The 60,948-nt window shown below is 39.8% G+C and overlaps 1 protein-coding gene across 1 annotated transcript; it reads right to left on the bottom strand.

The window, feature by feature from the left end:
• Nucleotides 1–21,949: 21,949 nt before the first annotated feature.
• Nucleotides 21,950–22,990, bottom strand: LOC307157589 (trace amine-associated receptor 13c-like; the record flags this gene model as incomplete). The annotated part of the gene is made up of 1 exon (XM_079869522.1): nt 21,950–22,990. The coding sequence occupies exon 1, from the start codon at nt 22,949–22,951 to the stop codon at nt 21,950–21,952; it is 1,002 nt and encodes a 333-aa protein (XP_079725648.1). The 5' UTR covers nt 22,952–22,990.
• Nucleotides 22,991–60,948: the final 37,958 nt, after the last annotated feature.

The following is a 60,948-nucleotide window of genomic DNA, read 5'->3' as shown; positions in this document are numbered from 1 at the left end:
AGTGACAAATGTCTTATTTCAAATAAGAAGTCTTCCGAGAAATCATTTACATTAAACTATAAAGACCAATCACAACTGTTATAGAGTGTTATTGAGTAAATGTACACCTGAGGGTGCTATTAACACCTGTGCTGAATATAGAGATGAACCATTAATTAAAGGTGTGAACACAAACATGGGTAAACACACACAGAGAAGGCACTGATGCTCATTTGGTGTTTTGTTTTGATGTATTTTAGAAGTACAACTTATATTCATCAAGTAGATACACAAAGAAGCAAGTGTTACTTGTTCAAATACATACGTAAAAATAAATGTATATTCCAAATTAATATTTACTTAAGTTTTTCATCAACAATGTATATGTACAGATGGAGGATTATTCAAAGTTTATAAACACAATACAACCCTATACAATACTAATTACCTTTCCAGTACTGTGTGTGCGATGGCAATGTAACCATATCCATCTTATTTCAGACATTACAAATACGTGTATGTAAAATGTTGTATGGTAATGCAATATTCAAATAGTTTTATTCAACTCTTGGTATTAAAACTGCACAAATTAATTTCTAATTCAAGTCACCAAGAATTGTAATTACCTTTTACTTGAAAACATGTTCTGTTCAATTTATTTGCAATTTCTGAGTGAAAATTGTATCCTAGCTTTTTTTCAAGTAAATCTTACTTACAGGTGCCAACAGTACAGAGAAACACATTCCAACAACACATTCCAACAGAACGAATGAATCAAACAAAAAAGTAAATGTTTCAGCTGACAACTGACGATCTTCTTAGCACAATTTAGCAAAATTGGACATGTTCCTGGTTCAACATCCCTGCATGAACCGAGCATTTACAACTGTGTGATTAAGTGAATCAACTGATTAACTGATCGGACTCTGAAGAATGATTCACTCATGAATCATCAATTCAAATGACTGTGTGATAATTTATCTTATCGGCTGAAATAAAAAATATTATTATTATTATTTTGATTATCACTTGTTTGGAGGGCCTTGGTTTGGGTTTATTAATAAACTATTAATCTATCCTTTCATTAGAAGTTGCAGTAACACTTTATTTTACAGTGTCCTTGTTACATATGTTACATGTACTTACCATAGTAATAACAGTAAATTATGCATAATTACACATGCAACTAACCCTCAACCAAACCCTAATCCTACCCTAACCCTATAGTAAATACATGTAGTTAATTAATATTATTCAGTGTAAATAATATATAATATATTAGAATTGGGCCCTAATAATAATAACAAATAATTGGGCCCTAAATATAGCTGCAAGCAGCAATTAACTGGGTTCAAGCATTTAAGACCGTCATGCCAACTATGCTGTTGGGCTATAGGTTGAACTGAAATGTAGGCCTGAAACCATAAAATATCCATGATGGAGAATGCGCAAATTATATAAATCTATAGTACCAGTGCACCCTAATTCTTTGAAAAAAATATATGGTTTTAAAAATGTGTTTATCAGCCAATGCTGGATAATGATAAAGATTAGATTAAAAAGATGTATTGTCCCTCTTGTGGACAACAGTGGTATTTAAGGCTATTCATCTTCAGTTTAAATGTTTGTTAGAATGTACTGTGAGCCCTCTGAGCATCAGAAATCCTTGAAACCTGTCACATTTCTTCAAAATCAGTTGTTCTCCATATTTACACAGTTTTGTGACGTTTCTACTTTGTGCACACAATATATAGACATGTTACTCACAATGGGCCATACCAGAAATATATAAAAAATTGTATCTGCTAAATGGTTTCATCGATTGAAATTCTTTTGACAACTTTTTGCCAGGAGGGTCCCTAGATGATGCATGTGAAGTTTCGAGCAATTCCAACAAACGGTCTATGAGGAGTTAAAAAAAGTAGAATTTTCAAATAATCACAAATATTTAACAAATTATTTGATTGACAGCAGTGGCTCTTGAGGCAAAGTTGTCCAGAATGAAGAGATCTATCAAATGATATGCATATTGTGTGGATGTGTAAAACACTACGTGATTACAGAGGCATAAAACTCTTTAGCGCCATATAGTGGCCGATTTATTTCAAAATTCTTACAGACCTCTAGGGCCATGAGTTGAACATGCCCACCGTGTTTTGTTCCGATCAACCTTCGTTAACCTAGTCTAATAGGTGCTCAAACTTCACTGGCTAATGGCGGCCATGTTTTTCGAGATACACCCATGTCCTCAAAGAAAGGACAAAGATACCGCATGCCCATATTCAAGTCAACCGGACTAACGGTAGCGTAGTTATAAGCTGGTTTATGCCTTTTTGGTATTATAGCTCCACCAAGTGGTGAATCGCTGCGTGAAAATATCTCAATGCTTTCAAGAGTTATAGCCATTTTTGTGAAAGTGGCCCCGCCTACTTTGAACGTTTTGGCATCCCATGGCGAGCGTGAATCACCGATCGTAATTCTTTTAATAACATTTTGCCATCAGGGTCCCTTGATGATGCATGACAAGTTTCAAGTGAATTTGACAAACGGACTATGAGTACGAAAAAGTATATTTTTCGGAAAATTCAAAATGGCGGGAAAATTTGCATACCGGAAATGAAATCGGAGATATACATTTTGTTTGTCTGGACTCAAGGTTTCCAATGATATAAGACACTTAGTCTACGATAAACGGTGTAGGAGTTATGAAAGGTTTCGCATTGTTGATCGCTGTAGCACCACCTATTGGCCATTCAGGGTCATATTTTGTGAGGTTCTCTGCAAATTGAGACCTACCACCTGGCCAGGTTTCAAGTCTCTAGGACTTACGGTTTGGTCTGCCCGATCAGTTTTACGGCGGAATAATAATAATAATAATAATAATAATAATAATAATAATAATGAAAATCCTAACAATAACAATAGGTGTTCAGCACTTCGTGCTTGAACCCCTAATAATAATAATAAATAATCCTACCGAAAACAATAGGGCCTTCGCCCATTCAGGGCTTGGGCCCTAATAATAATAATAATAATAAATAATCCTACCGAAAACAATAGGGCCTTCGCCCTTTATGCATAATTACATGCAACTAACCCTCAACCAAACCCTAATCCTACCCTAACCCTATAGTAAATACATGTAGTTAATTAATATTACTCAGTGTAAATAATATATAATTACACTGTAATAATGACACCTTCAAATAAAGTCTAACCAAAGTTGCATAGAATCTACACATTTTAAATATATATATAAAAATGCAGCTCAGTTGTTACCCTTCTTTCATTTGATGTTTTTATCCTCTGTGCCAAGCACACGCACATCAGCACAGCTGTTGTTTCTCATGTTATAAAACTCAGTCTATAAAGAGAGGCCGAAAAGTGTTGCTGATGCTGACTGAAATATCTTAAATGATAGGATGTGTTTAACTCACCTTCTAAAGCCAAGGGTAAAATAAAGCATAGATAAGAGGATTTTTAACTCAGTGAATTTTCTAACATGGGTCTACTATTTTAACTCAGGCCTATTACAGAGGACATTACTGTATTCCCTAAAAAAGAAAATATATAGAGAGGTAGAAAGCAGAGAATATGAAGCTTCCATTACACATTTACCACCCTTCATCAGTGCATGTATAACTTTCACCTGCTGATGTACAACAAAGAAAATCCTGAAATATAAAGTTATGATTAGGGTACAAGGAAACAGCAAGGACACGAACAGATCGGTGACTACCCATGTACAACTTATCATGAGAGAACACTCTCCATAACACACATCTGTTTTGTGTGATGTGTCAAAACGTTGAATGCTGCTTGAAAGAGCAGTGATATAAGCTGAAGAGCAAAACCAGCAAAGACAGGTGGTCATTTATGTTTTAGTTACAGTTATTTTCTGTGGGTACTGTAAAGGGTGACACAGCCATAACGAGCAACAGCAATTAATACTAAATTACTGAGAGATGCTGAGATTATCAGACTAAGGGTCATACTGAAGATCAGGTCATGTCAGGTCATCTTCATTTATATAGCGCTTTTAACAATGTAGATTGTTCCAAAGCGGCTTTACATTGATAACTGGAAATCAAAGTAACAGAGATTGTTTTGGCTTTATAGCAGCTCTAGAATAAAGTTATTGTCCAGCTAGTTAGTTTTAGATTGATTCACTTCCGTTGCAACGATCATTAGTTATTAACTTAGGGGCCGCTAACACACACCGTTTTAACAGAAAACTTGTAAGTTCTTTCTGCGCAAACTTAAAAAACGTGAACCCGTGAGAACGCTGATGGTGTGCACATGCGTATTACGAGTTCAGTCTATAGGTGTGTGTGTTTGAATATATGTGCACAGGCGTGTAGTCCTTCCACACACACTCACTTACTCTGCCTCGTTGCTCCTGCTGCAGCTGTTGCGTTGGTGTGCGTCTGAAAGCTTCGTATATCTTTCTGTTTTGAATCATTATTCCATGTTGTTTATACTGCTAAATATAACTTACTCAACATCACACATTAACCTGACATCGCTAGCTTCAATCTAAATCGCTATTGCTAGCACAACATGCTAGTAATTCGATAGCCTGTTAGCATGCCATCTGTGCGCTCTTTATTTATTTATTTATTTATTTTTATTGCGCGCGCTCACGCCTTTTACGAGTCCATCAAACAACTTAGGTGAGTAGGATCAGTCAACAAACATGGTAAGTCATGTCATCTCCTCTTATTGTTACTTGCACCTCATGTAACATGTAAATCCTGTGCTGACAGAGAAGGCTATGCTATACATGTGATAAATGCAGGGAGATAGTCAAGCTAACGGGGAAGATTTCAGAACTAGAGACACGCATCCAAGCTTTAATCGAGGTTAATTGTAAGAGTGCAAGGGCTTTAGATAGTCAAGTCAAGTCAAGTCAAGTATATTTGTATAGCGCTTTTCACAATACAGATTGTATCAAAGCAGCTTCACAGTATTAAATTAAAATAATACAACAAGGTTTGTTTCTAGTGGAATTTATTGATTGATAAAATCAAATTAAATATCCCCATAATATCCCCAACTGAGCAAGCCAAAGGCAACAGTGGCAAGGAACCGAAAAACTCCATCAAGTGACCTAATGGTGTCCTAAAACTCCATCAGGTGACCCAATGGAGAAAAAAAACCTTGGGAGAACCCAGGCTCAGTCGGGGGCCAGTTCTCCTCTGGCGTTTATTAACTAGAGGCCGGATTGTAATTTGAACTGTAAGATTAAAAATATTATATGAATGCCTGGCTGAAGAGATGCGACTTTAATCTAGTTTTAAACTGGGAGAGCGAGTCTGAGCAACGAACACTATCAGGAAGGCTATTCCAGAGTTTTGGAGCTAAATGTGAAAATGCTCTCCCTCCTTTGGTGGTTCTGGATATCCTAGGTATGACCAAAAGCCTTGAATTTAGTGATCTTAAAGAGCGCGATGGATTATAGGGCGATAGAAGATCCGTTAAATAGACTGGAGCTAAGCCGTTTAGGGCTTTATAAGTCAGTAGCAATACCTTATAATTAATACGGGACTTTATAGGTAACCAATGCAGTGATGATAAAATCGGTGTTATATGATCATATTTTCTTGATCTAGTAAGAACTCTAGCGGCGGCATTCTGGACTAACTGTAGCTTGTTTATTGAGGATGCAGGACAACCGGCTAATAAAGCATTACAGTAATCTAGTCTCGAGGTCATGAATGCATGAACTAGCTTTTCTGCATCAGAAACTGATAGGATATTACGTAGCTTAGCAATGTTTCTAAGGTGGAAAAAGGCGGTTTTTGTAACATATGAAATATGATTTTCAAAAGACAGGTTGCAATCGAGTATAACACCCAGGTCTTTTACTGTAGACAGGGACGGACTGGGACTAAAAAACGGCCCTGGTCTTTGACTAGGCCCGGCCCAAAGCAATCGGCGCTGTTATAACAGCATATTATACAATCTATTCCATGCTGTCTTAAAATTAATTTATTACTTAATAATCTTAATTAATTTATGCAGTAATTAATCTTACTGCACAAATAATAATACCACATCTAAATGAAAATACACCATTACAAATGTAACTTCTGTATTCAAAATCTTCAAAGTTTGTAAGCATTAACTGTAACGTTACCAACATTTTTAAAAGTAAAAGCACAACATATTTCTTAATATTAGCTACTGCATGTGGCATTTTACAGCTAAAATGTTGAAGTTTAGCTGTTTTAACTACTGTAATCATTAAAAATGTAGCAACCTGAATATCACTTCCTAACATCATCCAACTCACTTTCTCCTCTCATGTTCCATACTTACTTGCCCTGGATCTGCCTGTTCATCTTTCTGTCCCTCATCATCACTGGTGGCATGTTGCTGTCTGGCTCACTTCTTCACTGCTGCTAATATTTAACTGCGAGGTGCTGCTGCTGGCTGTGCTGCTAAATATTTCAGTTAGTTTGCGACATTTAGCGGCTTCAGTATCTAAATTCCGCAATTGTTTTTCTCTCGCCTTCTCAGCCACACCCTTTTCTTTCCGTTTTTTACCCGCGGCCGCGTTATTCATATTGTTTGTTTGTTTCTATGCTTCTAACGTCTTTGCTTCTCCTTACTTGGCGGCCACGGCCAGTGCAGCTTGCATCCAACTTAAAGGTGCATTGCTGCCACCTACAGTACTGGAGTGTGAAACAGATTAGTGGGGGGAAAAACAGGTGATAACTGCGTGCGTGGCGGGTAGTGGGCCGGCCCGCCGGCTGTCCTGGAGTACCGGCCGTTCTGTGATTCTCCAGATCACACAGATGGCCAGTCCGCCCCTGACTGTAGAGGATAAAGTAACAGGACATCCTACTATATTAAAGTTGTATTGCGAGAGGTTTTGTGGGCGGTTTTTTGAACCGATGATTAGTACCTCTGTTTTGTCTGGATTTAATAAAAGAAAATTACGCCACATCCAATCTTTTATATCTTTAACACACTCTGTCAATTTGGATAATTTAGCGTTTTCATCTGGCCGTGATGAAATATATATTTGAGTGTCATCAGCATAACAATGGAAACTAATTCCATGTTTCCTTATAATATTTCCAAGTGGCATCATATATACTGAGAATAACAGAGGGCCTAACACAGATCCCTGTGGCACTCTATAGTTTACTGGAGTTATGATCGATTTTTCTCCATTTAAATAGACAAAATGGTAGCGGTCAGATAAGTATGATCTGAACCAGCTTAATGCTTGTCCTTGAACACCAGTATAATTTTGTAGTCGATCTAAGAGTATTGTGTGATCTATAGTATCGAACGCAGCACTAAGATCAAGTAAAACTAGTATTGAGATACAGCCTTGGTCAGAAGCTAAAAGCAAATAATTTGTGATTTTAACGAGCGCAGTTTCAGTGCTATGATGCAGCCGGAAACCAGACTGAAACTTTTCATAGATATCATTTTCTTGCAAGAAAGAACACAATTGAGCGGACACCACTTTTTCTAATATTTTAGACATAAATGGAAGATTTGAAATGGGTCTATAATTTGCTAGGTTATTATGATCTAATTGTGGTTTCTTAATGAGAGGTTTTATAACTGCCAGTTTATTAACAAGACGAGTTAATAATATTGAGGAGAGGCTCTTCCACTACAGGTAACACTTCTTTCAGTAGTTTAGTTGGTATAGGATCTAATAAACATGTTGTAGTTTTAGATGAAGTGATAAGTTTATTTAACTCTCTTTGTTCTATAGTTGTAAAGCACTGTAATTGTTCTTGCGGGGTGATAATTGAGGCTGAATTATAAGGCGCAATTGAAGATTGAACGTTTACAATTGTGGTTCTGATGCTTTCTATTTTTTCAGTGAAGAACTTCATAAAATCATTACTACTGAACTGTAATGGGATATTTTGTTCGGGTGACGTCTGTTTATTTGTTAGTCTAGCCACGGTGTTAAATAAAAACCTTGGATTATTTTGGTTATTTTCTATTAGTTTGCGGAGATGCTCAGCCCTGGCCGCTTTTAGGGCCTTTTTATAACGTGACATACTGTCTTTCCACACGATTCTAAAGACCTCTAAATTAGTTTGTTTCCATTTACGCTCTAAAATACGGGTTTCTCTCTTTAGAACATGCGTAGTATTGTTGTACCACGGTGCTTTAATTTTTTCTCTGACCTTTTTTAATTTAATAGGTGCAACAACATCCAATGTTCTAGAGAGAATGGTGCTCATAGTGCTAGTTAGTTCTTCTAGTTCTAGCCTGCACTGAAGTGAAGTTCTAATCTGTTTGTTTGGGTTCAGGCAGCAGCTGAGACAGATCAGATAAGCAATTTGAGAAATTATCTATGGTGGATGGAAGGATTGTTCTGCCTGGTTGATAACGCGGCGCCACATGACATATTACAGCAGTACGTAATATGCAAGTTACCATGTAATGGTCAGTGACTTCATCACTTTGCTGTATAATATCTATATCGGTTGGATCGGTTCCATGTGATATAATTAAATCGAGTGTATGATTAAGACGATGAGTTGGTCCAGTAACGTTTTGCTTAACCCCAAATGAATTTAATAAATCTGTAAACGCAGCCCCTAACGCATCATTTGGATTATCTACGTGTATGTTAAAATCTCCAACAATTAATGCTTTATCGACATTGACTAATAGGTCTGAGAGAAAATCTGCAAACTCTTTTAGGAAATCAGCGTAAGGCCCAGGCGGTCTATATACGGTAGCCAAGGCTAAAGATAATAGGGATGTTTTTCTAACATCTAAGAGCGTAACATTTAGTACAAGTACTTCAAACGAAATAAACTTATAACCCGCTTTCTGAGTAACATTGAGAATATCTCTATAGATTGTTGCAACACCGCCGCCACGACCAATCAGACGGGGCTCATGCTTATAGGAGTATCCAGGAGGAGCAGACTCATTTAGACCGAAATAATCATTTGGTTTAAGCCAGATTTCAGTAAGGCAAAGTACATCGAAGCTATTATCTGTGACTATTTCATTTACAATAACTGCCTTAGGTGTGAGTGATCTAATGTTTAGAAGACCTAGCTTTAGAAATTGTTTTTGTCTACTAATAGCAACGTTTTCTGTTTTAATAACAATTAGATTTTTCCTAGATCCTGCAGTAGATTTATTATTTGATCTCACTAAACGAGGAATAGACACAGTTTCTATGCAATGTTCTACACTAGTATTTACATCAGTTAAATTGGTGCAGCAGAGACTATGATTTGGACTTTTGGTTACTAGTCAAAAGGTATTTAACATTTTGGAGATGTTATCCGACAGAAGATCTGCTCCGAATCTGCTTGGGTGTAAGCCATCAGCACGGAAAAGCCTAGGACGCTCCCAAAACAAATTCCAATTATTTACAAAGAGCAGTTTCTGCTCATTACACCATGACATTAACCATTCATTTAGCGCAAATAATCTGCTAAACTTTTCATGTCCTAGTCGGTACGTGGGAAGCGGTCCTGACACTATGATCGTTGTTTCGGGCGATGTGCTGCGTACCGTATCGATCAGATTCCTGAAGTCTTTCTTCAGAATCTCCGTCTGGCGCATCCTGATGTCGTTCACTCCCGAGTGCAGGACCACAGTTCCGACGCGCTCGTCACCGTTCAGAATCTCGGGAACGTGAGTAGCGATTTCAGAAACACGAGCACCAGGAAAGCAGTGACTGTGCACCTTACTTTTACCTAACGTTGCGCGTACGTGCCGAACGATGGAATCACCGATGATCACAGCATCGCGTTCTGTTTCGCGAAGAGGGGAGAAGCGGTTTTGTGTGGATAACTCGAAAACCGGGAGGGTCGGAGAGAGTCTTGGTCTAGACCTGACTTGCGTCTTCCGCTGCGGAACCACCCAGGCTTCGTGGTGGCGTGTTGGAGCCGGATTGAACGAGACCATGGCTGATTGCGACCTCGGCGCTCGGGACCGATGTTGAGAAACGCACGGAGTAGACGAGGTCGGAGTCAGCGGGTTAGTAAGGTTAATCACTGATTTGTGTGCATCGGAGCATGATGTTTCAAGAGCTAACCGCCGGTCTATCAGCTCGGCTTGTCTCAATAAAAGGTCGTGGATCTGTTTCTCAACAGCTTCCAGCTCAGACTGCAGTGCGTGCAGCTCAAATGTGTCCTCACCTGCACCAAAAGGTAGACTACTTACATCTGATATATTCGCCATTTTAACAGATGGACAGTAAGTTAGCAACGAAGCTACCAGTGATGCTATCAATATTAATACTAATTTATGACTGAAGTCTTAGATATAATCCGTCTTTTTAGTGGTACGGGTGTAGAGTAGACGCACGATAGACGAAAAATGTTTGTAAGTGAGTGTTGAGAAGACGCGTTCAGCCGTGATCCACGGACGTAACCTATAGGAGTATCCAGCGTTGGATCACTAATAGGCTTGAGACGCGTCTGCTCAACAGTCCGCGTTGTAATTTATGATTGAAGTCTTAGATATAATCCGTCTTTTTAGTGGTACGGGTGTAGAGTAGACGCACGATAGGTGAAAAATGTTTGTAAGTGAGTGTTGAGAAGACGCGTTCAGCCGTGATCCACGGACGTAACCTATAGGAGTATGAGTAAAGTAGAAAATGTTTGTTGTAAGTAAGTTTAAAGAGTAAAATCAAGATTTATAAATCAAATCGATGGAGCTCCAAAGACAACAACGCGTTCCGACGCGACGCATGCGCATTCGAATCCACTGCTTTGGATGCGACTAGCTTAGTGAACTCTGTACATTGTTCGGTTCCGGCTGAAGTAGAGCCTGTGCAGCAGGGCAACTGGGTGACGGTGAGACGCTATAGTCGCGGGACAAAACACCGCTCTTCCGTTCCGATTACGACATTAAACAGATTCTCCCCACTCAGTGAAACACCCACTGAGAATCCTGTTGAATATGCCCTAGTTCGGCCATTCCCAAACTGTGGTCCGCGGACCACTAGTGGTCCATGAGGGTACTGCAGGTGGTCCGTGGAAAGGCAAAATAAAATATAAAATAATGTTTTTTTACCTTCATTTTACCAGGAAATTCCCATAAAAAAATAAAAAGTAAAAAGAATATGTAGGCAAGAATATGTATCATTTTTCTGTAGGAAGGACATCTATGTGACCACTTAAAAACGTCCCGTGTACCGTGTAACTCATTCTCCAGTATCCTTTTATGATCACCTATGGTTGCTGTTTAGGAAAGTTTGCTTGGCTGGTGATTGTTTGGCATGTGCTTATGTAAATATTGTCTATGCATCAATATATGTTTGAAAAGAGATCTTTTGGCTGTTTTTCTCCATTATTCTTTGTTTGATTCTTGAAATGCATTATATCCTTCGCTGGGTATATTACAAATATGATCCCCCCTTTTATTTTTTGTAACTTATCAATTCTAAGCAGCTGGGACAGTTATATGTTGCGAAGATCATTAGTCATTAACTTGGGGGCCGCTACCACAACACTGTTCTAACATCTAACTTTGATAAAGTCTGTATGGTGGCCTGTATACAGTAGCCAGCACAAATCTCAAACGTGATTTATCATTTACACTAGATATTGTTACATTAAGCACCAACACTTCAAAAGAATTATATTTGAAACTAGACTTCTCAGTAATTCTGAAGATATTACTATAAATTACAGCAACACAGCAACAATTACAGCAACAAAAAAAAGTTTGAAAACCACTGGTCTAGTGTGTGCTTACATAGAAAAAAAATGGCACATTCCGAACCAGGTGAACAAAAATCAACATAGGAAAAGAAGTAAAAAATGTATAAAGAAATAACCTACGGCGTCATGTATGACGATTCATTTATGCAAAGATATGGTGACCTCGCTCTATGGGCGACAAAGGTGACCGCACGCTACCTGGGTCAGGTAATGTCCACATGCGTGGTCCAGGAAAGACACCTCTGACTTAACCTGGTTGATATGTGCGAGGCTGAGCAAACCCGCTTCCTCAACTCCCCCATATCCCAGGCTGGCCTCTTCGGCGGCGCGGTCAAGGACTCTGCCCAACAGTTTCAACCACCCAGAAGCAGACTGAGGCGATCAAACATGTTCTGAATCTCAACGACTGGCTGCTTCCTAGCTCATTTTCGAGACCAGATTTGCTAACACAGGGATCTGGTTTTCCGCCACCTCGCCCGTTTGGGCTTTCGGGTCAACTGGGAAAAGAGCAAACTCTCCCTCGGGCAGAGGATCTCTTTTCTTGGTATGGTAGACTCGGTCGCCATCTGCGCACAGCTTACGAGCAAGCAGTCACTGCTGAGTCAATTCCAGAGCAAGAGTGCGATTCCACTGAAGTTTTTTCAGAGGCTCCTGGGGTATATGACGTCCTCAGCGGCAGCCCCGCTCGGACTGTTTCATATGAGTCCACTTCAGTGTTGGCTTCGCGATCGAGTCCCGAGGTGGGCATGGCAACTAGGCACGCTCCAAGTACCAGTTACTCCGACCTGCCGTCAGACCTTCACCCCGTGGATGAACCCCAGCTTTCTACGGGCCGGAGTGCCCTTAGAACAAGTTTCCAGGCATGTTGTTGTGTCAACAGATGCCTCCACCACGGGCTGAGGTGCCATGTGCAATGGACATGCTGCCGCGGGCTCCTGGACAGGACAACAGCGCATGTCAATTGCCTCGAGATGATGGCGGTACGCTTGACTCTGCACCACTTCCAAGCGTTGCTCAAGAACCAACACGTATTAGTTCGCTCAGACAATACCGCGACAGTAGTGTACATTGACCGACAAGGTGGTCTACGGTCCCGACGTATGTCGCAACGCGACGCACAGGTAGATATGTTTGCCTTCCATGACTTTTCCCATTGCAACCTGTTTTACTCCCTGACCGAGGGCACGCACGGCACGGACGCACTAGTGAACAGCTGGCCAGGGGGCCTCCGCAAATATGCGTTTCCCCCAGTTAGCCTTCTTGCACAGACCCTGTTCAAGATCAGGGAGGACGAGGAGCAGGTCATTTTGGTCACGCCTCATTGGCCCACCCGGACCTGTAGGGCTGGGCACTATGACGGTATATATCATTACTGTGGTAGAAAATGTGAACCGTAACAGATTTTTTTATTCCGTGTATACCGCGACATGTAAATAAGAGGGCGTTGTTAACTCACGTGCAGCGTGCGTGAGACAGATCAATAGGATCTACAAAGAAATTACGTTTTCTAAAGGGTTATTAACGTGATATTTTCGGGGGAAAAGGCGCAGCAGTCAACTAGAGCAGTGCAGCACCAGTTTAGAGGAGTGCACGTTTGCAATGGGGAAAGCATAAAGCTTACTTGACAGCAACAGTAGCCTACATACATCAATATCGTAACGAATAGAAATAACCTTAAATAATGTAATGTAATGTAATCTTCCTTTGATTCGATACGTGATTACAACTTGACACTCAAATTAACTGATCGCATTTTACTGATGAAAAAGACATGCGGGGGCACGTGCACTGACAGGGAGCGCGGTGTGTCAGTGTTCACCAGGCTCTGGTAAAATAATGACGCAGTTACAAGGCGTGTATAATTTAAACTACTTAGTCAACACAATGTAGCTGCTATTCAGTCTCCTAGTCACTTCTGAACTTGATGACCTTGACACTTCTGAACTTCTCATGATTAAAGCTCTAGGTGATGTGATGGGTTGCCAGATATCACAAAAAGAGCAAAACAAGCCCCTTAAAAATGCTGTATAATAGGCAGACATGACAAAAATGTACAGGGGAACACATTTAAACATAACTAGTTGTAAGGGATCCACTGAAGGCAAGATTGAGAACCCAAGTGCAGCTTTATTTATAAATATAACAAGATCAAAACATAAAACAAAAGCATGACGTGGCATTAACTCAAAAACATGAACATGAACATGACGCTTACCAAGAGTGGTTACAGGGAAACAAAACTTGACGAAGACACATGGCAGACATGAGGGTTTAAATACACACAAAACTAATGACAAGACACCTGTGAACAATGAAACAATGAACCAATGACAACATGACACATCAGACAAGGGAACACATGGCAGGATCACATGACTAACAGGGGATCACATGACAGACATGAAGCAAGACAAGAACAAAACGTGACAGATCCCCCCTCTAAGGGCGGCTCCCGACGCCCAGCAAAAACAAAACCAAACCAAAACAATTCCAGGAGGGTGGTGGAGCGGAGGAGGTCTTGGGGGAGGAATGGTGGGCCAGGCCCATGCAGGGGAACAGGACATGGGACGTGGCATGGCATGGACGGGCCTGGGACGTGGAAAGGCGTGGGCGGACCTTGGCCATGGCATGGTGTGGGTGCACCTGGCCGGCTATGAAGCCGCCAAGGTGGACCAGGCAGTTCAGGTGGACAGGGTGGACCAGGCAGTTCAGAGGACCATATTGTATGAAGCCGCCAGGGTGGACCAGGCAGTTCAGGTGGACAGAGTGGACCAGGCAGTTCAGGTGGACAGGTTGGACCAGGCAGTTCAGGTGGACAGAGTGGACCAGGCAGTTCAGGTGGACAGGGTGAACCAGGCAGTTCAGAGGACCATATTGTATGAAGCCATCAGGGGGGACCAGGCAGTTCAGGTGGACAGGGTGGACCAGGCAGTTCAGGTGGACAGGGTGGACCAGGCAGTTCAGAGGACCATATTGTATGAAGCCACCAGGGGGGACCAGGCAGTTCAGGTGGACAGAGTGGACCAGGCAGTTCAGGTGGACAGGGTGAACCAGGCAGTTCAGAGGACCATATTGTATGAAGCCATCAGGGGGGACCAGGCAGTTCAGGTGGACAGAGTGGACCAGGCAGTTTAGGGGACCATATTGTATGAAGCCGCCAGGGTGGACCAGGCAGTTCAGGTGGACAGAGTGGACCAGGCAGTTCAGGTGGACGGGGTGGACCAGGCAGTTCAGGTGGACAGAGTGGACCAGACAGTTCAGAGGACCATATTGTATGAAGCCACCAGGGTGGACCAGGCAGTTCAGGTGGACAGGGTGGACCAGGCAGTTCAGGTGGACAGGGTGGACCAGGCAGTTCAGGTGGACAGCGTGGACCAGGCAGTTCAGGGGACCATATTGTATGAAGCCGCCAGGGTGGACCAGGCAGTTCAGGTGGACAGGATGGACTAGGCAGTTCAGGTGGACAGGGTGGACCAGGCAGTTCAGGTGGACCATATTGTGTACATAAAGATATGAAGGAATCCGGCTTGTCCCATAGATGATCACTTTGCTCTCTGGAGACGTGTTCAGTCTTTCCGCTATCAAATTACGCCATGTAAATAGCGAATCCGCCTTGGCGCAAACGCAACTCGCTTTTAAAGGGAATGGGAGATGAGACTCTGATTGGTTTAATGCATGTAAATCATCTCGGGTTACGACTGTAACCCTTGTTCCCCGAGAAGGGAACGAGACACTGCGTCGTCGTCGTGACGACACTAGGGGAACGCCCTTAGCGTAGCGCATCTGAAGCATGAATGAAATCTGTCCAATCCTGATTGGTGCTGCGTCATGACGTAGTAGATGACAGCATAACCGGAAGATACAAAGGGACGCCGGCACAAACACACGTTAGCTCCTTTGCGATGAAGCAAGCGCTCTGCCCGTGATAGGTGTGGCGACGAGACGCAGTGTCTCGTTCCCTTCTCGGGGAACAAGGGTTACAGTCGTAACCCGAGACGTTCCCCTTCGAGGGAACTCGCACTGCGTCGTCGTCGTGACGACACTAGGGGAACGTAATGCCCACTATGCCACACCGTAATCACGCCCGCCCTAGTGTGAAGCTGGGAGACCAGGCACACTTAGGACGCGAGCACTCTAGCACCAGGCGTCACAGGGAGTTGCAGACTGTAAAAACGTATGAAGGTGTGTGCGGTGGCCCACCCGGCCGCCTCGCAGATCTCCTGAAGCAAGACGCCAGAAAGGAGGGCCACCGAGGAGGCCATGGCCCTGGTGGAATGTGCCCTCACGGCCATAGGTGAAGGCAAATTGCGCACCTGATAAGCCGTGGCTATAGCCTGGACAATCCAATTGCTGATTGTCTGTTTAGATGCAGGCAGCCCTTTCTTGGGTGAACCAAAGCACACCAACAACTGGTCTGACTTCCTCCACTGAGAAGACTTCTCCAAGTACACTCTCAGGGCTCTGACTGGGCAGAGCAGGTGAAGTCTCCCCTCTTCCGCCGTCACGTGAGGTGGAGGATGGAAGGCCTGAAGAACCACTGACTGTGCCACATTAGATGGCACCTTGGGCACATAGCCCGGTCTAGGATGTAAGATGGCCTTAACTCCGCCAGGGGCAAACTCCAGGCAAGTTGGCGTTATAGCCAAGGCCTGGAGATCCCCCACTCTCCTCAGAGAGGTGATAGCAAGGAGAAAGGCCACCTTAAGGGTCAGGTTCTTTGCCTCAGCCGACTCCAGTGGCTCGAAGGGGGCCTCAGCCAACCTTTCAAGTACCACCGCCAGGTCCCAAGTTGGGACTCTGAAGCGAGCCGCAGGCCTCATCCTCCGAGCCCCACGGAGGAAACGTACAACCAGATGGTGCTTCCCCAAAGGCCCATCACCTACAGGCGAGTGTAAAGCCCCAATGGCAGCCACATACACCTTAAGTGTGGACGGGGTAAGACCGGCGGAGAAACGATCTTGGAGGAACTCCAGCACTGAAGCCACTGGGCAGTTAACTGGGTCCACCTCACGCTCTCTACACCAAGTGGAAAACACATTCCACTTCAGGCTGTACAGTCTCCTGGTAGAAGGAGTCCTGGAGCTGAGTAGGGTCTCGACAACACCTGCTGACAGGCCAGCCTCTAGGTACCGAGCCCCCTCAGGGGCCAGACCCAGAGGTTCCACAGCTCTGGCCGGGGGTGAAATATTGTGCCCCCTGCCTGCGACAGCAGATCCCTCCTCAGAGGGACCTGCCACGGGTGGCCGTCCAGCAGTGCTACAATGTCCGAGAACCATACCCTGGGTGCTACTAAAAGTAGGCTGATTCCTTCCCGGCGGACCCGCTCCAAGACTCCCGGGAGCAGAGCGATCGGGGGAAATGCGTACAGACGCAGCCTCGGCCACGTCTGCATCATGGCGTCCAGCCCCAGCAGAGCTGGATGCCTGAGAGAGAACCACAGTGGACAGTGGAACGTCTCTTGAGACGCGAAAAGATCCACTTCCACTGGGCCGAATCTCACGCACATGGCTTTCACCACCTCTGGGTGGAGTCGCCACTCCCCGGGCCTCAGCCCCTGCCTCGACAGGACGTCTGCTCCCTGATTTTGGTCCCCGGGGACGTACATCGCTCTGAGAGACGACAGTTTACCCTGGGACCACAGAAGGATCTGGTGTGCCAGTCTGCATAGAGGGCGCGACCTCAGACCCCCCTGATGATTCAGATACGCGACTACAGAAGTGTTGTCCGAGCGTATCAGGACGTGGCCGCGGAGGTCCGGGAAAAAGCTCCTCAGAGCTTTGTAGACCGCCAGCATTTCCAGGCAGTTGATGTGCCAGGAAGAATGCCGGGTCTCCCACAGACCTCTCGCAAAGCGGCCGTCCATGACCGCGCCCCAACCAGTGAGGGAGGCATCTGTTGAAACGGTTTTCCGGCAACATGATGCTCCCAACACCGGTCCCTGGGACAGGAACCAAGGTTTCCTCCATATGACAAGGGAACGAAGGCATCTGCGCGTTACCCTGATCATACGGAACGGATTTCCCCTCGGGGAAAACCCCTTGGCTCTCAACCACCACTGTAGGGGTCTCATGTGTAGCAGGCCAAAAGGTATGACGCTGGACGCTGCTGCCATGAGCCCCAGCAGTCTCTGAAACTGCTTCACAGTGAGGTTGTGGCCTAGCTTCACTCTGGAGATCATTGCCCGTATTGACTCCGCGCGCGCGGGAGACATTTGTGCCCACATCGTCGTGGAGTCCCATACAACTCCCAGGAACATAGTCCTCTGGGAGGGCGTCAACACACTCTTCTTTGTGTTGAGTCTCAGCCCCAGGCACCTGATATGGGCCAGAACGACATCTCGATGCCGAACTGCCATCTCGCACGACTTGGCTAATATTAGCCAGTCGTCGATATAATTGAGTACACGGATGCCCTGGAGTCTCAGCGGAGCCAGCGCTGCATCCATGCATTTGGTGAAGGTGCGAGGGGAAAGAGCTAGGCCAAAGGGAAGAACCCGATATTGGTACCCGAGGCATTGTCCCATAACCACACTCAGCTGCCCCCAGCACATTCGAGAAATCAAGCACTGGGGGGTTGGAGAGCCTGGCTGAATACGGTTTCACCCATGACTTGCACAACTCATTGTGCAAGTCAGGAAAAAACGGAAGGCATGGCGTGGAGGTTGAGACCTGCGTTTATAAAATCTCTCATCCAGCTTACTTGGCGGCTGGACTTGTAATTCCTCTTGTGGCCAATGAATGTTAAGCTTGGCCACAGCGCGGGTCAAAACCTCCACCAGCTCCTCTTGAACGGGTGCGTGAAGTGGTGGATTATTGAGCTCCACATCACCCACCTCGATGTTTAAATCATCTGACTCCTCAGAGCCAGACAATTGTAACATCGGGTCCTCCGCCTCGCGGGCTTCCACACGGGGCGGGAGAACATCTGAATCCTCAGACGAGGACCGGGAAGATGCCGTAGCAGTCCCGTGTCCCCCTGAGAGATCCATTTGTGAGCCCCACGATCTGCGGCGCCGCGCTGCCTCGGCAACGGCGGGCCCAGAACCGCGGGGCTCGCGAGCCTGGCCGTGCTCATCAAACACGGCCAGCCGTGAGCGCAACACCCTGAGCGGCAGCTTTTCACACTCGCTACAGGTGGCTCCCTCGAGAGCCGCCCTAGCGTGCTGCACGCCGAGGCAATACACACACAGCTGGTGTGTGTCCGAGCCCGACAAATAACGCGGACACGGATGCACACACCTTCTAAACTGCTCGCTTGCCATTATATATGCTTGTGCAACTGTTTTATAAAGACAGACAACAATAAATAAGACAGACAAATCACACAGAGCGCTTTAGCTGAATAGCAAAAAGCTAACGTGTGTTTGTGCCGGCGTCCCTTTGTATCTTCCGGTTATGCCGTCATCTACTACGTCATGACGCAGCACCAATCAGGATTGGACAGATTTCATTCATGCTTCAGATGCTCTATGCTAAGGGCGTTCCCCTAGTGTCGTCACGACGACGACGCAGTGCGACTTCCCTCGAAGGGGAACCCAAAACACACCCATTACTCATTAAGAGAATAGGGACAACCCTTTTAGACTATGCGCCTGGTGCGCCGACCCTTTTTCCTATCCTTAAACTAGCAAAAGTGGATTCGGACACGTCCTAACTGCACTTGCACCTTCTGCTTTAGACCATGTGCTTAGATCGTTAAAATAGGCCCTTTATCGCCCTTGATGTGAACAGCAGGGGCGTGTCTAGAGGGGGGGCACGGGGTGACACCGGCCCCCCCGGAATATGATCGGCCCCCCCTGGTGCCCCCCTCCAATCTCATTGGGATAGATTTACTGTCAACCTGAAAATGCCCACCGCACCATTGGACCAGAGCACTGTCAATCACTGTTTGATTTGAGACTCGCGCGAACGCAAAGAAGAAGCGAGCACAGTTGCGCATTTTTAAAACGGAGAGAGACACCACGACACCCACCGCACCATTGGACCAGAGCGCTGTCAATCACTGCTTGATTTGAGACTCGCGCGAAGAGGAAGCAAGCACACTTGCGCGTTTTTAAAATGGAGAGAGACACCACGACACGTCAGTGTTTACGGTATGTACATGTCTGATGAGCGACTGAGTGACCTGGGAGTGCTCAGTGTAGAGTCACGGAGAACCAAGTCCCTGGACATGGATGAGTGACTATTTGGTAGCCAGCACAAAAACCGCAGAATACAGCTGTTCTGAGGCAGAGCAGAGCATAACACTTAATTTTTGTGTTGAAAATAAAGTAATGTAAAAAGTAAAGTAAATAAAATAATGTTAAATTACTAAATGTCTGTGTGATTTTTTATTTATTGGAACAGAACTGTGTTGTCTAATCCATGCAAAATACAAATATGTAATAACATTTGATTTATTACATGAAATGTTATCATTTTTTTTAACATTTAAATTTTTTTTAAACATTTTTTAACATTTACTCTCTGATGAATAGTAAATGTGCAAATAAAGGTTCAGTAAGGAGGAAATCTGAGAGTAAAGCTGCTCTGATGTTAGGACTCATTGAGACAGTTTATCTGCTTTCCTGATTTCCCACTATATGATATTTCAGCAAAGCAACCTTTCTGGTCAAAATCTTGTCTGATTGTCATTTTGTCACTCAATTTTTGTATTCAATTTATATTAAGTTTGGTAAAGCACAAACACATTGTAGCTTATGTCATAGACTGAGAGAGTATCTATTTCCTCTGTTGTAATAATGAGGGAAATGACAGATCTGATGTTATGTTTCACTCCTACATTGGTAGTACGACGGAAATGCCATCTGAGAGAGACATAAACAGCATAGTTAAAATAAATATTTTTATTGTGTTTGCATAATGTTTTTAATAGATCATTAGTTCACCTAATGAAATTTGTCATTATGTCTCACATTATTCTATAGGTTTATCTTTATTCTATAGTTTTATCTTGAGATTTTTCTATGAATGCTTATTATAGAAATATGCACCATATTCAACATTGCAAAATTTGGTAACACTTTATTTTACAGTGTCCTTGTTATATATCTGAAAAATGTATTTACCATAGTAATAACAGTAAATGATGCATTATGACATGCAACTAACCCTCAACCAAACCTTAATGCTAGCCTAACCTTAAAGTACATGTTGTTAATTAATAATCAGTATTTAAATATATAATTACACTGTAACAATGACACCGTAAAATAAAATGTAACCAAAAATGTTGTTGCATGTAATGCGTTTGTGTGTGTGTGTGTGTGTGTGTGTGTAGATGAATGAATACTGTATATACACACTTACCACACATGTTGGGTGTCCATATTTTATGGGTTTATGGGGACATAAACATAATGATTTTCATATTGCACAAACTTTATCCCCTGAACCTAACCCTTATCTCTAAACACAACCCTCACAGAAAACTTACATTTTAAAAATAAAAATAAATAACATAATTTAGTATAATTTATAACATGTTTTCTTCATGGGGACCATAAAAAAAAATAAAAAATCCATAAGGACAGACATTTCTGATATTACTATCTTTGTGGGGACGTTTAGGCTTATCAGGACAGACACACACACAAACTGTGATTTCTAATCCAGGAACCATGTTTGAGAACTTTGAGAGCCCTGGTGGAAGAGTGGGGTAACATCTCACAGTAAGAAAAGGCCAGTCTGCTACAGTCCATGAGGATGATCTGTGGGACTTACAGCAGCTCCTGGCTACACCAGATATGACTGCTTATTTTCATATTGTTCAGGGACTCATTGTTCCATTTCTTTTCCTCAAATGTCTGCGGAACTTGTTTAGTTTATGTCCCAGTTGTTGAATCTTTTTATGTTCATACCAATATTTATAAATTAAGACATTTTCTGGAAATAAAAGCAGTTGAAAGTTAGATGACATCACTTTTTTACCGAGTTTAGTTCTGTATGACTGTCCCTTTTTTGTCATTATGTTTTTGATAACACATATGCAACATGACTGATGAAAGTGATTAAGCATAAAGCACATCATATCTACATTTACCATTTATTCCAGTACATTGAGGATTTATGCTGCGTGCTCAGTTTATTAAATGAGCTAATTTATTACAATTTATGAACATTGTGTTGATTTATTTCAATGTGTGTGGAAAGAAGTTAAATTGCACATCAAATGCAGAAAACATACTCTCTGAAATAAGCTACATACTAAGATACATGTAGTGTAAATTACAAATATAAATCCTACAAAGATAATCATATCCTTTATGACTGACAGCTTTACCAGTTTTATTACTATTGATGCTCTGTAAAAATATCGACCAGAGAGGATGCTGGCTGAAATATTTTTAGAGTTAAGATGTGTTTAACTGTCTTTTTAAACCAGGGATAAAATAAAGCATAGATCAGTGGATTCAGTCCTGAATTTGTGTACAAGACCCATGTCAATACATTTATGGTTGTGGAAGAGATTACTGATATAGAACAGATATAGTATGGAACAAAGCAAAGCATATAAACTATCACAATGATTCCTAATGTCAGAGCAGCTTTACTCTCAGATTTCCTCCTCAATGAACCTTCCGTTACACATTTACCACCCTTCATCAGAGAGTTTATAGCTTTCACTTGCTGATGTACTACATAGAAAATCCTCAAATATAAAGATATGATTAGGGTACATGGAAGAATAAAAGACACGAACAGATCAGTGACTATGCAGGCAAATACTATCGTAAGAGAACACTCTCCATAACACATGTCTCTTCTGAGTGAAGTGTCAAAAAATCCATTATTAATTACAAGGATAGTGTTATAAGCTGAGAAACAAAGCCAGCTCAGACAGATGCTCACTAAAGTTTTAGTTGTGGTTATTTTCTGTGGGTACTGTAAAGGGTGACACACAGCCACATAACGATCAACAGCAATTAAAACTAAACTACTGAGAGATCCTGAGAAAGCCAATCCAAAGATTATAATAAACAGATCACAGAAAGTGTCTCCAAAATACCAACACGTCTCAATCTGCCTAGAGCCCTCTAAGGGTATAATAACTCCCATAAGCAGGTCGGCCACAGCCAGAGAGAGAATAATCAGGTTGGTTGGAGTGTGAAGCTTCTTGAAGTGAGAGATGGAGATGATCACCAGCAGGTTCAGAAACAAAGTCCATGCTGACAGCAATGATAAAAACACATACATGTTATTGTATTCATATTTAGAGCGTTTTCCCTTGATACATGATGAGTTGACGGCAGGAAAGCAGTATTGAGTCTCATGATCCTCTGTCTCATAGGCCATGAGTGAGTCTCCTCCTGTTAGGAGTTTGTTCTGCTCTCTTTCTTGTCATATAATTTATACAGTGTCTGAATCAGACGGCCCACCCATCTACTGCCCACTGATGATGTAACATACAAATGTTTTTTTTTTTTTATATATCTTTTTTAACATTAGCTTTGAAATGCAATTAATTTCTTCAGTCCAGATTAGAATTCTCTTACACTGGTCAAAAGTTAAAGCATTTTTTGTTTTTTTTGCCTCATTTCTTCACTGTCTTGTTATAGTTTAGTATTTCCACATGAAAGCAAAGCACAGGTGGAACTGAACTGAACACAGGTGTGGTGGTTTTTGCTTTAATCAGTAATCAGCCACTGTAGATCACCCTTCCTTTGAGCGGCTCCTGGAACTCATCTGAGGGGTCCCTTGGTGAGGTTAAGATGATTTCTGTGAATTAGGAATGGGGTCCAGAAATAGAGGGGTTATGTCATCAAGAATGCTTGAGCTGTCCATAACCCTCCCAGTTTACCCTGTAAAATAACTATTGCAATGTAATAGGTGGGCAATAACTGTCCCCTATACACAACACATTATCAAAAATGGTGAAATAATCTTTATACTGTACAGTGAAAAAGCTATTGAATTGAACATATGTGTAATAAAAAGTTTCAGTTCCCAATGACATCCATCATATGGACAAAAAAATACATTCTACAAAATATCTCTTACCGGTTTGGTAAGACACGAGTGCGAGGGCTTTTTACAATACAGATGTCAGGGTTCTGTCACTTCTGTCTAGTTTATTTCTTGGTTTTGTGATAGAGCCCTGACACTCCTGTTTTGTCTTGTGCTGTGTTTCATGCTGCTTGTGTTTATTATTAGCTGCGTGTTCATGTCTTGTTTTGTGTTAGCACATGGCTTGTGATTTGTTTTACTTGCCATGTGCTCTCCTTTCGATTGTCCAGCCCATCCCCTCTTGTTACCTGATTATTGATTCATTTACCCCACCTGTCCTCCCTCATTTCCCTCTTTTGTTTGCTTCCCTATTTATTCTCCTTGTATTTGCACTCCTGTGCTGGTTCGTTGTCTAAGGTACCCTCATGTTTCTTGTTTCCTGCCAAGTCCAGTCTGTAAAGTCTTGCTACCTGTCTTGTTTTCACCTACTGGGTTAGTTTTGGTTTGTTTTTGTTTAAATATTTTACTTAATAAAAACCCATTTTCTTGCACTTGAGTCCTCACTACTTCCACCTACCCAAACCCTGACAGCAGATAGTTTTAATGCAACTTTAAAATAATGCAACAAAGTTTGTTTCCTGAAGAAAATAGTGTCACAGTAAGTTCAGTGATCAGTGATTCAGTTTTATTTTTGTTGTAAAAAAGTGATTAATTTAGTTAATTTGTATATATAGCCGCTCTGGAGAAAACAGTGATGTCATCGTCCAGCTCAGTTATGTAACAACTGAGACCAAATCAGACACATTTATTTGGCATATGTACCATAAAAATCTTTACACTCCACTCTGGAATCCCATCTTCCCCCAAACAGGGCAAGATGGTCCTAGTTGTCAGGACCATGATCAGATAAGGTTTTGTGGGTGTTAAAGAATGTGGCCAAATGCAAGAGAGAGACCATGGAAAGACAGAAACAATCTGCAAAACTGACTCTCCTGCATTCATTTATTGATGAATTGACTAACATGAAATTAACATGCATTCCAGAACATTTTGAGAATGATTTACTGTTGTGTGTTTTGTCTTTTAATAATTCTGTTGATACTACAATCTCTTTGATACTATGTAGGTATTACAGGACCAACGGTCAGTGTACCCCACTTAAACCATGTTTGGTCTCGATAAATTGGTACTTTGAAGATCGAAATGATTGTGTACATGATATGCCAATAGCTGTGCAACATTATTATTACTAAGAATCTTTCTTAGTAGTGTCATTAAACACCAATCCAGCATGCCAGTCCAAGTGAGCACGCTTAAGACAAAGGCTTGTAAATCCTGGTGACAGAGGAAACTCCCGCCAGAAATTCTACCCTTCTCATTGGGTGAACCAGCCTGCATAGGGTCCTTTGTCAAGCTTTAAAAAGGCCTTTTCACTAGATCAGCCCACTTTTTGTGTTTGTGCTGCTGGCCTCCACTGTTACTCCCCACCACCGGGGCCCAGGGCCCAACAGGCCTGATGCCGTCTGCCTTGCCTAGTCAGACTTTTCTTCAGACTGCAAAACTGCAAACCTACCTGTGGCGAGGGGGGCGTGGTTTTGCGAAGTCTGTAGCAGGAGAGAAAGGAGGGGGCCGATCGGTGAGTAAGTAGGTCAAGTGCAAAATGATGAACACCTGTGTCTGATTGCAGTGATTGGCGTGGAGAGACCGGATATAAGCCAGCGTTCGGGAGGAGGGGGGAGAGAGAGTTGGACTGAAACCTCACGGAACGTTATTGCCTGTTTGGAGTGGAAGTTGTCTTTTGTTTTGTATTTTTGTGTGAGCTGTGCGTGGCACGGTGAATGCGCTACGTGCGCCCTTTTTGTTTATTTACTTTTGATTTACAATAAAGTGTGAGTGTTTCAGTCACGCCGACCCCTGTCTTATTCCTTCCTTACCCATACGAACATTGAACCTCATTACACTACCATCACTGAACGGTCAACCATCAACTCTTGGCCTTCTCGGCACTTCAGGATGCCACGGGACGTCCAGCGTGCCCTCAGCAGGCCAGGCGACTCACAACAGCCATGTGATCGAAGCCACCATGCGAGCTCCGACCCACAATAGCGTCGGAACCACACGATGGCAACTTGCACCAATGACTTTTGACACTCAGGGACCCATCAACGCACTCCAATTTCAACCACTTCAAGAATTGTATCCACTGCAACCGACTTGCAAGTATACATTTAATGAAGTGCTCTGAAATAAGCTGATGGTTCTTTTCACACTAAAATAGATCTTGCTCCATAGTTCTATTTCCTGTTTCCGGTTCCATAACACTCACCACTTGACCTATGCATGTATGGATGGATGAATGTATGTATGTATGTATGTATGTTTGTTTATTTTGTTTAGTTATGTTTGTGATTTAGTTAATAAAACTTGTGCACAATTATGAATTTGGTTTCTGATCCTCTGTTTGCATACAAAGTCCCTTTTACGATTTTGATCTTGTTACATGCTCTAATGGCTGTACATAAGGAATAATTATTTTTCAGCGACCATGAAAGATACATTTTCCTTAGAATAAATGAATAATCAAAGAGTTCGTTGGAACTGATTAATTGATTGTAATATTAATTTGGCTTACCTCAAAGTTAATCTAATTAACTGACCCAAATATTAATAATGAATCATAATTGGTAATTATGGATTATTATTAATATTTCCCCTTTGAGCTAATTTGTTACAGTACCCTTCGTTGAGTTTGATCAGTGATTATATTTAAGTACCACCCTCCAAGCAAAAACACACCATATTTACATATCAGTTCAATCGTTTGTATAATAGAAAACCTGGGTTTCCAACGCAGCTTGTCACAAGTCCAGCGTTCTCAAAGTCCATGATGGCCCGATGATTTCAGTCAGTTAATATCCACAAGAAGTTCCACAGGTTTAGGCAGTTCGAAGACGACAATCCCAGTCAATAATCCATGGATGATTCCCACGCGCATTAACCCTCTGGGGACCAGGGTGTTTTTGGGGTCCTTGAGATGTTCTGACATGCTCTGACATTTGTGCTTTTTTCAGTTATTTATAAACATGTTAATGGCAAAGGTGTAAATTCACTCTATATAGCACAAACAGGGCTACCTGTAAATAATATAGTTATATATATAACGTTAGATATGAGCAGAAATTGCTAAACAAAAGCTTAGGCTATTTGATGTGGCAGTATATTCTACAGTAGCCTAAAAACTGTACCCAAATCTAGTCAACAAGTGACTGACTGTAACGTTGTTTTTATGAAATATTAGGGCATATAAATGCTAATTTGCAGTTTAATACGTTGCTTATACAAATACATTTTATTTCAACATATTCCAGTCGATTTTTACTCATCTCAGTAGGCTATAGCAAAGCAGTTTATTCTTTCACACACAGACGCGCGATTCATATTTAGGCTAAACAGTCTTTACAAATATGTACCCTTCATTCATCTCACAGAAAGGCGAGTCATATTATAGAAATGCGATTCATCTTTTTGCGGTTTGCATAGGCCTACACTAACGTTATTCCATAACGTTATTCCACACTTGAGAAAAGAAAACAGCCTACCTCACTCCTCAGCGGGATCTGCTCCTCATATCAGGAGATATTGCTCCTCATATCAGCACTGTTCTGAGGAAACTTTTCTCCATAAGGTAGGCTATTATGCCTCACTCGATTGCAACGCGCTTTGTTTACAGCTGATGTGGGCGTTCTCAGAATTTGCATTTGAATAGCACGCGCTCTCCGGGGAGTGGTCACATTACTTTTGAATGGCTCGTAATGAGCTCGACTGGAGTCGCTCTCTTTTTGTACAGATTACAGAAGCTGAGAATATTTGTTTTTTATATAAATTACTTCATTTAAAAGATGCAATCTCAAGCTTTATGCCCGTGGGTCTGTTTGCCTGTTTGACTGAATTTTCGCAGAGTTATAGATCATTTTCGAACGCGTTTCAAATGGGAGTTTACTGACAGAGAGAAGGCAGAAATCGCATCATGTTAATTTTTCTTTATTTGTCAAATAGCAAAACACTTTATTTTTATTGTGAGTATACAGAAAAAAAATAGAAACTGAACAGGATCGATTGATGTATTACACGAAAATGAAAGATCAAAATTAACCCTCTGGGGTCTGGGGTGTTTTTGGGGTCCTTGAGATGTTCTGACATGCCCTGACATTTGTGCTTTTTTCAGTTGCTTATAAACATATTAATGGCAAAGGTGTAAATTCACTCTATATAGCACAAACAGGACTTCCATAATATGTGAGCCACATGCATGTACATGTTTTCATTTTTGAGAGAATAATGTTTATGCATGGTTATCGAAAAAACTAAAAATTAAAGTTTCTGAAATAAGGCCACAAAACACATACTAAATATGTGGCAATAAGACTTTTGACTAATGGATTTCATCGCCTAGTGTTTTTTCTTCAAAATGATATGAAAATCATCCTGCCTAATCATCCACAAAAAAACGATACATTGATTTTAGTTTTGTGAAACACTTTTAGTTTGTAAAGCCAATATGCGGATGGGGCGTAAACGCTCCAACAGCATCATGCATATGTAGTAGTTCACACCTGGTGAGACTACGTCCCTGCATACTTAATGAGCCATTCATTCAGGTGTGTCACCTACAGCTAACTTAAATATACAAGCTTCATAAAAATGATCATTCTAGGAGAAAATTTCAGATGGCATTTAGAGGCTTTTGCATCTGAACTCTTCATATATACACACACACATATATATATGCATGCACATACATACTTTATAATCTTTTCAAAACTAGTCAACATCTTTCAAAACTAAAGTATACATTTTATCATACGTATTTCAAAGTAAAGGATTCATTAGTTAGTTGATGACTTTATTTTTGACAAAACACATACAGTACAGATGTGGCCTTTAAAAATGCGCGTCTCAGAGAGAAGAATGCTGCGAGCACTTCCGAAATTCTGCGGGATCGTGCAGAAGGGGGATTAGATGTTGGACGCAGGAAATAATAAAACCTGTAGATGGCAGTCGAGTTTCATGTGGCCATACTGAGTTGACGAAGTATGACGAATACAATGTTTTCTTTTGCCAGTTACATAAACAGTCACATATTCTTCATAAAAATCTGACTCAAACGCGCATCATTTGTCTTATTTTTTTTTTCTGTGTACTTACAGTAGAAGAGACGTGATGTAGGCTATGATAACTGAGTCTTATAACACAATAATTTGCGAAGACCTTTGAAGAGACCGAGATCATTTGCGCATTATCATTATCTAATTTTACATTTAGTTCATTTTTGCATCTTAACGTTTTAAATAGTTTTAACATGGTTGTAATGCGCTTTTCTGCATTACTGTACAGTACTTTTTATATTATCATGTTTCCCTTATAGGCGTCGATTTCGGTGGGGACGGTGGGTATGCACCCACCAGATTTCGTCATGAGTCATTTTGTACCCACCACTTTTAACTTCAGTCCATAATAATTTGACTTTGGGTTCTATTGACCGTTTTCAGTGGTTATGAGGAGCTTAATTAATTTAACCTGAGATGTGCGTTATATCGCCTTTTGATCATTCTTTGTGTTGCCGATTTTTGACACAGTTTCATTATATGTTCATAATAATTTGATTCATAATTATGTCATTTTTTTCTAAAAGTAAAAAAAAACTAAAAGATTTTCTAAAAGCAATATTCTAAAGAGATACAAAGACAGTGTACGCCACCAGATTTCGTCATGAGTCATTTTGTACCCACTACTTTTAACTTCCGTTGACCGTTTTCAGTGGTTATGAGGAGCAATATGAGAGAAAATTTTTTTGTAATCATTGTCTGACACAACAAAAAAAAAATTATAATATTCATTTTATTTTAATTTTCGTGTTCGCATTTATGAGGGGAAAAAACAACGTGTCAGTTTACGGTTATGGACGTGAGCGCTCTAAAAGCGGCACTAAAAGACTGCTTTAAAACTTTCACAGAGACCTCAAACAGAACAGCTGCCTTTCTTTAAATTGAATTTCGTTTTGTATTAATTATATCTTAATTTTAATCAGTGTTTCGTGAACCATTTGCCTGGATTTAAGAAGTAAATATAGCAGACAATCACGACATTGGAGGCCCCGGCGATATCTCATAAATGAACCGAAACTCAGCGTGTAATGAACATTCACATTTACAGTGTATTTAGACACATTTAGACGCATTCACAATCATTACTTTTACCGGTTCTTTGTGGCAAGCTTTATGCGCGCGGTCGTGCGCAGTGCGGCTTACGTAAACACTCATGATCCATATAAGTAGGCTAATTAAATTAATATAAAGGGGCGATTTGTCCATGAATTACTTAAATGAACAACTAGCCTAGTATACTAGTCGACTAGAGAAAAAAAAAGAAAAAAAAACCTTTTAGTCGAAAGCAGCCCTTATTCCACATATTTTCAAACCAGGCAACATGACATCTGTGTTGAGCGAGCGACCGGAATGAATAGCGGAGCGGAATATTCAGAAATGCGCTCTCCACTCACGAGCTCTGATCGGAACAAACCCGAACCTCACTGTCTGCTGAACTTGCAGAATCATCAAAATATAATATTTTCTAAAGAATAATTTTAAAACTTTATTGGTGGTAGTTGAGAAGAATTCCTCTTTCCATATCTAAATCATTTCGAGTGCAATATAAATGTACATTACTGTTATTCTTATTATATAAGAATAATACGTGTTTTTTACAACATTTTTAACATAATAGAGAATATAAGTTTAGCGTGTTGTGTGTATTTCCTAATTATAAGCTTTTGGTGAAATTGCAACAAAACTAAAAGAGTAAAAGTGCATAAAAACATAAAAACATGGCGTCGTCTCAAGAAATATCTGCGTACACACGAAACCACTGAAACCGATTTTAAAACGATGTAGCCTAGTAGGCTATACATACCAGACCAGGCACTGTAATTCTGCCACAGTATACTAAAAACGTAGAAGACTTAAAGCATGCGCATAAACCTTGCGCGCTATACAACAATAATATTAGGCACAGTAGCTTCTTTTTTTCTTTTCTTTTTTTATCAAGAACTTTGTTGAACAATATGAACAACCATAAATGGTCTGGTACAAAATATGAGTCACGATATTCGATAGTTAACGGATGCATAAAGCTTGCCACAAAGAACTGGCATAAAAGTAATCATGTGTCAAGTATAGCAAGGAGACATTTTAATTGTTTACTAATAATCTAGTGTTTTATGTGTCAGTCAAAGATGTTAACAATGCTGACTCGTCATCTTCGCAGATATTGTGAACGTGCCTATAGAGAGAAATGCACACTTACATAAGAGAGTTGTCTGTTTCTTTTCGTTTTGAATTGTTTTGTTTAAAAGTGGACATTTCAAGCTTTCTAGATACATTTCTGAGTTTCGGTTCATTTATGAGACGAGCTCAGTTCACGAGCAATGCAAGTTATATCGCGTCGGTGCCTCCATTTCCTGATTAAATAGTCTTAAATGCGTCTTCGTGGACAGAAACCAATATAATCTTCCTGATTTAATCACGTAAAACATAAGTCTAAACACAAACACCACTCTTCTGAATGATGGTAACCACAAACCTCCAAGAGTTTGTAAACCAATTGTTTGTAAAACATATTTAATACTTACAAATTAAAAAAAAAAAAAAAAAATTGTTTTGCAGTGTATAGGCTAAATAAAACGACATTAAGAAAGTTATTTCCAAAATGTAATTAATTGCACAGTCGTTGTTTTAGCTGCTTGTTTTAGCTGCTAACAATTGCACAGAGTCAAGGAAGTACAACCACCCACCCCCCAGGTCTGCCGATTCAACCCCCAATGCTAATCGATCTCCTCTCAGGGAATCAAAAGAAAACCGGTTTTTCCAGTTTTCACCAGCGTGTGGTTGGGGTTTTAATCCCTTGCAGTTCCTTTGTTTAAATGCTATAAGCAAATCTACATACGCTTTAAGTTATTTCAAATTAATGTTTATAGCTTAATTTGTTGATATCGCGTAACTTAATTTGACATATGTTGATATAACCAACTGACATTGTAGATTCCATTGCATGCCAGGAAGAGGCTTATGCTTTGTTTTAAGTAATGAGCATTTACTATAATATAGCCGCACTCAATCGCACGACCGCACGCATAAAGCTTGCCACAAAGAACCGGTAAAAGTAATGATTATGAATGCGTCTAAATGTGTCTAAATACACTGTAAATGTGAATGTTCATTACACGCTGAGTTTCGGTTCATTTATGAGATATCGCCGGGGCCTCCAATGTCGTGATTGTCTGCTATATTTACTTCTTAAATCTAGGCAATTGGTTCACGAAATATTGATTAAAATTAAGACATAATTAATACAAAACGAAATTCAATTTAAAGAAAGGCAGCTGTTCTGTTTGAGGTCTCTGTGAAAGTTTTAAAGCAGTCTTTTTGTGCCGCTTTTAGAGCGCTCACGTCCATAACCGTAAACTGACACGTTGTTTTTTCCCTCATAAATGCGAACACGAAAACTAAAATAAAATGAATATTATATATATATTTTTTTGTTTGTGTCAGACAATGATTACAAAATTTTTCTCTCATATTGCTCCTCATAACCAAAACGGTCAACGGAAGTTAAAAGTGGTGGGTACAAAATGACTCATGACGAAATCTGGTGGGTACACGTACACTGTCTTTGTATCTCTTTAGAATATTGCTTTTAGAAAAACTTTTATTTTTTTTACTTTTAGAAAAAAATGACATAATTATGAATCAAATTATTATGAACAAGTAATGAAACTGTGTCAAAATTCGACAACACAAAGAATGATCCAAAAGCGATAAAACGCACATCTCAGGTTAAATTAATTATAAAAAACAGGGAACATTTTGTAAAAGCAAAACTGAACAAAATGCATAATTAAAATAATTGTATTAGGCTATGTGTTACCGAATATTTAATACCACTTCCCCATAATGTTGTAATTATTTTTTTAAAACAACATCTGTCAAACTGTCAATCAGATACCTCTTATCTGGTCATTTTTATTTTATTTTAGAAGTCATAACTGTTGATCACCCTTTATATGGATTTTGTGAATTTGAATATTTAGAATATTTACAAACTGTCGGCAAGACCTCAAGCCAACCCCGGACATTCTGAGACTAACGTGGAAAAATCTTTATGCTTAATGCATTAAGACAGTTTAATTAAAATATTTATTAATAATTTAATGGCAAATCAGATGCGCCCAACGTATGCTACGCGTTGTGCTGCGACATTACCTCACAAGAAATATCTGCCCAAGAACAATCACACAAGAAATATCTGCACGAATTAAGAATCTGGGTAAGTCGCATTATTTAAGCCTTGCATTATAGGATGATTTTGTGTATATATATAAAAAAATACTGCTGGGTTTTTACAGGCAGAGCCACGTGCATTATGCTCACACTAAATTCTCTGTTGCGCTTAGTATAAATGCGCATTGCATGCACAATCATCTTAATAGTTGTACAAAAAAGTTATGCGCTGGCAAGAACGTCACTTTGCTGTTTTAATAAAAGCAATGTTAAATATTCTGCATGCACTCATCTCCTGGAAACCACAGCAATGACAAAGCATATAAAAATTCGTAAACGTTGTCCAATACCCCTTCTTGTCTTAATGAACCTTTTGCATTTACAAATATTTTCAAATGTCTGTATAATACAGTAGCCTACTGTAAATATTTGTGTCTATTACTATTTATAATTTATATTTTATTGTGGATGTTTTCTCACAATCATGACGTAATGTGAAGTAAAATAAAAAATCTAATGTAAAGTTGTTTTTTATGCGCCACCTGGTGGATATTCTGTGAAGCGAAACACATTGAGGGATTTTTTTAAGTAGGCCCCCCCGAAGCACTTGCAGAATTCTGCGAGACTCTACGAGACGAATTGCCGAATGCCGCGGGAGAAAACGCGCGTTTTTAAAGGCCAGATCTGTATATATTCCTCATCTCAGTATAGCAATAGAGTTTGCTAAAAGCTGTTCATTCAATACAGCAGTATTTGAAAATCGATCATATTTTGTAAAATTACATTTATATTTGCATTTATGTCAAAACCTAGACACTTTTAAACATCAAAAGGACATTTATTAATATGTATTCGTGTCAAAATGACAAGATTGAAGATGAACAGATTTTCCTATTCAATTTTGCATGGAAACGCTTCCAAGACGCTTGCGTGTCGCGTGAAAAATAGGCGTCGGTTCTATTTCTAGCATGCACACGTTTTCCACGCGGCTCGTGCCGCGCCTGAGACGCGCGTCTCACACAGGCAGTGTGCAAACTCTAAACTGTTAACATGGATGGGAGCCGAAATAAAAACGGACACGCCACGCAGCTGAGACGCTTACGCCACGCATCCAGTGTTTCACCGGCCTTATCCAGCGGATGTGGGCGTTTCACAGGTTTGTATGGATCGCCTCACATTTGCGTTTGAATAGCGCGGTCTCCGTAGGCGGAGTCACATTAAAACTTAATTAGCTGAGATGAGAACGACTGACATCTCTCTCTTTACATACATATTATATAAACTGTGAATATTTGTTTTTTATAAAAATTACTTCATTTGAAAGAAGATAATTCAAGCTTCATGCCTGTGTGACTGTATGCCTGTTTGACTGAGTATTCGCTGAGTTACAGTTCATTTTCGGACGCGTTTCAGAATTGACTTCACTGACGGAGAGTAGGCATAACTCGCATCATGTTTATTTTTCTTTATTTGGCGAAAAGCACAACACTTTGTTTTTATTATGAGCATACACAAAAAAAATACACACTAAACAGGATCGATTGATGTATAACACAAGCATATAAGATAAAAATTAATATATTTTGTAAAAAAATTTTTTGCACTCATACGGAAAAAAACGTGCCTATCGCGCCGGCGCGATAGCCGACCTCAGGGGGTTAACAGAGCATTTAGTGTTTATTTTCATTGCTAAAAAAAAAAAACCGCGCGGGCGCGTTTTTGGTCCCCAGAGGGTTAAGCGGTCGAACTTAGCATAAACAGTCAAAATAGAGAAACTTGTCTCATGACTTACTTAGCATGTGCTCAATTACAACATAAGGCTTAAATGAGTAGCAAAGAAAATACCTATTTCTCCTCAAACGCCAAACCACAGATGACTACCTTGAACTACAGCTCACATCCATGTGTTTTGTTATCCCCCCATAACTTCACTTCTTCTCTGCTTATATCCGCATCCTCCCCCCTCAGAACTGAGGATATCGCCCCCTAGTGTGGCAGAAAAAGCACTAGTAACTGAGAATTCAACCTAGAACTGTTACAAAGTACCTGCGCTTGGATGACGACGACAGCGCAGTCCTGAAATGTCAACTAGGCTCATCCCTGTGAAGCCCCCCCACCCCACCTCCCTTTACATCTCTACAGATAAAGCGTTGTCGGGATAATTGCGGTTCGCATGGCTACGTGGAAGCGATAAAAATTCTGTATTATTAATTTTAAGGCCAGACAAGTAGTATGTTGAGGGTAGGGTTTAAAATATAAAAAATCAACTAAATGTATTCACAAAATAAATGGCTAGCTGTTTCTTCAGCAAGACACAAAATGAGCCAGTTTCGTCAATATCAAGATATTTACAGATAGATGAACTAAACCTACTCTTTTAGCGCTCGTTAAGTAAGTACTTATTGAAATAAGTACCTACTCTGTGAGTATGCGGTTTCGAACGCAGCCCATGAGTCTGAGTGGACATCCATGATGTGGAGTCCCTCAAGGCTCAATTCTTGATGAAAGATTAAGTTCTCAGGGTGAACGCATACCTTCACTCTAGGGGTCAAACAACTAAAAATCAAGTCAGGAATCTCTGTGTGATTCTGGAGTCAGACCTTAGTTTCAGTAGTCATGTCAAAGCAATAACTAAATCAGCATACTATCATCTGAAAAATATTGCAAGAATTAGATGCTTTGTTTCCAGACAAGACCTAGAGAAACTTGTGCACGCTTTCATCACCAGCAGGGTGGATTATTGTAACGGACTCCTCACTGGCCTTCCCAAAAAGACCATAAGACAGTGTCAGCTCATACAGAACACAGAGCAGAACCAGAACATATAAACACATCACACCAGTCCATCTTTACACTGGCTCCCAGTTAAATTTAGGATTGATTTTAAAGTATTATTACTGGTATATAAATCATTCAATGGCCTAGGACCTCAATACATTGCAGATATGCTCACTGAATATAAACCCAACAGATCACTCAGATCATTAGGATCATATCAGCTAGAAATACCAAGGGTTCACTCTAAGCATGGCGAGTCCGCTTTTAGCTATTATGCTGGAACCAGCTTCCAGAGGAGATCAGACGTGCTCCTACAGTAGTCACTTTCAAATCCAGACTCAAAACACTTCTGTTTAGCTGTGCATTTACTGAATGAGCACTGTGCCACTGTACGTCTGACTGTTTGCACTGTATTTTATTTCCTTTTTTATAATTCTTATTTATTTTGATTATTTTAATTCCTTCTATGTAAAGCACATTGAATTACCATTGTGTATGAAATGTGCTATATAAATAAACTTGCCTTGCCTTACCAAAGGTTTGCTTGGTGACTGTGGTCCTGTCACGGTTCATGAATCGGCTGTCTCATTTCTGATGTGTGTGTGTCTGTGTGTGGGTGTGGTTACTCATTGTGTTGATTATTGTCGTCAGCTGTGTTCAATCCCCGTTCCCTTTATATGTGCAGTATTCCCATCTTATGTTGTCAGATCGTTGTGGCTTCCCCGGTGTCGTGTCCTGTTCCCGTGTATTGCTCTCGTCTCCTCGTGTGGATTACTGTCTTCGTGGACCCGCTTCGCTGTGTTTCACGCTGTCTGGATTGTTTATTGTTCCTGGTTCCTGAGCACGCCGATCACCGCACACCATCACCGGGTTGCCCATTGAAGTCCCTGCGTCATCTCGCCATCTGAGTGTTTGTCTCCCCGACCTGAATTTATTTCTATTTTCGGTATGCCCAAGATCATTCAGAGTGATTGAGGGACCAGTTTTACATCTGGAATGTACAGCCAGTCTTGCGCATATAACGCTCTGAGTCAAGGTGCATTAGAGCGTTTGTATCGGTCTCTGAAGTCGTTGTTAACACATACTGTGTTAATTGAATCAGGATTGGGAAGAGGGTCTGTCTTGGTTGTTGCTCGTAGCCCGAAGGTGACACAGGAGAGTTTGGGTTTTGGTCAATTTTTTTTTTGGTCACACAGAGCAGGGGCCAATTAATACCCACGGCTCCTGACGATACATTGAGGTCTTAAGAAGCGAAACAATAGGCCTATGCAAGACATTGAACATCATTTACAACATTTTTACATGTAATTCACAGCCTCAGCATATAGTTCCGAGTGCATTCATAGCAGTCTGGAGCACGAGCTTCCTGTCGCTTAATGACGTATGCACAGGAGCAAACTCACACATGAGCTGACGCTGTGTTTGTTTTCAACATAGAGAGAAGACCCGTGTGTTGTTTTGTTCATCAAAGTTGTACTTACTTGTGCTTATCCTGGATGTCGTAACCTATATAAAAACTATGATTACGTTCACTTGCACAATCTCAATCGGGAAGATTGACTTTTCACCACATTCCCAACGTTTGAGCTCAAGCGCATATGACATTAAAATAAATGTTTCATTTAAAATTGTTGCATGTAGTCTCCCTTTTTTGTTGCAGGGTTGTAACATTATTTTTTTTCTGCTCGTGCCCTCTAAGGTTCATTGTGTCAGCTTTGACCATTGGGTGGCGCATATCCCTTTTGTTGTTCCACAGCAGGAAAGGAAGGAAACAGTAGGAAGCAGTGCTGGTAGAATGCATGAAGTGAAGTCGCCACTCAGGATTGGTCACTTGTCGGTTGTCTGGCTACCAGTTTCTTTGAATATGTTAATTTGTCAAACATGCAATAGCAAATTTCTCATTTACTTCTGATAATAAGTCATCTGAGGTTATTCATTACAGCTACAGTAAACTCTGAAGACCAATTATAGCCATTATGGTTTGCTGTTGAGTAAATGTGCACCTCAGGGTGCTGTTAACACCTGTGCTGAATGCAGAGATGATCTATTCATTAGAGGTGTGAAAGCAACACATCTAAACACACAGGGAATGCACTGATGCAATAGCTACTGCTCATTATTCAAGGGTCAGTTACATAATATTTTGTTTTGATGCATTTTAATTCTAATTTTAATTTTCATGTACGGGCAATCCTGCAGGCATTAAAAGAACATGGCAGCAGCTGAAATTTAAATATAAAAACATAATTCAGTCAAGTAAGGCTTGAGCATAGTATGGGTGTAGGCTACCTGACTTTACAAACATGTGACATATTAAATAACTAAATAGCATCCAGTGTCTAGCAGTGCAGCAGCATTTACGGCTGAGGGAATTCCTGGACGGACTTCAGAGCCAGTCCCAAAGATCCAAGGGCCTTCATAAAATGTAAGAGGTTTACATACGTGTTATTTTTTATATAGGCTATTTTTGATATTTCCATTTATTTTACTTTGGGTTAGGATTTTTGTTGGTCCCAACAGATTCTGATGGTAATATCTGTCTTTTGGAGCCTCCTGTCCCAACAGAACCCCAGGCAGTTGTAAGTCGCCTACTCAATACACCAGAAATTATGACAAATAGTGTTATAAAGTGCACTCGACCAAATGCCACAGAGAGGCCTACAGAGGTAATGTTAACATTATGTGTCTACACATCAAACAATCTACACATTCACATATTTCACATTTTTATGTGGAGTAGCCTATAGAATCTAAGTTTAAATCTAAGTAGGAGGACGGTCCATCAACTTCTGTTGCACAGATGAACACAGTTCAGTGATTTCCAGTAAATGCCACAGTTTAATTCTGTAGAATTTGTTTAGAACTACATTATTGTAATTATTGTATTACTGTGTTTTCAGTCGCCAGTTAAGGAGTTATATAGACTTCATCTTATTTATTTAAAAAAAAAGCAAAAAAGCAATATTTTATTTATTTATAAAAGATTAATTGTATTAATAAAAAGGTACTGAACGAATGAATGAGGTGTTTAAACACCACTTCCTCTTTAAAAAAGGGGAGGAGACCAAAAGAAACTCTGGGTTTACTGAAGAAAACCTGCTCCCGACCAGGTTAGGTTCACAGAGTAAGTTACCGTGGTAACTGACTCTGAGTATAAGTTACCTCTCTTTCAGAAACAGGCTTGACTTACTCTGCTTTCTCAGGTTTAACATACCTCCCATTCTGAAACAGAAAACTCAGAGTTTACCTCATTTCAGGGTTAACATACTCAGAGTTTTCACTTAACCTCCTTTCTGAAACAGGCCCCAGGACACAGTCAGAGATCAGGAACCAGGAATAACGTCAACAAAGGAAATGCTCAGAAATGCAGTGGAAACGTACAAGACTTCGCAGGGAATGATGAGGTGAACCAGGCTTATATGGGGTGAACTAAACAATATAATGAGACACAGGTGAATGTGATAATCAGGGATGATGAGTCCGGGCAGTGAATTATGGGAAATGTAATAGTGAGTGAATAATGATAGTCTGATGTGGAGTGCCCTCTGGTGGCTCTCAAGGGCACTCCAGCTGATGACCGTTACAAATGTCTTTATCTTGATTTCATCTTTTTTTCCTCTTTCCTTCAGTGATTCTGCTTGTTAACAGCAGGTGTTCCTCAGTGTCTCAATTAACTTCGAAAATTAACTGAATTAACTATGAAATTATTCACTCAGTCAAGTGTACTATATTAGTGCACTAACATAGGGAATAGTGAATGAGGGTATAGGGTCTGATTGGAACACAGCCTCTGAGTGTCGACTTTGAGCGCTGTTAATTCACAGTATATTCCTGTAGGCTACTTTCTCAAAAACGAGAAATATCACCCAGAATGCATTTTTTCTACAGTATATTGCTGTTTTAATGTAAAACATGAAAGCATGTTACTGTAAAATTTGGCCATTTTTTACAGTGTGCAGAGAGAGCTTTAAGTCTCAATTAATTGATGAATGCTTTTCATTACAAATCTGGTGAAATGTTGGGATGGTGTTTTTATCTGAAAGCTATGAGATCTGCATATTTCAGAGCAACAGAGACAATCCCAGGTATTTATTTAGTACAGTGGCCAGATTGACAAGGAACAGAATGTCAACAGAACATAGAGCATCAAAACCAACAACATGTGTGCTGGATCTCGTATACCCACTAAGCTAATAAAAAAGAGTTACCTTTAATCTCAGAACATCTCCTGAACGTTATTACTTTACCCTTCCCCAAGGACACATCTCAATTTTTTTTTTAATTTGGTAGTAATTAAAGGAGTATCAGTGAGGAATTAGGCCCTATCATAGCACAGAGACTACAATTCAACTATGGAATAGCCGTCCTAGCACTGTTCGGGACTTAGACAAATCTCTCAGTTTAAATCTAGAATAAATATTATTTTTTTTATTCAAGCATACACCTATTTAATTCATTCATACCTCACAGCTCATGGTATTGCAACACTATTTAGGTCTGCTGGAACGAAAGACACCTCTCATACCATTCACATCCAACTCTATGTCGCTTTGAGGTCCTCGCACCGACCGTTTAATGCGGGTCTCATGATCACAAACTCGTCAGTTTTTGGTCACTAAACAGAGTTAACTGGCTTGGATCTTAGATGGTGGCATCCACACTTACTCTATCTAATATATTTTATATAGCCCCCATGGATCTGTATACACTTGAATTAAAATAACCTTCTCTCCAGTCAAAGGTCATGACCACTACTACAGATATAAACTGACCAATATTACTTCTGTTGTTGTAGCTTTGGTTCGGTCATGCCATGGTTTCATACGTACACTTAGCTAAAGTAATATTACATTAAAACAGAGGTGTGAGAGAGAGAGGTTGTACTGTACTGTACTGTGTGTGTGTGTGTGAGAGAGAGAGAGAGAGAGAGAGAGAGAGAGGGGGGGGGGGGGGGGTTGTACAGTACAGTGTCATTGGACATCATAAAACCAGCCAATGGACCGTGGTTTGATCACTGAGAGAGTCCTTCTGTGTCTGTCATTATACTGTCTGTGGTGCTGAGCATCTGCTTAGATGGAGTTAGTGTGCATCACTGATCATTATTCGCGCAAAAACGTTTTCTCAGAACACCAGTTCTGCTATTTAGTTTTTGCTATTTAGCTATTTTGTATTTCTGCTATCCATGCGCCAAGCAATCCTCGCTGTAGTTAAAACATTAAAACACAGATTTCCATAGGAATGGATTTTAGCATACACACACTCTAAGATCAAATCTGTGTGTATACATGTTTTATAAACGAGTGCCCTGAATCAACATTAAACTGACTGAACAATGACACTATTGTCTTTTTAGAGCTGCTTTATAGCATAATTGAATTCTGTTAGCATTCTCTTCTTCTCCCCCTGAGTCAAGTCAGTAAAAGTTCACTGTCGCAGTGTGATTGGTAAAATGGTCTTCATTTCATTGCAGTCATTGGCATTATGAGAAAGATTGAACACTGTTCAATCCTGTTCTCCTCTCGGGTGGTGTCTCTTCAATATATCTGATGATTCTCTCCTCTCCCCGAAATAGGGATGCCAACTTTAGAAAAGGAAAATGCGGGACAATCGTGGTTATTTATAGGAAAATGAGGGACACTCAAAATATTTGTTCTGTATCACACAGTTTACGTTATTTCAGTGTCTGCAGTGAAGGTTATCAGACATAAACACATTTGTATTGCTTAACCTATTTATGTATTTAATTCTAAAAATAATTTTAATGTCATACATAAAAAAAAGTCACATTACAAACAAACCATCGTTCAAAATAACAGCATTTATCTAAAATAGAAAGCTTTTTTAACATTATACACTAGGCTTACAGTTCAAAAGTTTGGGGTTAGTAAGATTATTTTTTTGGAAAAAAAATAAAGAAAGTAATTGCCTACTTTTATTCAGCAAGGATGCATTACATTAATCAAAAGTGACAGTAAAGACATTTATAATGTTACAAAAGCTTTCTATTTACTTTCTAAAAGCTTTTTTTTAAAACATTAATAATAATCAGAAATGTTTTTTGAGCATATTATTCCCTAAGGTAGATTACATGTTTTCTTGCTTGGCTGGATGTTAGACTCATGAACAATAATCACGTTGTTTGCATTCGCCAAAATTGATTTGCCGAAATCAAAACGTGGACAGTGAAAGGAAATTACCGTTAGCGCGAGACGAGTCCGGCTTGAAGCGGAAGCGACCAGACGGCAGAGGATTATGTTCGCAAATCAAACAATGATTTGTCTCAAAACAATGATTAAAATAAGCTGTGATTGGATGATGACAGGTGTCGGTGATCATCTTTAGTGGTGGCAGGACCATTAGGTGCAGTTGTGCTTGACTGATCAGTAGGAACTACAACAGTTGTGGAACCAACAGGAACAGATGTCTTTGATGAATCTGAAGGATCTTTAGTGGTGGCAGGACCATTAAGAGCAGTTGTGCTTGACTGATCAATAGGAACTACAACAGTTGTGGAACCAACAGGAACAGATGTATTTGATGAATCTGAAGGATGTTTAGTGGTGGCAGGACCATTAGGAGCAGTTGTGCTTGACAGATCAATAGGAACTACAACAGTTGTGGAACCAACAGGAACAGATGTCTTTGATGAATCTGAAGGATCTTTAGTGGTGGCAGGACCATTAGGAGCAGTTGTGCTTGACTGATCAATAGGAACTACAACAGTTGTGGAACCAACAGGAACAGATGTATTTGATGAATCTGAAGGATCTTTAGTGGTGGCAGGACCATTAAGAGCAGTTGTGCTTGACGGATCAATAGGAACTACAACAGTTGTGGAACCAACAGGAACAGATGTATTTGATGAATCTGAAGGATCTTTAGTGGTGGCAGGACCATTAAGAGCAGTTGTGCTTGACGGATCAATAGGAACTACAACAGTTGTGGAACCAACAGGAACAGATGTATTTGATGAATCTGAAGGATCTTTAGTGGTGGCAGGACCATTAGGAGCAGTTGTGCTTGACGGATCAATAGGAACTACAACAGTTGTGGAACCAACAGGAACAGATGTCTTTGATGAATCTGAAGGATCTTTAGTGGTGGCAGGACCATTAGGAGCAGTTGTGCTTGACGGATCAATAGGAACTACAACAGTTGTGGAACCAACAGGAACAGATGTATTTGATGAATCTGAAGGATCTTTAGTGGTGGCAGGACCATTAAGAGCAGTTGTGCTTGACGGATCAATAGGAACTACAACAGTTGTGGAACCAACAGGAACAGATGTATTTGATGAATCTGAAGGATCTTTAGTGGTGGCAGGACCATTAAGAGCAGTTGTGCTTGACGGATCAATAGGAACTACAACAGTTGTGGAACCAACAGGAACAGATGTATTTGATGAATCTGAAGGATCTTTAGTGGTGGCAGGACCATTAAGAGCAGTTGTGCTTGACGGATCAATAGGAACTACAACAGTTGTGGAACCAACAGGAACAGATGTATTTGATGAATCTGAAGGATCTTTAGTGGTGGCAGGACCATTAAGAGCAGTTGTGCTTGACGGATCAATAGGAACTACAACAGTTGTGGAACCAACAGGAACAGATGTATTTGATGAATCTGAAGGATCTTTAGTGGTGGCAGGACCATTAAGAGCAGTTGTGCTTGACGGATCAATAGGAACTACAACAGTTGTGGAACCAACAGGAACAGATGTCTTTGATGAATCTGAAGGATGTTTAGTGGTGGCAGGACCATTAAGAGCAGTTGTGCTTGACGGATCAATAGGAACTACAACAGTTGTGGAACCAACAGGAACAGATGTCTTTGATGAATCTGAAGGATGTTTAGTGGTGGCAGGACCATTAAGAGCAGTTGTGCTTGACGGATCAATAGGAACTACAACAGTTGTGGAACCAACAGGAACAGATGTATTTGATGAATCTGAAGGATCTTTAGTGGTGGCAGGACCATTAAGAGCAGTTGTGCTTGACGGATCAATAGGAACTACAACAGTTGTGGAACCAACAGGAACAGATGTCTTTGATGAATCTGAAGGATCTTTAGTGGTGGCAGGACCATTAAGAGCAGTTGTGCTTGACGGATCAATAGGAACTACAACAGTTGTGGAACCAACAGGAACAGATGTATTTGATGAATCTGAAGGATCTTTAGTGGTGGCAGGACCATTAGGAGCAGTTGTGCTTGACGGATCAATAGGAACTACAACAGTTGTGGAACCAACAGGAACAGATGTATTTGATGAATCTGAAGGATGTTTAGTGGTGGCAGGACCATTAGGAGCAGTTGTGCTTGACTGATCAATAGGAACTACAACAGTTGTGGAACCAACAGGAACAGATGTCTTTGATGAATCTGAAGGATCTTTAGTGGTGGCAGGACCATTAGGAGCAGTTGTGCTTGACGGATCAATAGGAACTACAACAGTTGTGGAACCAACAGGAACAGATGTATTTGATGAATCTGAAGGATGTTTAGTGGTGGCAGGACCATTAGGAGCAGTTGTGCTTGACGGATCAATAGGAACTACAACAGTTGTGGAACCAACAGGAACAGATGTATTTGATGAATCTGAAGGATGTTTAGTGGTGGCAGGACCATTAGGAGCAGTTGTGCTTGACTGATCAATGTGAACTACAACAGTTGTGGAACCATCAGGAACGATTTTATCAGGAATTCTGTAGTGTCGCAAGATGTCGAACATGACATTTCGTATGAGCGAGTCGAACGCTTTCTTAAAGTCGACGAATATGATGTAGAGGTCTAGGTTCTTGTCGATGGCGCCCTCGATTATTCGTCTAAGTATGTGAACTTGTTCGGTGCATCCTCTTCCTCTTCCTCTTCGAAATCCTGCTTGATTCTTTCTCATGGTGTCATTGACTGGTTTTCTTAATCGATTAAGAAGAACGTTATTGTAGACTTTCGTCACGATCGACATCAAGCTGATCCCTCTGTAGTTATTCATCAGTGCAAGATCACCTTTCTTGGGCAATGGAACGATGAGACTGGTGGTGAATTGCTCTGATGCTTTTTCTTGCATATAGACATCATTGCATATGTTACACAGCTGTCTGACTGCGTGATGACCTCCGTATTTGAGAGCTTCGGCGGTAATGGGGTAGTCGCAACCTGGTGATTTACCATTTTTGAGTTCGTCTATGGCCATTTTGACTTCATCGAACGTGAATGGGCCTATATCGATCTCTAAGTCTCTGGTTGTTGGCTCGATGTGTAGATGTTCCGTGACTGTTTCGTTGTTCAGTAGAGTTTTGAAGTAATTCTGCCATCCGTCTAGCAGTTCCTTAGGAGAATTGATATCGCTACCATCTGTTTTCTTCATTTTATGTTTATTGATTTTGTTTTGCCGCTGATCTCATTGATAACTTCCCATGTGGTTCGTAGCCTGTTTGCTTTCTCAGCTTTCTTGAGACGCTCGAGTTTCTCTGATAGGAAGGCGATCCTGTCCTGCTGGTAAGACTCGAGAAGCTTTTGACTTAGATCATGGCACTCTTGCTTTTCTTTTCGGTCTCGTTTGGCTCGGTTTCGTTGGTCAAGTAAGTTTGTTGTTCGGCTTGAGACCCAGTTTTTAGGGGCTTTTTTCTTGATAAGACCGACTGTTGATTTAGCCGCTTTTTCGATGGTTGCTACAAAGTGGTCATATTTAGTTTGTACGTCTTGTTCGTCTTCGCTTAGCACGCTGAAGTGGTTTTCCTTTCTGTTAGCGTCGGGTTGCCACGTCCAGATTCTAGACTTCTTGTGCGGGAATCTGAACTGAGCAGATCTTGTGTTTGTTGTCTCACAGAAATCTACAAGTCTACTGCCATTGTCGTTCGTCTTCTCGTGTAGGGCATGTTTGCCTACTGCTCTCGGGTTCGATATACTGCTGTCGAGGCCGATTCTTGCATTGAAGTCACCTGCGATGACAAGCATGTTGTGTGGTGGTACTTCTTGTGCGCACTTTAACAACTTGGCATAGAACTCGTCTTTCTCTGCTTTTGGCTTTTCTTCGGTTGGTGCGTATGCAACAATGACAGATGTTGATGGATTGCCAGCGAAATTCGCTTTCATTATTCTGTCTGACACTTTAGTTGTTGATGTCATAGTTTTGGTTGCTTCACTGTTTGTAAGAAGGCCGATTCCTCCGACATGATTTCCCCGAGATGTTTTTGTTGCTGAGCAATAGTCACATCGCCATTCTTTATTGTTGTAGGTTTCTGTATAGGTATTGATGTTGTCTGAGGCTGGTAGTCTATGCTCTTGTACTGCTACAATATCTATATTTTTGTCTTCACAGCCATGGATGAGCTGGTGAAATCTTTCTGATTGTTCAAAAGTTTCAGGTGTTGAGAGTTTGCCGTCTTTGTTTGTTCTGCGTAGCGTTCGGACATTGTATGTTGCTACATTGGTTGTTTTACGATGGGAGAAGTGGCGGTGGGAAGCCGAGTTGGTGGTATTTTTGTTGTCCTGTGTTATCGCTGCGTTGTCGGGTGTATACACCGTCATAAGCGAATTAATCGTACAGCGACGCAACAAAGACGGTTTGTTGCCTGGAATGGGTACTTCTTTTGTGACTTTCGAAGTAGTTTTATTTAAGCCTTTAAAAACTGCTAGATCTGCTTATTTTTCAACCCTATTAGAAGAAAATAAACATAATCCTAGGTATTTATTTGAAACGGTGGCTAAACTAATGAAAAATAAAGCTTCAAGCCCAGAAGTTTCCAAGCAACACAGCAGTAATGACTTTATGAACTTCTTCACTTATAAGATTGATAATATCAGGGACAAAATTATAACTATGCAACCGTCTACTACAGTATCGCATCAGGCAGTGCACTGTAGTCTCCCTGAGGAAAAATTTGATTCATTCGTTGCTATAGGAGAGGAAGAATTTACTAAACTCACTAAATCATCTAAATCTACAACATGTATGTTAGACCCTATACCGACTAAGCTACTGAAAGAGATGCTTCCAGAGGTCATAGATCCTCTTCTTAATATCATTAATTCGTCTTTGTCTCTAGGATACGTACCAAAAAACTTTAAGCTGGCTATGATTAAACCGCTTGTTAAAAAACGCAACTTGATCCTACAGAATTAGTCAATTACAGGCCGATCTCGAATCTACCTTTTCTGTCAAAGATATTAGAAAAAGCAGTATCTTCACAACTGCGTTCCTTTCTTTAAAGAAATGATATCTGCGAGCATTACCAGTCAGGATTTAAACCGTACCATCCCAGCAGGCACCGGACGTCAATATGACGTTAGATTGACGTTGGACCCAAATGTTGGAAAGACGTTGCATTTTGATTGAAAATGAAAATCGGGTTGACGTCATAACCCAACGTCAGTCTGACGTCAATATCCAACGTCTGTCCAATGTTGGAAGTTGACGTCACTCTGACGTTTGGTTATGACGTCAACCCGATTTTCATTTTCAACCAAAATGCAACGTCTATCCAACGTTTGATGTAGACGTCGAACGTTGGGTTATGATGTCAACCTGATTATCATTTTCAACCAAAATGCAATGTCTGTCCAACATTGAAAGTAAACGTCAGTCTGACGTTGGGTTATGACGATGTTATGGTAACTCGATGTTGGGTAAACCTCCCACATTGGACGTTGAATTTTGGTTGAAAATGGAAATCAGTTTGACGTCAGACCCCAATGTTAAGCTAGACATCAAACTCACATGTTGGGCCAGATATCATTCAAAACACAACATCAGCTGTCAAATTCCAACTTTAAAGAAATATATGGTTATTTTGTTGGCATGACATCGAACCTTTAGCAGAGCCAGGTTTTCGTTGTAAAATAAACATCAACATACAAAGAAACTTCATGTAACCAACAAGGTCGAACAGAGGTCAAGATCCAATGCGAGAAAAAGTATTTATCTTAAGACAAGAGCAAACAGAAAAGTAACTTACAAATCTTAGTGAAACTGGATTATTAGATAAATGACAAAGAAATTAAATGGATTATAAAATAACCTTTTTTTTTTTTACATTATTTAACAGAAGGTTTTCAACAATAACCATTTATATTTAACATTATCCTTATTCTAAAATTGTACAAATGTTTTTCCTGCCACCTCCGCCCACCCTGTCTGGGGCATATTTTAAACATAAGGCGACAACCGCTCCAATGTTTGCCTCCGTCTCCTTTGAAGTCCTCTGGACACTCTCTGTAAGAAATATTAGAAAATTAAAATGTATGGGGAATATAGGATATGATGCACTACAGTAAGCATTAAAACAATAAATATTGCAAACAGTCTTAAAGCTAGAAAAATTTCTACTTTTGATGCTGTTCACAAATAGCCATCAGACATTCTAAGCAGAAAAATGTGAATGCACAGGCGCAAAGCCTAAGTGTTTTTGCAGAGTGTCTTAAGCTAAATGAACATTTAAAAGACACCAGAATGAATGTTAAAACAACAGTTAGAGTAGGGGTGGAGGATCTTACAAAAATTTCATATCACGACCTTATAAGAAACAAGCACGATCCATGATCATAATCGTGATCTTCCCAAATTTGAGATGAACTCTCATCAAGAAAATTCAGACTGGCATCGACCGATACCAATCTGATATACTAAGATATGAATTCATATTTAAATAAATAATCTGAAAATTAATTAAAAAAGAAAAGAAAAAAAAATCTATAAATTAGACTTATTTTAGATTGTAACTTCTTGATTCTGTAATTATAGGCTATTACCGAATTTTCACATATAAAAGAAATTGCTTGGAAAAAAAAATATGAATAAAAAGAGTGTAATTAACTGGGATCTCAGTAAGTTTGTGCGCACTAGGAATCATATTTTTTCAAATAAAGATATGGTGACACTCATTTTACATTTAGCACACAGTGTAAATGACATGAATATGACAGAGGGCAACTGAATATAGCCCCAGCATAGTTTGAAATCGAGGGTTTAAAGTTTGTCGATCATGTGTCCCCAGTGAAGCTGAACTAATTCACACGGACTGACCGTCTATGCACACTTCAGAATATCTGACAGCTGGATTCGACTAAGTCTGCAAGGATTGTGAAATTAAATGTTTTTTAAAGATTCAAAGATTTATTTAAATGATATAAATGCATATATTTGCTGAATGCTCATGGTAAATGAGAAAGTGTTAATAGTGTTTGCCTTTCTGTTACAAATAATATAAAAGCAAACACTATAATACTTTTTCGTACACAGAACTTTTTGTTCTATCCAACAACAGGTTCTATCCAGTAACGTATTAGACAAAACTGTTAAACAGAGACCATAAACTAATGAAGACGAAGAATAGGAGCGCTGTGTGTTCAGGGTCACCCGTAAAAATAAAAGTCAGCTTCACTGGGGACACATTATCGTCAAAATAAAAGTCCTGCTGTTATGAGGACAAGTTTGCGATCTCTAAGATTCGCTTGAAAAGTAGAACGTGGACGTCTTCAAGATCGATCACGATATAAAATTGTCAGATTGCCCACCCCTACATTAGAGTTCTGAAAAATTAAAGATATCAAACGGAAAGGTACTATGAGGTTACTGTTTTTTTTTTTGTTTTGTTTTACCTGTGACAACATTGTAAAGATGGAGCTTGGTGAAGGCAAGCTTCCCCTTCCCACACTTCATATTGAAACTGGCCATTACCTCATTTGTCATCAACCTGTGGATACAAAAGAAAGAGTATTTAAATGTCCAAATAATTAATTATATACAACACATTATGAAGCGGTTGTTATAGTTTAGTAGGTTTGTCATATCTTGATGTCACACTGGTTATACTGTTGGCCTGGTGTTGATTCCAAAGGTCAGTAAGGATTTGAACATGTAGAAAAATCTCTAAATATTTAATGTCATATTTGGATATTGCATATTGGAATAGTAAATTGAGTATTTTAATTTAATCAAATGTACACAGTGTTCTATTTTTACTGCAGGGAACAAACCCCTGTGTACATTTGATTAAATTAAAATACTCAATTTTAGACTAGTCGGTTACTAAACTTCTGTTTAAACGACTGACCACAAACCATTGACCCTCCCAAAGCCTTTATACAAACTAACAGATGTCTTTGTAGTCAAAGACATCTTTATAATTGTATACGAGTTACAGCTATGAATATAAATATTGATAGTGAATGTTAAACCAGGGTATCTGCACATTTTTGATCAACAAATTTAATGACTTTTAAGACCTTTTTAAGACCTTCAAGAATAAAAATTAAGACCATTACCATGGAAAAAATATATATATAAAAATGACACTCTAGGGTGTTCAGGTTAACAAAGCACATTTGTATTTGAGCAACAGTGCAAATAGTCTTATTAGCCTTTGGTGGTCCAATTCATGCTTTCGTCAAACATGACAACGAAGCTGCCTTGATTCACACTTGACAGAAGTCCCCTTTTTATGTACTGAACAAGTCCAAATCGAGTAAGAGAAGAGGTTTTGTCCCTGCCACAACTAAATGTTTTTGCACATTCCTCAGGGAACATTGCCCTGAAGTGCTCATGTCTTCGTTGGACGTATAGGAGTGATGTCGGCTAACCGTGTGCAAAACCCACAGCATTTCAGCCTTCAGTGTATTAGTTGGGGAGAATGTAAAATGGTGCCCCAAAGACAACAACGCGGCTGTAATGTTAGCCTCAGGGCCGTAGCCTAGCCATCATTTCAAAAGTGAGGGGGACAGAATAACTACCAATTCTTTTTTCAGGCTTGTTGACAGGTTTTTCCTTAAAGGTGCTGTATGTAGTTTTTAGCGGCCTCTAGCTGTGATGTTTCAGATTGCAACCAATAAGTTTACAAGCGCGTGCTCTTACGCGTGCTCGAATTTATGAGCGAGCACTGTGGGTACCGGCCAGACTGAGACGCAACCGGACGTAACACACAAAGCATCCCACAACATGCTGGAAACTCAGGTAAACTCCCACTGCAACGTTAAAATAATAGGCTACTTTTATCAGCTTGACGTTGAACTAATGCTCCATGCTCGTACCATGATAAGTATGGATCCTATCAACCGTGCCGAATTTTGCCACTGGGCAATTCCACGCAAAACTGTCACATCCATAACGCCAACTCAATGCCATGGTATGGAGTTGGCGTTATGGATGTGACAGTTTTGCGTGGAATTGCCCCACTGCAAGCTTACTTCACATTTTCTTCAGGAAATGTATATTCTAGGTTTGTAGATAAGGTTTCTCCATTATTCAAATGCCCTGCCGATGTTGATCCGTGTTTTTTACCCGAAGTTCATGTGTGAACGTCTGGCCTTACGAGCTTCAGCAGAAAAAACGTTTTTTGTTGTTTTTTATCAATATGTGGAGTTTGTGTTGGAGTCTGTGTTGTGCTGGGCGCAGGTCGTTTCTTAGTGTTATCAGACATGTCATAAGTTGCATGAGTCATAAGTCCATGTCATAAGTTGCAGTGTCGTCGCTGTTGAGTGCAAAGTCAGTAGGCTAGACGAGGCGAGAGGCGAGAGGCTCGGGAGCGCGCATGCAGGTGACGTCACTGGCGGTAAATCCGACCCGGGACCTTCACATAAAAATAAGAATACTTGCTTTCAGAGGTAATAGCAAAACCCGCAAAGTGGATAAATTTAATGTGAGATTACAACCCCTTCACACACAGGCAATAAAAAAATGATTTGTTTTGGTTGAAAAGCTACATACAGAACCTTTAGTTGGCTTAAAATGCTATTTATTTTTAAAGCAATACAACAGAAAGAAAGAAATGCAGATGTTCAGTATACCGTATACTTTATAGGCTATAAAAAAAGTATACTTATACTTTATATACTTATGGTAAAATCCTGATCATGTATTTTACTAGTTAATAAAGTAAGCTAATAAAAAGAAAATTTTGTACATTTTAAAGATAAATTCATTAATCTGGTGCACTTAGTCACTCGAATCCACTGTTAAAAATAAATAATCCACCGGCCAACCGCCCAAACCTAACGTTATATTCTCTGATTTAGATATCTGCATCTGATCATTGCATTACAATTATTCAAATGATCAGTGTTAAGCATGATAATATGGTAAAATCACACTGAATTAAGCTGATTTAAAAATAACATTTACTTAAAATAAAAGTTGTTATTTTGGCAAAATTACATTTCCTTAATAGCCTAGCAGAGTCTTACTAAAACTTTCCAATTGCAAATCTTTTAAAACTACTTCAAACTTTCTAGTTAGGCTTTTTCAAGAGAACTTAGTTTGTAGACAACTTTTAGACAAACGAAGACAAATTTTTATCTAATTGTAAAGTGTTAACAAATTATGGTAAACATGATCTAACCTAACGTTACTGCCTGATTCAAGCAGATAGTGGCTGTTAATGCATGAAAATACAAATTCAGCATTAACAATCACCATGTTTATTCTAATTTGAAGGGCTTCGATAATATATCTGTGAAAATAAAAGATATTACGAATAAAAACAGTTAGTGAATATTTTAAATTTATAACAAAACTTGTTAATTATTCAACAAGAGAAATAGGCTGAGTTATCCGCATTGTGCAACACAATTCGAATACCACATGAATTATAGATGACAACTTACTTGCAGTGCTTGACTTTTTTGTGAATAAGGAGTGAAGAGTTTTTTTGCCGTTTTGAACTCATTGCGACCTCTATGAAAATTATTCGGCGCGGCCGCGCGGTTGCGTGCATTTGGGCGTGATGCACGAGTGACTGATTACCATGGAAACGTGAAAGTCACGTATGTAGATAGACTATCCTTGACTCTTTGGATTAAAAATCTCGATGTAGGCAAACAGCTGAATGGGGACAGTTGTTGCCTGACTGTCGCGCTTGTGCTTCTCCCCTTTCATATGCGCGTCAAGGGCTTTTGCAGCCCTATATTTCTCATCATTGAGCCAGTTATCATTAAATTTGCACTTCCCCATCTTAGCTCGCGTCTGCCACTACACTTCTTCGTCTGTTTCTATGACAGGCCTACGGAAAACACGTACTGCCCCCTAAATGGTGTGTGATGCCTGTGCAATAGGCACACGCTACTTTTTACTGTCTTTAGACAGGGACGTGCACTGGTTAAATGGAAAATACCGGTAGTTTCTCCCGACAAAAGGAGAAACTCCGCCAGATGAAATTTAATGCCACTCTTCAAAAATTTGTGAAATTTAATACATTTTAAGACCTTAAAAAACGTAAATTTTATTTAAGACGTTTTAAGACTTTTTAAGGATCCGCGGGGACCCTGTAAACGAGTGAGACATTTTAAAAGATGTAAAATAAGTCTCTGATGTCCCCAGAGTGTGTATGTGAAGTTTTAGCTCAAAATACCGCACAAATCATTTTTTATAACACATTAAAATTGACACTTTCGGGGGTGAAAAGGTTGAAAAAGTTAGAGAACAGACGCTACTGTAACGGTCACCAGCTGGAGTGCCCGTGAGAACCACCAGAGGGCACTCCACACCCGACTATTATCACTCTCTCACAGACTACATTTCCCATAACTCACTGCCTGGACTCATCTTCACTAATTGCATTCACCTGTGTCTTATCATCCTTATTAGTCTCAGCCTATTTATACCATGTTCACTCATTCACTCACTGTGAGGTTTTGTATGTTGTTGCACTGCACTTCTGAGCGTTTTTCCTGGTTTTCTTGTCTTTTGATTTTTGGATTTCTTGCCTGTTCCGTGGATTACTCTCTTGCCTCTGACCCCTGCTTGTTTTGTTTGTTTGTTTGTTTGGACTGTCTACTTGTGTTTTGACCCATTGCCTGTTTATTGGATTTTGTCTTTGGATTACCCCCTTAATAAAGCTGCATTTGGATCCTCAACCTTCGTGTCTCGGAGCAGTACGTAACAGCTACACTTAAAAACTGAAATTGTCTGCTCAATGCATCGTTAGTGAGGAGCTGACTGACAAGATGATGGCGGAAGATTTAGGTTTGAAAACGAAATGTAAAAGCGCCTATTTAAGCGAGTTTGTCATTGTACTGTTTTGTTTTAAATTTAGGTTTAATAATGAACCCATCATTCAAGCAATTGCTGCCAATTTGAAAGCAAAAGTAAAATGCACAAATCATATTTTTCCCTTATTTTATAACTGAGGATGACATGGGCCCTTAAGTGGGTCTAAGGTTTTTAACACTAACACATTCAAATGATTTGACATTTCTACACACACACACACACACACATACACACATATAACTACTATATACTTACTTGTTTCTGGGATTGGGTATGGGGAATGTTTCCCATGTGTTGGTTGACTTTGCGTAGATTGCTGATCAACAGGTGAACCTGATCTTCGACTTTGTTTTGTTTGGAGAGATGGTCCTCCCTGAGAAGCTGGTCTGGTCTGCTTTTCTGAGATGGGCCGGGGGGCTACAAGAATCAGAGAGTAAATTTACAGCTTAAGACAAATGATTAACTAATTGTAATATGTCATTTTGGTTTTGACATCCACACTATGTATTTTACTATGACATATTACTTAACAATTAGTTAATAGACACATAATGATACCTTTGCAAATCATTAGCTAATGATTAATTAAAGCAGTACATAGCTTTGACCCATTGTGGTAACATTAACACTATTATTTAATAAAATATATTATTATGGAATTAATACATTATGACAGATTTAATTAATTACTATTCATATTAATTCATCTATTAACCCATTTAAGCCCACCGGCAACTATAGTTGCCGCAGTACATAGTTGTCATTTTCCTTTTGTAAATATTTTTCTAGATGTTGTCCATGTTTTATTTCTCAATGACATGCAAGCAAACAACCAAATAAAGGATTTCAAGAAAAAAAAAAAGGTATTCACTTCCTCCCTGTCACATGAGGCTGTCAACTTCCTACCCCTACTTCCAGGAAGCAGGGCAAAGGCAAACCCTCCCAAAGAAAGGTCATTTTCATGTTACTAATAAGTATTTTTTGTTGACATATATATATCTACATAATCATGAAGGTCTCTAGAATCAGCCAAACAAAACAAATCTTACAAGAGATATATAGTTTTTTGTATACTTAGTCAAAAGTCCAAGCGGCAACTATAGTTGCCGGTGGGCAAATGCCTTGTAAGTACATATATCATGGGAAAATGGGGTATACTGTGTTAATAGGTTAATAAATCAAGTTTATTGGTCTTGTTTACTGCATAAACATAACTTAACCCTTTAAATGACATCTCTATATAGATATATTTTTTTCTTCACTCTATTTGTATTTATTTATTTTCATTTAAGTTTTTGATACACAATGCCCTGTTATGGCTGCACTTTGTTCTGCACTATGTTCCACAACTTTAACCCTTGTGCGCTGTTCGTTTGCGGTTTACAGTCAGGCTGTTTGGGGTCTGAGAGACCCCAGGCAACAAAATGTTATTTTGTAACAATATATATATTTTAAACAAATGTAATTTTACTCAGTTTATTAATGTTTTTACTCTACATTTGGACATTTTTACTCCACAAAATGTTCAAAAAAAATAAAAATAAAAATTAATACAAAATGTGCCTTATAAAATACCCACATTTCTAACTTTCATTCATGGGGATAACACGGATAATTTGACATGGTTTAGTTTAAGATTTTTGGCCAAATCTTGGAAAATGCCGTTTTAAAAGTAAAAAAAATAAAAAATCACTTTAACCAGTAGATGGCTGCAGAGCTCTAAAAGTACTAAAAGTTTCAAACTAAAAGGCATCTTTTCACAAGTTTTTCCGGTTAGATTCATATCTACATATAATGAAATCACAATTATAACAATAAAAGTTACTTTTTGTCAAAGTTTGGCAGTTTTTGCACTGAAAAAAATCAGTTTTTCAATAATGTTCCATTATGATTAGAATCAAACCTCAGGATGTTACAAAGAGAAAAGTTGGAGTTTTTAGAGTTTATCATTTATTTCAAACATCTGTTTTTCATATAATTCTACAAATTTAAAGTGTGCCACTTCATTTCTGTCTGTGTGTTCTGTGTTGTTTCTGTTCTGTTGTTGTCCATTGATCAAATTCATTTGATTCTAATCATAATATAACACTACTGAAAAACAGATTTTTTTTTCAGTACAAAAAGTGCCAAAACTTTGACAAAAAGTAACTTTTATTATTATAATTGTGATTTCATTATATGAATACAACAAGATGTCTTTCAGTTAGTCAAAAAGCAAAAAGCAAATAGTGGTGCTCTGCAGCCATCTACTGGTTAAAGTGATAAATTGTTACTTTTAGAACAGCATTTTCCAAAAGATGGGCAAAAATCTTTTAAAAACACTTAACCATGTCAAATTATCCATGTTATCCCCATGAATGAAGGTCAGAAATGTGGGTCAAAAAGACCCTGAACAGCGCACAATGGTTAAGGCAAATGGATTTGTTGTTTGTTGTGTTTTCATATTCAAGAGATTATAAGCTAGATGCAGTTTTTTTGGGGTCTGCATCAAATGTTCTTCGACTTTTATACATAATAAATTTGTTTATGAATAAAGATTGATCTGTTGAAAGCAGTTATTTTGAGATAAATGCCAAATGTTCTCTTCCTATTCATATTTTACATTGAAGGGGTGCATACAACATATTTGCCCACCGGCAACTATAGTTGCCGCACATTCAAATATGATTTTCAAGAAAGAAAAAAAAAACCTGGGGAAAATAAATGCAGAACATGTTCACATAGGACACTATTAACAGGATTATATGCATGAAACCATTCAGAAAAATTTGGGCACAAATGGGTTAATCATTTAGACTCCATATTAGTTGCTGATGCAGTAATATTTGTGTCATACATTAACTCATGATTATCTGTGCATTAGTTAAGAATGAATTAATAATGCCTATTAGTGCACCCGTATTGTAAAGTGTTACCAGAACTTGTAAAAAAATAAATTGTTAAGCATGTTAAGGAAATAAAATAAGATAAATCACGTTCGCACCACATGACATTTTTTAAGCCTACGACCAATTCATCTATAAACACAGTATTTATGTGTACACAACAGTTATTTTTTGTATTTTAAAATTGGCATGTCGAAAATCCTTTGACCTTTTAAATTGACCCACTAGCACATTTTACATAATAAAGTGATCTAGAATCCACGACAAAGGACAGGTATGGCCACTATTTTGCGTGTCATGTGGAGGGCTCCGTAAAATTGATATAAATGAATGCATTTATTTCACGTGCTAGTCACGTTTCCCCGACTCCCGCAACAACAGCGGCCTCTATACCCCTGCAGCGAACCGGACAGCCGGCGCACGTGCAGTTCAGTCAGAAAAATGTGCGCGGAGGCGACATTCCTATCACTACTTGTACTATATAGTTATTATATTTAAGTCACTTTTCACTACATTATTAAAGGTACTCTGGTAGTTAAATAGTAGGCTAGGTGGAAAATCGCGCCAGTTCACAAAAATCCATTGCTGCCTCACAGGAAAAAAAAAAAACGAAAAAAAAAACAACAACTAATAAACACCAATATCTATTTACTTACCAATATCTATTTATATATTTTCCTTACCTCTGTTCACTCATTGTCCACAGCAGGTGTGTCAGGATGTTGAAATGTGTGCACTGCAGTGCCTGCCTGCTCAGTACAACAGCTGGAGAGGAAACGTGATTTGATGCCTAACTGTGATTGGTTAGGAATTAATTTCAAATTGATGCCTAACTGTGATTGGTTAGGAATTAATTTCAAATTTCTTGGGTTACCTGCAACATTTAAAAAAATTTTTTACACATGTCAATAGGCTAAATTGATTTTATTATTATTGTTATTCATATTATCATCATTGTTGTATACTAATAATAATTACTGCGTTTGTCTGACAGCTGCACTGTTATGAAGTACAACTAAATAAACTATGAGTGCAATGTGCATGTGTCTCATGGAATCCAAATTAAGGCCATGTGTTAAACGCTATAACCAAAATTTCAGGGCCATGAAGTCCAACTCACCTGATAAGTAGCCCTGATAAAACTAAAACATTTGTCAGGTGGTTGATGTATGCTATACAGATGTTGATTACTGTTACGCTGTCACTATTCATTAGTCGCTGACAAACTGCTGTATTGAAAATTAATAAAGTGTATACACCTGCAAACAACATAATTTTGAGCAGCAACTCAGCTGATATAAAAAAAAAATATATGCAAAACAACACAAGGTGGTTTAGGATTCATTATATAATTGTAGAAATAAGTATAAACCATTAATAAATCCCGAACCAATGTGTGTTGTTGTGCGCACTTTCAGTCTTTCAGTTGCTTGCTTGCTTGCAGGTAGTTAATTAGTTTTAGATCAGCACACTCCTGGTGAAGAGCTTGTTCTTCTGACAGGGAACATACTGGGTCAACTTGATCTATTACACTTGCATGGACCAGAAAATCTATGGATAATCTGAACTATCACCTTAAATAAAATAAAGAGCCTTTTTTTTTTTTTTTTTTTTTTTAAATAAAGAGCCATGCTTCCAGGAAGTTTGACGTTTACTAGGTCACAAAGACTTCAGTCTGTATTATACATAAGTATGAAGTTGGGCTGCATTAGACATTGATTTATCTTACCCAACACCACAACTGAAATCATATCAAATATGTCTAATGTTGCCTGTATCCTATTTTAGATGTATATGTACATTAGCATGCTGACGTTTGTGTTTTGGTTTGTAACCATGATGTGCAGTCAACAAAACAACAACATCTAATAATGGAATGTTGTTTGTCTAGATGTTAACATTGTGACATAGCTGGGTTTAGACCACCACACCTCACAACAATTTAGAAGTGAGATTGTGACCCAACAACACATTCATTCACATTTAGTGTTTGACATCAATATGATGTTAGCTTGAGACGTTGGCACAATGTTGGATTTAAGTTACTTTACAACACAACTTAAAACCAAGAAAATATCTAGGTGTATGTTAGAATTAGCAGATGTTGATGTTGAAAAGATGTTGAATATATGTTACTTTACAACACAACTTAAAACCCCAAAAAATATCAGTGTCTAATGATGTTAGAATTTCATGTTGTGTGGATGTTAACATTGTTGTTTAGGAGACGTTGGGTTTTGGTCACCATACCTCATGACGAAATGTCAGTGTTTGACGTGAATATGACGTTGTCTTGACGTTTGATTTTGGTAAGTTAATGTCACAAGTAAATTGTAAAATGTCACATCTAATGATGTTAGAATTTGATGTTGTGTGGATGTTACCATAATGACATCAAGAAGGCGTTGGGGTTTGGTCACCATACCTCACGACTAAATGTCAGTATTTGATGTCAATATGATGTTTAGGAGACCTTGGGTTTTGGTCATCATATACCTCATGACTAACTGTCAGTTTTTGACGTCAGTAGGACGTTATCTTGAGACGTTGGCTTGCTGTTGGATTTTGATTAGTTAATATCACAAAACCAACAAAACTTCAATGTCTAATGATGTTCGAATTTGACCTTGTGTGGACGTTACCATTACAACATTAAGGAGACGTTGGGTTTTGGTCACCATGCTAGAGGTCTTCACGGGTGCACTTTGATCCGAAAACTCGAGTTCGGGTCTAAAACTTAAACGGGTGCCTTGGACACAGGTCGGGTTCGTTATTAGTGGCCTCGGGTCTCTGGCATCTAAATGTGCTTTTTCAATATGGACCTGAGAAGACCCGAATTCTTTTAAACTGTCAGGCATTTAACAAAACTTTATTAGCTATTTAAAACAATTCTATGACAACGTTATTAAGTTCTCTCTGAATCCGCACTTCTACATGCAATGGACTCTACGTAAGGTTGCTTATGCATTTAGACGTTGCTCCACTTTTTTGCCTACTGTTTCAACGATCATCTTAAGGTCAGGTATAAGATACAATTAAGTTATAGGATGTACTGAAGTTCCAGTGATGAGTGATTGACATTTCAGCACTTCGCACGTACTTGCGCGTTCATGTCAAGTGCAATTTTGAGAAATGCGTGTAGAAAAGGAACAAATGTTTGTAACCTTGAACACAGAAATCCATTGTAACTATGAGATCCATCAGGCAAAGGCACTCGCTTCATTACACTGCGTGTTCATTGAGGGCTTCAAGTAAATAAATGAATAATGCAGCAGCGGCCAAATAAGTCAGCAGGACACCGGGATTCTTCTTGACAGACTTTGTCAGTGCCATTTATGTTTGGGTCCAGTCGGGTTAGAAAAGAAATGCTGTCGGGTTGGGTCTGACTCGGGTCTGACTCGGGTTGGGTTTTTCTTTAAATAAAATTATTTATGCACGTCAGGTTCGGGTAAGAAGTGATTTGGGTCGGTTACAGATTTTAGGATCCAAGAAGACCTCTACACCATACCTCACAACTAAATTTCAGTGTTTTTGACGTCAATATGACGTTGTCTTGGGACATTGGCTTGACGTTGTATTTTGGTTAGTAAATCCCCCAACCTAAAATCAACAAAATGTCAATGTCTAATGATCAGTGGTGGAAAGTAACTAATTACAAATACTTTCGTTACAGTACTTGAGTAGATTTTTCATTTTTTTCTACTTTTTTGAGTATAATTAAATTGTGCTACTTTTACTTTTACTTGAGTAGAATAAAAATAAAGTATTCAACTTCGCTACATTTATTTTTCACCAAAAGTACTTTGATGCCGACGGAGCTACAGGGCGAGCTAACATTTCACAAACACTTTTCAAACTACTGCGTGCGGTGGAGGCTGAGCCCTCAGCCCTGCGCTTCAGCCAATAACAGACAGTTCTGAAGCGCTTCAGCCAATAACAGACAGGTCTGAAGCGCTTCAGCCAATAACAGACAGGTCTGAAGCGCTTCAGCCAATAACAGACAGTTCTGAAGCGCTTCAGCCAATAACAGACAGTTCTGAAGCGCTTCAGCCAATAACAGACAGGTCTGAAGCGCTTCAGCCAATAACAGACAGTTCTGAAGCGCTTCAGCCAATAACAGACAGGTCTGAAGCGCTTCAGCCAATAACAGACAGGTCTGAAGCGCTTCAGCCAATAACAGACAGGTCTGAAGCGCTTCAGCCAATAACAGACAGTTCTGAAGCGCTTCAGCCAATAACAGACAGGTCTGAAGCGCTTCAGCCAATAACAGACAGTTCTGAAGCGCTTCAGCCAATAACAGACAGGTCTGACTCGGGTGCAAAACCAATCAAAACTTCCAGTTCAGCTGGGGGGCGGGGCGTTCAAACC

The sequence above is a fragment of the Squalius cephalus genome (assembly GCF_949319135.1).
Source record: "Squalius cephalus genome assembly, chromosome: 4".
Lineage (NCBI taxonomy): Eukaryota > Metazoa > Chordata > Actinopteri > Cypriniformes > Leuciscidae > Squalius > Squalius cephalus.
Note: the sequence above shows the minus strand (reverse complement) of the source record. Positions and strands in the feature narration are given on the sequence as shown.